The sequence below is a fragment of the Marmota flaviventris genome, chromosome X (assembly GCF_047511675.1).
Source record: "Marmota flaviventris isolate mMarFla1 chromosome X, mMarFla1.hap1, whole genome shotgun sequence".
Classification (NCBI taxonomy): Eukaryota; Metazoa; Chordata; class Mammalia; order Rodentia; family Sciuridae; genus Marmota; species Marmota flaviventris.
This window is the reverse complement of record NC_092518.1, coordinates 62141992-62214080: the sequence shown is the minus strand read 5'-3', so window position 1 is coordinate 62214080 and position 72089 is coordinate 62141992. Positions and strand designations below refer to the sequence as shown.

General features: G+C 37.3%; 1 protein-coding gene across 4 annotated transcripts; it reads right to left on the bottom strand.

Moving 5' to 3' along the window:
- Positions 1 to 39117: 39117 nt before the first annotated feature.
- On the bottom strand, positions 39118 to 66491 carry Zc4h2 (zinc finger C4H2-type containing). 4 transcript variants are annotated; one of them, XM_071606863.1, is made up of 6 exons: positions 66279 to 66491; positions 64326 to 64617; positions 44514 to 44685; positions 42798 to 42970; positions 41665 to 41827; positions 39118 to 40571 (listed from the first exon to the last, which is right to left on the bottom strand). In XM_071606863.1, the coding sequence occupies exons 2-6, from the start codon at positions 64424 to 64426 to the stop codon at positions 40458 to 40460; spliced, it is 723 nt and encodes a 240-aa protein (XP_071462964.1). In that variant the 5' UTR covers positions 64427 to 64617; positions 66279 to 66491; the 3' UTR covers positions 39118 to 40457. The 4 variants fall into 4 exon arrangements, with proteins under 4 accessions (XP_071462964.1, XP_071462965.1, XP_027791669.1 ...); XM_071606864.1 differs by lacking the exon at positions 66279 to 66491 and adding an exon at positions 63219 to 63358 and having other exon boundaries at positions 64326 to 64405; XM_027935868.3 differs by lacking the exon at positions 64326 to 64617.
- Positions 66492 to 72089: the final 5598 nt, after the last annotated feature.

Sequence of the window (72089 nt, the reverse complement as noted above, 5' to 3'; positions counted from 1 at the left end):
TTTTTAATTTTTTAAATACATGACAATAGTGGAATGCATTACACTCATTATTACCCATATATAGCACAATTTTTCCTAACTCTGTATATAAAGTATGTTCACGCCAAATTATGCCATTATACATGTATTTATTTTTGCATTACAATTCCTAATACACATATATACCACAATTTTTCATATCTCTGTTTGTATATAAAGTATGTTGACACCAAATTCAAAGCATACAGTGCTTGAAATATAATAAATGATCAATAAATATTGGCTAGAAAAATATTCTTAAGGGCAGGAAATTGTTGACAATAATGAAGATTACTTGTGCATATACAACCTATTATGTACTGGAAACTCACCTGGCTGTAACCTTTAACCATTGGATAATGTCTTCCTTCATGAGGAGTGATAGGAGCTCTTTCCTACTAAACAGGTCCATGAATTCTGGACTAGAATAGAAAAGCATACTACCAAGCAAACAGTTTTAGGATCAAATTAAAGCTAAAGTTTCTGTTATTGTCTTTTTATGATTAGAACCTCCAGAGTCATAGGATATAAATGACTTTTTTTTAACCTTGAGGGAAAGAGGCCTTCCTGGCTTTATTTAATTCAAACTTTCTCACTCTTGTTTGATTACTGATATATTTTATTATGACACATCTGCTAGTAGTCAAAGGGATCACGGTACTTGGGTTAGTACATTAGACCAGGGCTGCAGCCATCTAAAGTAAAGACAAGGATGGGATTGGGAGCTTCCCTTTCACAGAGTGGTTTGTAGGAGGCCTCACATGTACTCCTCCACAAGATTGCTTGAGTGTTCTCATGACATGGCAGCTCACTTCCTCCTTAACAAGTGATCCGAGAGATACAGGAAGACAAAAACCAAAAGGTTCTTTAATTGAGCTGGAGTTGTGGCTCAGTGGTAGAGCACTTGCCTGGCATGTGTGAGGCCCTGGGTTCAATCCTCAGCACTGCATATTGGGAAAAAAAAAAGATCCATTTACAACTAAAAAATATTTTTTAAAATGTTCTTTAATCACTTAGTTGAAAGTGATCCAGACCCTCAATTCTAGCACACTGGGTATACTCTAAGTGAGTCACTAAATTCAGCTCATCCTCTCTCGGAGAAGCATTGAACTGTATTTCATGAAGGAAGGAGTTTCAGAGAAGTCAGGGACTGATCTTAGAAACACTGAATTGCCCTTTAGAGGATGGTAGGTATGCTCTGTCAGTATCCTGCATGCTCAGTCACCTTCTAGTTGCATCTTTGTAAGATCAAAACAGAAGTTAAAAGTATTTTATTAGCCTAGCCAAGACTTTTTCTTTTTCTCTTTCTTCCTTTTTTATTTTTTTTAAAGAAATGATCTCACTACATGGTCTAGGCTGGTCCCAAACTTTTGAGCTCAAATGAACCTCCTGCCTCAGCCTCCTCAGTAACTGAAACTACAGGTGTGTGCCACTGTACTCACCCAGATAATTCTTAATTTAGAAAACATAAATATCAAAATACATGGGAGAGGTGGGGAGGGGGGAGGGGGGAGGATGGGAAAGGCAGCGGAGCACAACAGACACTAGTATGGCAATATGTAAATCAATGGATGTGTAACTGATGTGATTCTGCAATCTGTGTATGGGGTGAAGGTGGGAGTTCATAACCCACTTGAATCAAAGTGTGGAATATGATATGTCAAGAAATTTGTAATGTTTTGAACAACCCACAATAAAAAATTAAAAATAAAAAAAATACATGTATGAAGATTAGTTTGTCTTTAAAAGTTTGGTAAAATTCAGCAGTGAAGTCAGCCAACCCTGGGCTTTACAGTTTAGGACTGCCTTACTTGTATTTGATCTATTAGTATTTTGATGTCCTCATTGTTCAATTTTGGTAGGTTGTATGTGTTCATCCATTCAAAATTCATCTATTTCTTATGGTTTGCATATAGGTTTTCATAATAATCCCTAATGAACCTATGTATTTCTGTGGTGTTAGTTACAATGTATCCTTTTTCAGTTCTGATTTTATATGATATGGACTTTGTATAATTTGTTTTTGGTTTATTCCAATTAAAGATTTATCAATTTATTCTATATTTTCAAAAAACCAACACTTTATTCCATTGATCCTTTGTATTGTTATTTTTAGTCATTACTTCTTTTTTATAACTTTATTTTATTCATTTATTTTTTTATGTGGTGCTAAGAATTGAACCCAGTGCCTCACACATGCTAGGCAAGTGCTCTACCACTGAGGCCCAACCTCAACCACTAGTCATTATTTATTTTATTTTTTCACTGATCTTTGTTATTTCTTTCCTTGTACTAATTTTGAATTTGGTTTGTTTTTGTTTTCTAAACTTTTGAGAAGCTTTGTATGTTCTTTGTTTGAAATCATTCTTTTTTGTTTATAGGCACTTACTGCTATATGCTTCCTTTTTACAGCTACTTTTCTGTATCCCATAAGTTTTGGTGTGCTGTTTTTCCATTTTCATTTGCTTTCAGAAATAATTTAATTTCCATTTCATTTCTACAATGACTCATTGTTTGTTCCAGAGTGTGTTGTTCAGTCTGCATGTGTTTGTGTAATTTCGAAATTTTCATTTTTTTATTGACTTCTATTTTCATTCTTTTGTAATCAGAAAAGATACAGGATATAATTTCAATTTTAAAAAATGTGTTAAGACTTTTTGAGGTTTAATATATGATTTATTCCAGAAAAAATTCCATGAAGTGATGAAAAAAAGTATATTCTGCAGCTGCTACATGGAATTTTCTGGGTCTATTAATCTATTTAACTTATAGTATAGTTTAACTCTGATATCTCTCTGTTGATGTTTGGTCTGAATTATCTGTCCACTAGTAAAAATGGGGTGATGAGTTGCCACAACTTTTATTTTATTGTAACTTATCTCCATTTGGGTCTACAGTCTTTGTTTTATAAAAGTGAGTTTTCCAACATTAGGTGCATATAGATTTACAATCATATTTTCTGGTTGACTTGATCACTTGATCATTTTATCTTCACTTTCTTAGTTATTTTTTTTCGTAAAGTCTATTTTATCAGATATAAATATAGTTAATCCTGTTCGCTTTAAGTTTACTTTTGCTTAGAATGACATTTTCCAACTGTTTAATTTTAGTCTTTGTGTATTTTTACTGGTGAGGCAAATCTATATATTTTAATCCATTCAGTGGATACATATATTTAATTTGGAGAATATAGTCTATCTAAATTTAAGGTTATTATTTAGATGATAACTAAGGACTTTCTCCTGACATTTTATTGATTTTCTTATAGACAATTTGAATATTTTTTATTCTTTCTTTCTAATTATCTATATGGTTCAATGGTTTACCATATTAATACAATGTGATTTTTTTCTATTTATCTTTTGTGTACCTACTCTCCTAGTGGGATACATATTTACATATGCTTATCTTTAAGTCTGGAAAGTGGGACAGCTTTAGGCATCTTCTGTCAAGATGGTTTGGTGATCATGTATTATCTGTTTTTCTTGTCTTGGAAGGATGTTAAATTCTCCTCTATTTCTATAGTCTTACTGGGCATAATATTATTTTGTTTTTTATGTTTTATTACTATATTATAGTTATACATAATATTGGGATTCTTTCAAATTTTATTTTTTATTCTGAGTTATTATATATGATGGCAGAATGCATAACAATTCATATTACAAATAGAGCACATTTTTTCATATTTTTGGTTGTATACAAAGTATAGTCACACCTAAGTACCTCATACATGTACTTAGGGTAATGATGTCCATCTCATTCCACCATCTTTTCTACCCCCATCCTCCCTATCTTCCCCTTCCTCCCCTTCACCCTATCTATAGTTCATCTAATCCTCCCATGCTACCCCCCCATTATGACTCAGCCTCCTTATATCAGAGACAACATTTGGCATTTGTTTTTTTGGGATTGGCTTACTTCACTTAATGGTATATTCTCCAACTCCATCCATTTACCTGCAAATGCCATGATTTTATTCTCTTTTAATGATGAATAATATTCCATTGTGTATATATACCACATTTTCTTTATCCATTCATCTACTGAAGGACATCTAGCTTAGTTCCACAGTTTAACTATTGTGAATTTTGCTGCTATAAATATTGATATGAAGGGATTCATTTTGACATAATCATAGAAGCAGGGAATATAATTGACTCTACTTTAATTCCCCACATTTTCACCTTTCTCTCCATTTCTCCCGTTTCCCTTCCTCTACTCTTCTGACTTTCTTACTAAGTATTTATAGATTTTAATTATTGCTTAATAGATAAACATAAAGGAAAAAAAATTCTGTGGTATGTTCATACATGTGCATAGTATAATTGCTCAGTTTCATTCCAACATTCCTCTCTTTTCCTATCTCTCTTCTTTACCCATCAATCTCATTATTTTGATCCAGTGATCTCCCTTCTATTTTCATTGTGAATTTCCCCTTATTTTAAAAAATATTTTTAATTGAGATGGACACAATACTTTTATTTTATTTATTTATTTTTATGTGGTGCTGAGGAGCAAACCCAGTGCCTCATATGTGCAAGGCAAGTGCTCTGGCACTGAGCCACAATCCCAACCCTATTCCCTTATTTTGGTCTAACTTCCACATGTGAGAGAAAACAACTGACCCATGGCCTTCTGTGTCTGGTTTGTTTTACATAGCATGCTGTCCTCCAGTTACATCCATTTACTAATAAATGCCATAATTTCATTCTTCTTTATGCCTGAGTAAAACTCCATTGTGTATATACTACATTTTCTTTATCCAATTCATCTTTGGTAGGCACCATGACTGTTTCCATAACTTTGCTATTGTGAATTCTGCTGCTATAAATATTGGTGTGCACATATCACTCTAGTGTGCTGATTTTAATTCTTTTGGATAAGTACTGGAGAGTGGGATAGCTGTATCATACAATTGTTCCATTTCTAGTTTTTGGAGAAATCACCTTATTGCTTTCCAGAGTGATTGTATTAATGTGCAGTCACACCAGCTATCTATAAATATACCTTTTCCCCACATCCTCACCAGCATTTTTATTATTTATATTCATGATGAGTTTTATCATTTATGTTCATAAGAATGTTTGTATCTATGTTCATCAGGGATATTGGTCTGAAATTTTCTTTCCTTGTTCCTTTGTCTGGTTTTGGTATCCAAGTTAAACTGGCTTCATAAAATGAATTGAGCAGAGTTCTGTCTCTTTCTATTAAATGGAATAATTTAAGGAGTATTGGCATAGATTATTTCTATAAAGGTCTACTAGAAATTAGCCGAGAATTCATCAGGTACTGGACTTTATTTTTATGAAAGGCTTGAAATTATTATTTCAATCCCATTTCCTGATATTGGTCTAAGTTTTCTATATCCTCATGGTTCAGTTTGGGTAGGTTACATATCCCTAGGAATTTGTCAATGTATTTAAGATTTTTCAGTGCAAATCCTGTGGATTTCAGAAGTGTCTGTGGTGACCTCCTTTTTCTTCTCATATTTTGTTGATTTCAGTCTTTCTTTTGCTTAGTTTAGCTAAGGGCAATCAATCGTATTTATCTTTTAAAAGAACCAACTCTTTTTTCATTGATCCTTTGTATTATTTGAATTCTCAATTTTATTAATTTTGGCTCCAATCTTAATTATTTTCTGTATTCTATTGGCTTGGGAATTAATTTTTTAATTCTTTCTCTGGGTTTCAGTTGCAAAGTTAGATTATTTATTTGTGATCTTTCTTTTGTTTAATGTGGGCACTCAATGCTATAAACTTTTTTTCTTAGAACTGCCTTCATACTCTCCTGGAGACTTTGACATGTTGTAGCTCCGTTTTCATTTGTTTCTAAGAATTTTTTTATCCCCTGATTTATTCTGTCATCCATTCATCATTCCAAACTGTATTATTTAATTTCCAGGTTTTGGAATGATTTCTGTTTTTTATCTCATCATTGGTTTCTAATTTCATTTCATTTTTTATCTGATAGGATGCAAGGAATTATCTCTATTTTCTCTAATCCTTGTATTTGCTCATATTTTCTTTTGCCCTAAAGTATGATCTACTTTGGTGAATTTTCTTTCTGAAAAGAAAATGAATGCAGTTGTCAATGGATGAAGTATTCTATACATGTAGGACCATTAGATTAAGAGTATTTTTAGTTGTTAATAATCTTTATTTAGTTTACTTATGGATGACCTATCTAATGGCAAGAGAGGAGAATTAAAATCACCTAGTATTGTTGTATTTTGGTCTATTTGATTCTTTGTATAGAGGTTTTGTTTTATGTATGTAGATGCACCAAAATTTGGGGCATTGACATTCACAATCATTATATCTTGTTATTGGATGATTCTCTTAATAGTATTAAGTGATCTTTTTATCTCTTCTGATTTTGGCTTGATGTCTACTTTGTCTGATATAAGAGTAGTAGCCCTTGCTTGCTTTTGGTATCCATTTGCATGGTATATCTTTTTCCATCCTACCACTTCAGCCTGTGGATTTTTGCCTATAAAGTGAGTCTCTTATAAACAACATATGGTAAGGTCTTGTTTTTAAATTCATTCTGCCACTGTATATCTTGATTGGGGAGCTTAAACCATTTGCATTCAGTGTTATTATAGAGAAAAAATTGTTAATTTTCGACATGTTGTTTTGTTTCTGTTGCTTCATTCAGACTTTATTCTTCAATGGCTATTCTTTTAGTGAAATTCATTTCTATACTGGTTCTTAATACTATTTTCATTTTGCCTACATGGAGTATTTCATTGAATATGTTTCTTTGTGGAGAATTAGTGGTTTTGAATTTTTTTAGTTTTTGCTTACCACAAAAGATTTTCTTCAATTCTGAAGCATAGTTTTGTTGAATATCATAATCTTGGTTAGCACCTGTTTTCTTTCATGGTTGATATATAATATTCTAAGCCCTCCTACCTTTTAGGGTCAAATCATTTGAAATATATTTTTTGGTTTTTTTTCTTTTTAGATAATGACAGTAGAGTGTATTTTGACATATTATACATACATGGAGTATAACTTATTCTAATTAGGATCCTATCCTGTGATTATATATGTTGGATTATGTCTACATGTGACCTGCTGTTTTTATCTTGTGGCTTTTAAAATTCCACCCTATATCCTTGGCATTTTAATTATAATGTGTCCTTGAGAGGATTTTTTTTTTTATCTTGCCAATTTGGGATTCTAAACGCCTCTTGAAAGTGGATTACCATCTCTCCTTAGGTTTGGAAATTGTTGTGTTATAATTTCATTGAAAAGGTTGTTAATTACTTTAGTTTGTATTTAGGTGCCTTCATCTATACCAATGTTTTGCCAGATTTCTTGATTATTCTGGTCATGATCTCCTAACATCTTTTATTTATTTTTAAGTTTATTTTCAAGATTATGTACTTTGTCTTCAAGGCCTGTGAGTCTGTCTTCAGAGTGGTCTAATCTATCAGTGATGTTTGTAACTGAATTTTTAATTTGATTTACTGAATCATTTCCAGGATTTCTGTTTGGTTCTTTATCAAAATCTGTCTCTAATGAAATTAACTTTTACTGCCTGTATTTTCTTTCTCAGTTTATTCCTTATATCTTCTTTTAGCTTATTGAACATTTTAACTATGAACTTTGTAAATTTTTTCTCTGACATTTACTCCACTGTGGCATCAATGAGATCAGTGTTTTGAAGTGTTGTGGGATGTTTATGGTGGTGTGTTCCCTTTCTATTTTATATTTTTTGTACATCTACTCATATGCTGGGATTATTATTGCTTCTCTTTTTATCCAAGTTACTATATATTGAGCTTCTTTCTATTAAGTGCATAGGGATAAACAGATATTCAGGTATTAATAATTTGAATCAACATGTGTCCTCTGCTATTCCCAGTATTAGCACTACTAAACCATATTAACTACAATCACTTCAGAGATCAATCTATGTTATTAGTCAACCTTAGGAAAAACAACTTGTTCAAAATGTTCTCCATAATTGCTCTAATCTAGTTATACAGTTATAATAATGTTTTGGAATAAGATGGGAAATTAGTAATGTTAGTAAAATTATGATTATATTATAAAGGGGATGAGGTGGGGAGAAGAGAAAAAATTGGGCACGAAAAGAAAGAGAGGGCTGGGGATGTGGCTCAAGTGGTAGTGTGCTCGCCTAGCATGAGTGAGGCACTGGGTTCGATTCTCAGCACCACATAAAAATGAAATAAAGATATTGTGTCCACCTAAAAGTAAAAAAAAGAATATAAAAAATGAAAGAGAAAAGATAGAAAAGAATACAAAGCAAGGTAAACAGAAAAAAGATAAATGTGGACAATTGAGGCAGTAGCAGGTAATGCAAGAGGGAAAAGAGGGAATAAGTGGAACAAGTATGAACCTTAGATGGGATAATAAAGAGAAAATTATTTCAGTTAATGCTTTAAAACATGAGAAGAAATATAATCAAATCAAACTGGTTGACATTGTAATATCAAATTCTAGGGGGAAAACTAATGATTCAAATTGAAAAGTAGTATATGTAAGATTAAAAGTGATACTGGAGCCATGCCAAGTTGGATAAATTTCTTATTGAATCTTCCTGCTTTGGATTTCATCAAGAATTGGGACCTTAAGCCAGGTGCTCTGGCACATACCTATAATCCCAGCAGCTCAGGAGGCTGAGGCAGGAAGATCATGAGTTCAAAGCCAGCCTCAGCAACTTAGCAAGGCTCTAAGAAACTTGGCAAGATCCTGTCTCTAAGTAAAATATTAAATGGAGCTGGGGATGTGGCTCAGTGTTGAGTGCCCCTGGGTTTAATTCCCAGTACCAAAAAGAAATGGAACCTTTAGAAGACACCCACCATCACTCTTCCCCATGTGTATAAATAGTGATACACCAACTCAACAACTCACCACTAATACAATTTTAGGAGTTCTTCTCTGATCTTTGGTTTGTTTAGGTATCTAATAGCATTCTGTTGGATCAGAGTAAATGATCCAAAATTGTGTATGATTTTATGGCCTAGTTATTCTTTGTTACAGGGTGTAGTTATGTGTGCCCTACTGAAGAAAAGCTCTGTGTATCCAGCACTGTCAAATCAAGTGTGGTCTACTCTGTGTATATTTCAGAGTGTATGGAGGGTATAGCAGTCTAAGGTAGAGTTATTGTAACCTGTTGTCACACTGGGTGGTCTGTGGAAGGGTGAAGGACTGCTTTCCTCTCTGGGGTGCACAAGTTGCAGAACAATGAACTTCAATATAATCACACTGGGAAGTGACTGGTATCTTTGGCATGCTCCTCTGTAAGCTCGTTTTTGAAGTGCAGTGTTATTGAGTATGTGTGAGGTTGTCCACTGGCTGCTTGGGGTTATCCTCAGGAATTGCTTTGTGTTGGTCCATGCATCCAAATGAGCATTGAGTTAATTGGCAACTCTGGATCCTCCTAGACATGCTAGGGCACAGGAGCTACTTCTCTGTTTGCTATGAATTTCTCACCAGCAAGTACTTTTTCATTAGACTAGGGGCCTGAGTCTACATGCTTGAAAGGTATTGTGCTACATGTGCTTATTGTTTTTGGTAGGTGCAGGAGCCCAGGATGCGAGATTCAGGGCTGTCACACTGACTACTGTGGGACTCTGTGGGCCTGCTCCTCTCCACAGGGCCATCTTTAAAATGACATAGAGGAGTAGGGTTGTAGCTCCATGGTAGAGTACTTCTTTGGCATGTGTGTGCGAAGCACTGGGTTTGATTCTCAGCACTTCATATAAATAAATAAAATAAGGTCCACTAACAACTAAAAAAAAGTTTAAAAAAAATGACATAAAGGCTGGAGCTGTAGCTCAGTGGTAGAGCACTTGCCTAGCACATGAGAGGCACTGGGTTCAAGCCTTGGCACCACATAAAAATAAAATAATAAAAAAAGTTGTGTCCATCTGCAACTAAAAATAATAAATGGCATAGATTTGTATTCCTGGTCATTTTGGTTTATTTCTTATTTTTAATTTGACCTAGTTTCTCCTTTAATTGACTTTTCCTTTAATATAGTTCCTCTATTTGCTGGTTTTCACTTTTTATTTTTCCATTTCATCTTCATGGAATATTTTGCTGAGAGTGTTCTCTGGTGCAGGCTTTCTAGTTGTGAATTCTTTAAACTTTTGTTTATCATGGAAGATTTTTATTTTATCTTCAAATTTGAAGCTTAATTTTCCTGAATATAAGATTCTTGGTTGGCATTCATTTTCTATCAATTTGGTGTATGTTTTTCCAGGTCCTCCTAGCTTTGAGGGTGTGGCTTGAGAAATCAGCTGAGATCCAAATTGGTTTCCCTCTAAATATTACCTGACATTTTTCTCTGGCAAACTTTAGAGTTCTATCTTTATTCTGTATGCTAGGCATTTTCATTATAATGTGCCTTGGTATGAGTCTATGTAATTTTATATATTTGTGATCCTATAAGCTTTTTATATTTGATATTCCATTTCATTCAGGTTTGGGAAATTTTCTGATATTATTTCATTGAAAATATAGTGCATTCTACTGTTCACAGTTGTGAATTGCAGGCATCTGCTCTCCTACACTGGGGGTTTATTGAAGCAGTGCTGCCTAAGCACTTGGCAAATGTCTGTAACTGTTTTAGTCAACTTTTTTTTTCTTTTTTTTTTTTTTTTTTTTTTTTATCACTGTGACCAAAAGAACTGACAAGAAAATGTAGAAGAGGAAAAGTTTATTTTGGCTCATAGATTCAGAAGTTTCACTCCATAGATGTCCAACTCTATATAGCTCTGGGCCCAAGGTGAGGCATAACATCATGACAGAAGGGTATGGTGAAGCTCAGAACATGGCAACAAGAAATAAGAGAGTACTGCTCACCCGGGACAAAATATAAAGCCATGTCCCCTGCTGGGAGCCATTAGCCAAGTAGGTATGACAATTTCCTTGCCAGCGTACCCCATGTTGCAGTGACATTGAATGTAGGTGACCTTGCTCAAGGACCAGGGCGGATTAGGGTGTTCCGGGTTTAAGATAATCGTGTTTAGGGCGTTCCCAGTTTAGGTTCCAGGTTTAAGGTTTAAGATTATTCCTCCTGGGAATAGGGCGTATCCTGCTGCCTGAGTTCCCCTTGAGTTCTCACGGGATTCAGACAGTATATTTTGGGAGACAGAAGCCCAGTGGGTGTGGATTTGGGCAGAGAACGTGGATTTCCCCAGAACGTGATTGTAGACGGCTGGTGTGAGTTCGGGAATAAAGAGTTGCTGTTTGAATCTACAAGCTGTGTGGTGGCTCGTGATTGTGTGCCCAGCCAGACTGCGGCATTTGTGCCCAGCCAGACTGTGGCAGTCCCCTGCTGTTTTCCTCTGCCACACACATTGGCCTCAGTGACCTACCTCCTCCAGTCACATCCTACCTAAGTTACTGCCTAGTTAATACATATTAGTGGATCAATCCACTGATTAAGTTAAGGCTCTGAAAACCTAATCATTTCACCTGTGAGCAGATATTAAAGGAATCACCTCATATCTACACCCATAACAACAACTGTGGGGCCTGTGAGTCATTGGTCATTGGTGGCATAGAATCTTCCACCCAGGCTAATGTAGATCACTTGGGTACTATCACTGTATCTGGAATAGAAAATCAGTTGGCCCACTTGAATCTGAGCTCTTATTGCCCACCATAGTGAATTGTGGGCACCCACTTCCTTCTACTGGGACTTCTCCAGGGTGGTGTTGTCTAAGTACCTGATGATTATCTGCAATTTGGGGGCCTGTAGGTACAGGTTCTCTATGGGCCATCTGTGGCACAGCAACATTCATCCTGGTTGGTGCAGCTCACCATGGTTTATCCATCACTGTGATGGGGTTATACAGACTACCACTGAGTTTTCAAAGGAAAGACTGGGAGGCCAGACAGCATATTGCATGGTGAGAGTCCCTACAAGCATACCCAAACAGGAAAATGCACAGAGCTGTGGGAATGAAGCCAAAGCTGAAATGGAAACTTCAGGAAAATATAGAAGCCAGTAATATGCTAATGCTTATCAGGGAAAGCTAAAGCTTGAGCAAAACCTTCCCAAGATAGCAACCATGTGAGCTACAACCAGCAAAGATATGGGGGTGGAACCAACAAGCCTTTGAGACCACACATGCCACTCCAGTGTGCCTCAGATACTGAACATGGATATTTAGTATTTAACATTTGCCCTGCTATGTTTTGGTTGGGCATTGATCCAATCCCAATTATCCAATTATCTTCTGGAATACTAATAAATGCTAGTGCCTGTCCCACCAGTGTATCTTTAAATTGTATAATTTTCTTTTTTAATTTTGTATGAGCTCACACCTCCAGTTGGCTTGAGTCTCAGAGAATAACTTGGAAGAGGTAGGTCATTGGGGTATGTATTTTGTTGAGTGGAGTTCTCTCTCTCTCTCTCTCTCTCTCTCTCTCTCTCTCTCTCTCTCTCTCTCTCTCTCTCTCTTCCTGCTGCCATGTCCCCTGCTGTTTTCCTCTGCCATACACATTGGCCATAATGTTCTGCCTCACCTCAGGCCCTGAGGAATGGAGTCAGCCATCTATGGACCTCTCAAACCATGAGCCCCAAATAAATTTTTCCTCCTCTAAAATTGTTCTTGTCTGCTCTCTTCATCACAGCAGTGAAAAAGCTGACTAAAATACTGGATAATGAACAAGTAGCAGTGCTCTGCACATTCTCCCACCATAATGTACAGCCTCACCATTGATTGGAAAGCAATGAGGCCAAGTGATCATGAACTGAAACCTCCAAAACTGGGAGCTAAAGTACACCTTTTCTCTTTATAAGTTGATTATTTCAGATATTTGCTATAGTAATAGAAAACTGACTAACATATCTCTTCCATACAGATGAGGAAATTGAGGTTTTCTGCATCTCCCTCAAGCTTACACAGCAACCATTGTAATTTCTATGAGCCCTAGTTAATTAGCATTTTTTAAAATAGGAGATTACAGCTATTTAAAGGGTCCTGAATTCATTTTTAATCCTAACTGGATTTTAGAACAGAATAGAAAATATCAGAGTACATCAACATAGAGTACCTTTTTGTGAAAATTTGTTTGTTATAAATATGGGGGTGTGTAAGTGAAATTTTTTACAAAGTAAAATGTTTTATTCTTGGCCATTCATCTTCTGCCTAGGATTCCTTATGCTACATCAGGTACTGGGGCACAAAGTTGGTACATGGAGTGCTAGGACCCAGATGTGGCATTGGCACTGGCAAGGGAAAAACTGAAAGATGATATCCAGCCTGCGTTTCACTTACCAAGTTGTGTGATCTTTTTCTGGGCTGAGTATACCCTAAAGTGCAATTTTCTGATCTTTCAATATTGCTGGTATTCTAAGCTTCATAAAGGTATATGGCTGATGGCATTCCAGCTGACTTAAGAGAGGGAACATGAGTAAATTGAGGAGGTATTAAATACACACTGACCCCATCCCCCAGCCAGCTCCATGTAGTCCACTGGAAGAGGTTAAAACTTGAATTGCAGGTTTGGGAGTCCACAGCCCACGTCAGAAATGTTGCAGGTTGCCATAAAAGAGTATCAGCCACACATAATGTCATTGTCCCATACACTTTGCTTTCTTCCCTCTGTTCTTAGTTCTTTTTTTAACATTTATTATATTTTTAGGTAGAGATGGACACAACACAATGCCTTTATTTTTATGTGGTGCTGAGGATTGAACCTGGGTCCTGCCCATGCTAGGGGAGTGCTCTACCGCTGAGCCACAATCCCAGTCCAATGTTCTTAGTTTTGACAATGAAATTCATTCTTATTTTCAGCCTAGCCCTTCTATTTGATATTTCTTTGCTTGGGTATTGCTATTTATAATGTTAAATATATTTACCAATATTACTTTGGCTTTATAATTGTACATGCAACCTATAAAATTTGCTGTTTAAAAAATATTTTCAGTGTTCAATAAAGCTTTCCAAAAGAAGACAGTTATCTTTTCTTCCTCCTCAAGACTCTTTTTTTTATAAGAAGATATTTTGAAGAAGAGGAGCATTTTTTAAATATTTATTCTTCAGTTTTAGGTGGACACAATATCTTTATTTTTATTTTTATGTGGTGCCGAGAATCAAACCTCACGCACGCTAGATGAGCACACTACACTTGAGCCACATCCCCAGCCCCAAGAAGAGAAGCATTTTTAAAAATATTATTTTAGTTGTTGATAGACCTTTATTTTATTTATTTATATGTGGTGCTGAGAATTGAACCCAGTGCTTCACACATGCTAGGCAAGTGCACTACTGCTGAGCCATAGCCCCATCCCCTCCTCAAGCCTCTTATTTGAGCATGTATGGTGGGTAGGATTGTTCTATGAAGTGTTTCAGAGAGGCAGATAAAGTTTTGTTGTTTGTTTGTTTTTCTGTGCCACCCTATGAATTTAATGCATGTTGTAGTAAAAGAAGGTGCACTGTTATGCAGATGTCTTACAGTTCTTCTATGGACATAGGGTTTTCTTCTGTTTTATTCATTCATGACTTGTACTTGTTTTCATTATAATGTTTTGTAGATTACCATTATAAACATGCTTTGTGGACTCTTAACAAGACTTCTAAACATTTTTTTTATTTTATATTTTTATTTGTTTTTTTTTTAGTTATACATGACAGGAAAATATATTTTGAAATATTATACATACATGGAGTACAACCTCCCATTCTTCTGGTTGTACATGATGTGGAATTACACTGATCATGTATTCTAATATGAACAGAGGAGAGTAATGTCTGATACATTCTACTATATTTCCTATTCCCATTACCCCTCCATTCCCTTCATTCCCTTTTGTCTAATCCAAAGTACATCTATTCTTCCCTACCCTACCTCCCTTATTTTGAGTTAGCATCTGCATTTCAGAGAGAGCATTCAACCTTTACTTTTTGGGGATGGTCTGTTTCACTTATCATGATATTATCCAGTTCCATTCATGTGTGTGTGTGTGTGTGTGTGTGTGTGTGTGTGTGTGTAATGTGAATTTATTTGTGTCTATGAATATTTCTGTGTGTCATTTAGAGTGTGCTTCTATATGCATACATTTGTTTCTGGAATTACAATACTGCCTTGAGTATCTGTGTGCATATATGTTTAGGTCTTGTTGCTTATATTGCTGCATTGTATATCTATGTGTACATATGTTTAATTGAATATGTCTTTGTATTGGGCTTCATGTATTTTTATGTTTGCCTAAAAGCAATTGCATGTGGGATATATCTTTATCTGTGGGTAACCTCACCAATCTCACTAGGAGGGGAACAAGAGGATATCATTCCACTAGATCTAATTCTTCATCTGCAGTAACTTCCCAACTGGCATTCCTGATTTCATCATTGCCCCCTACAGTCTGTTCTGAGAACAGTTTGAGTTATTCTGTTAAAATTTTATGTCCAATCTTGTCCAATCCAACTCCTTTGCTTAAATCCCTCCAGTGATTACCATCTCCTTCAGGATAAATACAAAATAAAAGCATAATTTCTCAATATGTGTTACATATACACACAAGACACATTCCCATCTCTTTTTTAAAATATTTTTTTTAGTTGCAGTTGGGCACAATATCTTTATTTTATTTATTTGTTTATATGTGGTGCTGAAGATCGAACCCAGGGCCTCACACATGCTAGGCAAGTGCTCTACTACTGAGCCACAACCTCAGCCCCCTACATTCCCATCTTGAGGTTTTTGCATTTGCTGTTCTGATAGGAATACTTTTCCACCACCCATCTACATGACTCTCTCCCTCACTTCCTTCAGGTGTCTCTTTACCTTCTTGGAGAACACATTTCTGACTTTCCTGTCTAAAATATCACCTCTCAATCACTCTATTTGTTCATCCAGCTCTACTTTTATTCACAGTGCTATATTACTATGCTGCTAATATATATGAACTTATTTGTCAATTCCCCCATATTGTAGGCACAAAAAGGCAAGAATATTTTCTATTTGTTTTTTTTTTTTTTTTTTTTTTTTTTGCTGCTTTCCTAGCACCTGGAACAGATGTCTGGCATATACACCAAGTGCTCAGTAAATATTTGTTGACTGATTTAAATGGATAAAAGATAAAGTAACAATCAGAATGAAATGCATCTGTAAAACAGGGATAATAACACTTCCCCTACTGGCCTGCATGTATACATGAAATGTAATGCTTTATTCCCACCACAGTCTGTAAACCATTGTAGGAATTTAATAATATTTTAAGGAAAAACTCTAAGAAGCCAAACTTCATTTGCTGTTGGTAGCGTCCTCTGGAGAGCAGGGAGAGCTCCGAGGTGAGTATGTGGTAGGGGAGCTGGAGATGCCCTTAATCCATAAGTGTGAGCAGAGAAGGATGGTCTAGGAACAATTTGGGAATATCTGAGCCTCAGCACCTTAGAATCAATGTGGTAAGGCAGAATCTCTCTGTACCTCTTTTCTCTTCACTACCTTCCAGCAATGTCTCCAGACCTCCAAGAATGAAGCTTGCAGCAACTGCTTCTGATACAACACTTCTCTCTCTCAATCTCCCCTGTTCCCCGCCCCCATCCCCACTTCCATAACTCCACTTGTTTCTGCTTTGGGTGTAGCAGTAAGATTCAACTGGGGTAGCAATCAGAAGCCACATTTAATGAATTTCTGTTCAGCCTCTGCCTGATTTCCCTTGGACCCACAGTCATAATTCCAGAGGACTCTGAGGTAAGATGGAGCTCATCTGTCTTTTCTGATTGATTTAAATAGTGATTACAAGGAAATCTTCAGTTACTGCTGTTCAGACTTCAGACAGGAACAGGGCAGGGATTTTCTCCAGGGCCTGTTACCTTTATTTCCTTGGCTCCTCAGAGCATGTGGCTACTGACCTTCAGTTCTATCATTATTTGCCTCCCCTCTCTTTATGAATTTTTATTTATTGAGATATAATTTGTCTATCATATATTTAACTCTTTAATGCATAAAATTCAATGGCTCTTGGTATATTCATAGTTATGAAACAATAATTGCATATATAATTGTAAAAAGTGTCAGTGCTAAAGAAAAATCAGTACACATTAGTAGTTGCTCCTATTTCTTCAGCCTTACAGCCCCTTTCAACTATTAATCTACTTGCTGCCTTTATGGATTTGTCTATTCTGGAAATGTTATATAAATGGAATATATTAGTTGGCTTCCCATCACTGTAACAAATACCTGAGATAATCAACTTATAAAGAGAAAAGTTTTATTTTGGCTCATTTTGCTAAGGTTTCATATCATGATTGATTGACCTTTAGCTTTGGAGCCTGTGATGAATCAGCGTATCATGGCAGGACAAGCATGGCAGAACCAGATACTCACCCTATGGCCAGGAAGGATAACATAGGAAGAGGAAAGGACTGGGGTGCACCTATCCCCTTTAAAGGAATTCCTCTAATACCCTGAATGTCTATACAACCTCTCAATGCCAACACATGGGCCTTTGGGGAACATTTGGGAACCAAATCATAGCATGAAATCATAAAATACATTGCCTTTTGTGACCTTTTTCAACTTAGCCTAATGTTTTCAAGGTTTGTCTGTTTTACTTCAGTCCTCCTATTGCCAAATAATATTCCATAAAATAACTGTTACATGGAATTATATAGATATGATTATAAGGAATGATATGGGTACTATTCCATTATGTGGAAGGGTATTTTACTTATGTTTTTATCATTTGGTGGATATTTTGGCTTGTTGGTTTTTGTGCACTATTATGAATAGTTTTTGTGTAGACACGTATTTTCATTCCTTTTTGGTATACCTAGGAGTGGAATTTCTGGATCCAATGGATAAACTCTATGCTTAACGGATTATGAAACTGCCAAAACATTTTATAAAATATTTATATTCCTGCATGATATGTATTTCTGTCTTTCTAGAAATTTGTCCATTTCATCTATGTTATCTAATTTTGTAAGGAAGATAGTACTATCTTTCATTCCTGATTTTAGTAATATGGATCTTCTCTATTATCTTCATTACTATAGTTAAGGTTTGCCAGTCTTGCTGATCTTTTTAAAGAGCAAACATTTATTTGGTTTTATTGACTTTATTATTTTTCTATTTCCTATCTCATTGATTTATGCTCAAATCCTTATTTTTCCTTATTTTCCTATTCTGGGTTGATTTCAGGCTTCATTTTCTAGCTTTTATGGTGGAAGATTCAGTTGCTGATCTAAGACCATTCTTTTTAAATATATATTATATACATTTGATATAATATAATATATCAGTATATTTATAGTTATCATTCTAAGAATGGCTTCATTGTATCCCATGTTTTGATGTGTTGTGTTTTTGTTTTCATTCATCTTAAACTATTTTTTCTAACTTCTCTTGTGATTTATAGGCTATTCAGAGGCATATTGTTTAATTTCATCATAATGATGATTTGCAGTGATTTCATGTCTTCTATTTCTTTATTGATCTTCCACCTAGAGGTTCCACTCATTATTATTAAAAGTTGAGTATTGAAATCTCTAGCTATTGAATTGTCTATTTCTCTCTCAATTCTGTTAGATTTTGTCTCATGTATTTTGAGGCTAATTTCATGATGTATACATATTTTATAATGATAACATGTTCTTGATGGATTTACCATTTTATCATTATAAAATATATTTTTATCTCTAATAATACTTTTTGCCACAATGCCTATTTGTTTCACATTATTACAGGCACTTAAGCTCCTTTCTGGTCACTTTTTGCATTGTATATATTTTTCATACTCTTGCTTATACTTTGATTGTGTTTTTGAAATTAAAATGTGTTTCTCAAAGACAGAATATTATTGAATTATGTTTGTATCCATACATTTTGGTTAGAGGTTTTAATATATTTACATTTACTAAAAGTACTCAAGATTTATGTCTGCCATTTTTCTGTTTGGTTTCTTTATGTCTTTTGCCATTTGTTATTACTCTCTGTCTCTTTTCCTGCCTTTTTATGTTAAATAGATATTTTCAAGTGTATTATTTTAATCACTTTTTGTTTCTCTTACTTTATTTAGAGTCATTTATTAGCGTTTCCTGTGAAGACTGAATTAATATTTTAATTTACAACAATCCAAAACAGATTAATGGCAATTCATTTCAATAGTCCACAAATACTTAGCTTCAATATCTCACTATTTTATCACTTGTTTGTGCTGTTATTTTCATATACATCTTATAAATTATATGCCTATCAAAAATTTTGCAATTACTGCTTTATATAGTTGTCTTTTATATTATATTGAAGAAAAATATTACAAAGAAAAAGGCCATTTCAATTGCCTTTATATGTACTTATTTTTGGTACTGGGAATTGAACCTGGGTGTGCTTTACCCAGCTGAGCTACATCCCCAGACTTTTTAAAATTATTATTATTTTTTATTTTGAGGCTAGTTCTCGCTTAGTTGCTGAGGCTGACCTTGAGAGATTACAGATGTGCACCACCATGTCTGGTGCTCTATGTACTCATATAGTTACATTTATTGGAGTTCCTTTTTCCTTCATGTGTATTAGAATTTTCAGTGTCCTTTTATTTCAGCCTAAAGAATTCCATTTACTATTCTTGTATGACAAGTCTGCTTATGGCAAATTGTCTTGGATTTTTTAAAATATGGAAATTTTAGTAATTTCTCTTTTGCTTTAAATAATATTTTTCTGTATATAGAATTCATGGCTGGCATACAGTTTCTTCCAGACTTTTGAATAAGTTATTCCATAGTCTTCTTTTCTCAATGGTTTCCAATGAAAAAAATCAACTTCTAATTTTATTGAGGATCACTTTTATATGATGAACTGTTTCACTCTTGCTTTCAGTATACTTTTTCTGTCTTCATCTTTTGGTAGCTTTAATATGATTTGTCTACCTCTGATTCTTGGTGTTCATTCTTCTTGACCCCTTCTAAGATTTATACATTTTTTTTCATCAAATTTGCAATAAAATACTGAAAAAAGCCATTATTTCTTCACATGTGATTTCTGTACTTTTCTTCTTTCTCTATTTCTGGATCATTTCTTATAAATATATGTGTATGTTTGAGGATGTCCCACAGTTCTATCATGTTTTGTTTATTTTTCTTTTTTAAATTTTTTAGCAGTAGATGGGCTGCATGCCTTTATTTTATTAGTTTATTTTTATGTGGTGCTCAGGAGTGAACCCAGTGTCTAACCCATGCTAGGCAAGCATTTTGCCAGTGATCTAAAACCCCAGCCCCAGCCCCAGCTCCTGTTTATTTTTCTTCATTCATTTTTCTTTCTGTTTCTCAGACTGTGTAACTGTGTGATTTCAGTTGATCTGGAGTAAGGGTTTCCTATGGATGTTGTAAAAATTTACCACAAATTTGATGGCTTAACAACAGAATTTATATTTATATTTCATTTATATTCTCACAGTCTGAAGGCCAGAAGTCTGAAATCATGGTGGTCACAGAGCTGGTCTATGGGAGAATCCATTTCTTGTCTCTGCTAGCATGTAATGGTTGCTGATATTTCTTGGCTTGATGCTGCAGTATTTCCATCTCTGCCTCCATCTTCACATTACCTTCTCTCTCTCTCTCTCTCTCTCACACACACACACACACACACACACACACAGGAGAGAGAGAGAGAGAGAGAGAGAGAGAGAGAGAGAGAGAGAGAGAGATGAATGTGATGAATCTCCTTCTTACAAAGACTATTGTGATGGCATTTAGTGCCCAGCAGGATAATCTCTTTAGATTGAGACTCTTAAATTAATTAAAGACCCATTATCAAAAAATGAAAGGAAAGAAGGAAGGAATGAAGAAAGAGAAAGAAACAGAGATTAGTACATAGACACATATTTGGGAGACATTAACACCCTTATATGCCTATCTTCAAGTTTAGTGATTCTTCTTCTCCCAACTAAAACCTGATATTGAACATCTTTATTGAATTTTTTCAGTTATTATGCTTTTCAATTTCAGAATATCTACTTGATGCTTTTTAATTATTCTTTTTATTGAAATTCGTATTTGTTGAGACACTATTCTCAGAATTTCCTTTAATTCTTTAGATACTATATCCTAAAATACTTCAAACATATTTATAACAGCTGATTTATAGCTTTTATTTTTTGTGTCCAATACCTGGGCTTCCATAGGGTAATTTATATTGATTTTGTTTCCTTGTGCATGGGCTGTACATTTTGTGTTTCTTTGCCTCTCATAATTTTACGTGAAAACAGGATATTTACCAAAATATAATGTGGCAACTATGGAAATTTGACTTCCTATATCCCTCAGCATTTCTTGGTTTTTGCTCTTAATGATGATGATGATGATGATGATGATAAAATTGTTGATATTGTTCTTTGTTTATCAAGTTTCCTTGACTAATTATGTAAAATCTGCATTCAAGTCAAGAGAAGCCAGTGCAGTGTATTCTCAGTTAACTTAATACTCAGCTAATGATAGTATGTAGATTGTCTTTAATTACTTGAACAAATTAACCTGTCAGCTCTTGCTGAATGAATTGAGGGTGGATTTGGGCACACCTTCACCATTCTGGAAGAAAGTTGACGATTCAGTGTTACCTTTCGCTCCCTGCTTATGCAGAGACTCATGATCAGCCATAAGTTTTATATTAGGAGTTTCTTAGTGTTCATTAAGTATACACAAATACCTGAACATATGCATAGTTTTCTATATTCCCAGTAATATGTTGGAGTATTTCAAAACTCACTATGAGTATCTCATTACACATATTTTCTGGAATACTTAGACTAACCTTTTATTTGACCCAGCTAGCCAGGCACAGTGGTCCCTACCTATAATCCTAGTGCTTCAGAAGGTTGAGGCGGAAGAATCAAAAGTTTGAGGCCTGCCTGGAAAATTTAGGTAGACCTTGTCTCTCAATGAAATAAAAATTTCTTGGGATGTGGCTCAGTGATAAACCCTGGTTTTAATCTACAGTACCAAAAAGCAAAAATCCTTTGACCCAACTTGTATCACTGCCTTGGGTAGCTGCAATGTTAAAACAATTGTCACTAAAAGACTTTAATGAATGCTTTGGGGATAATTTTGACTGAGCCAAAACTCTAAATCAGGGCCAATAATCACAAGCCCTATGGATAGAGCTTTTCTTGGAAACTTTCTGACAGATCAATTTTCTAAGACCGGGCACTCCAAACCCAGTCTTTATATTGCTTACTTTCATAGGATCCATGGATGAAAAACTATTTGCTTTCAAGACTGCATGGAGACCATGATGTGACTTACATGCTCTGGCAAATGGAGAGGTCTGATCAAATAAGAATGTTAAAATCCTTTTTGCTTATAGTACCTTAATCCACAGAAGAGTGTGTAGAACATTGCCAAGAACTGATTTTTATTTACTCTAAAATACGATCAACTACCTGGACTATTCAATTAAGACCAACTGCAACAAAGAAAGGGCCAGAGTTACACATGATAATTATATGAACAAGAGCACTCACCCAACAATTCTGATGTGTTCACAGAAATGTAACATCTCATTGAATATGCAAACTAATCCTTCTCTCCTCCACCAAGTCCACTGACCAGTCCATAAGAACTTTGATCTAGGGCTGGGGTTGTGGCTCAGCGGTAGAGCACTCGCTTAGCATGTGCAAGGCTCTGGATTCGGTCCTCAACACCACATAAAAATAAATAAATAAAATATATTAGTAAAAAAAATATAAAAAACCTTTGAACTATATGTGCTATGTGAGTGAAATTGGGGGATGAAATGTTCTTTTGGTAAATGTGAAATATTGTTTCCATGAGAAATTCAACATATACTTTCTTTGTTGCCATTTGGAAAAATGAAATATAAAATTTAATTTTTATTTGGTAAAATGGATGATGAAGGTGGTAGAAGCCAAGGGCAGAAGTATCAGTCTTCAAATATGGAAGACTGCCACATAGAAGAGTGTGTTCATGGTTTATATATAGATTAAGGTGGTAGAATAAAGAGGACTCAGAACAAGATACCAAAAAATTTCACTTTAGATTAAGAATATAGTTTTCTCCCACACTGATGTACCCACATTGCAATGTGGTGTAGCAAGGAATGAGACCTCCTTGGCTGCTGCATAAGGGTTGTGTGTAGGTTTTCAGAGAAAGATAAGACAATTGTTCTGAATTCAAGATTCTGTGCTACTATGTTCATTGAGCACCTAACAACATCTACAGGTATATTTTCCTTTTCCATTAAAGTTTTAAATTTGCTTCCAGGAGATTATTTTGGGATAAATGTGAAATAGAGACATAAATAAACCTTGATCATTGCTCAGAGACCATTTTCTATTTCTAGCATTATTTCATTGAGATTCTTTTGACTTGGGCACCCAGTCTAGTTGAAGCCTCACGTGCCCACCTGCAGGCCCAAGCCCATTCTCAGGTCTGAGCCAGTCTTCACCAGGGTAGTAACTCAATCAAAAGTTTCTACATATTAAGGAATAAAACTTGTAATTAAGATGTATTGCCAAGCAGAGTGCTGCCAAGGGCAGTAGTGAATAATAGCCAACATTAATTAAGCACCTACCTCAGGCCACACATTTTTTCTAAGAATCTTAAATGGATTCCTCAAAACACTATTTTCACATTTTACAAAAGAAGAAAATTATGCTTAAGAGAAATTATTGGCTTACTCAAGGTCACGCAACCAATAAGTAGAAGATCCAAGATTCAAACTCAGATCAACCTAACTACAAATTGCCCTTATCCCCATATTTATGCTACCTTAACACATGCAACTCAAAACACCTACATGGCCTCTAGGTGGCACCACTCCTCTTCACTGAGGTAACAGCAAAGCTTGGTGACTGGTCTCTAGTCTGGGCAATGCTAAAATCTAGATGATGTTGGGGAACTATGTATTTTAAGCTTTTTCAGGCAACACAAAGCTGAGAGATTTTTCAACAACAATTTGCTGCCCAGAAGAGCAACAGCAGTTGTCCTTGATTTGGGTTTCTTTGGGCAGTATTAAGGAAGAGCAAGACACAAGGAAAGCCAATGGTATTGATAATCTAAATGTTGAAACAATAGAATAAGAGGTTCAAGCTTTGGAAAGAAGGCAGGACAAGGTGAATGGACTAGGAGAGTGTCCCAGGCTGAGACTTCTGTGAGATCTAGGGGTAGGTTGGCAGAAGAGACTGAGAAAGAAAAGAGGAAAACTAGGAAACATGGTAGAAGTATTGCAGAAAGACAAAGCTGGAATATGGACTATGACTAAAATTCATAGTCCACCAACATCATCTAGGTTTTTAGCTTTGCCCAGTTAGTCTCTAGTCACCTTACTTTCCTGTTACCTCAGTGAAAAGGAGTGGTGCCACCTAGAGGCCATGTAGGTGCTTTGAGTTGCATGTGTTAAGGTAGCATAAATATGGGGAGAAGAGCAATCTGCAGTTAGATTGATCTGAGTTTGAATAAGATTTCAGAGGTAGAGCCCTTTGGGCTTTGGACAGATACGGGTATTGTGGGCTGAGATGGAGTAGAAATGAAAGTTGAACAGGCTTTGATTTGAAAATGGAGGGAATGATTAGGCCTTAGCAGTGATGACTATCCTATTCCTGGGAGTTGTTAATTCTCGAACTTCCTTGGTTGGGTTGGATATTTCAAAAAAAATAATTGACTGGTGTGTGGATCCCTTACATACCATGGCATATAACAACAATTGCCAGAGGCTTCCATTGCTCATGTTGATATGTTGGGGACAGGGCCACTTGGGGATGCCTCAGAGATGAGGGACTCAATAAGAAAACATCTGGCTGTTTAGAAGAATCAGAAGACATAGGACATTAGGAACCTGATATAAGTTGGAACTCAGGAAGAGACCTTGATTCCACCCCTTCCTCTGTTACCTCATACAAGTCCCTTTTCCTTCGGGGTTCAATATTCCCATTAAAAGAAGGACAAGTACGAGGAAATGCCTCTAAGTATCTTTCTATCTCTAAATTCTTAGGCTCAAATATAACAGAGTCAGTTTTGTAATAAACCTGTTCTAATGTCTGATAAGTTATTAAAGAGACTTGATGAGATCATGCAAGAATTCCTGAATTACTTTTGAAGCTTTAAGCTTACAAAAAAACAGCTGAATTTCTTCATATTAAAGATGGTCAAATTGTTGGCTAACATAATACAGGCTTCCAAGATCCCCATGCTGGTTGAGCATCATAATATTCTGATTCCCAGACAAAACCAAATTTGTTTTTCCTACTTCTCATTCTCCTCCAACCCTGAACTTCAGCAAAAGAATGATGAATGTGTCTAAATTGGCATTTATAAGATGGATTAAATAAATGCATCACGAATCCTCATCAATCTTCAAGTAATTACCCTTCATATGGCATTCTAGCATAGCCTTAGATCCCCAACCCCACTCATCACCTCCCCCATGCTGATGCTGATCATGATTCATCTTCAGAATGCTTTTCAAATAGGAATTTAGATAGTTTCCAGAGCTAAGTGCTGGTGTACATGGGGAGATGTTTTAAGGCATGACTCAGAATTAACCTTGATGTATACCAGCTTCTATACTCCTGCCAATAATTGCCAAAATATAGAGTCAGAGAGGGGAAGGATTGAGAGCCATAGGTCATTTCCATCCAAAGCTGTACCACTGTTTGGCTGTTGCAGTGCTTGGCATGATGTGATTGGGAGGCAGGGCAAGGAAAGGTGAAAGGAACAGGTGTTTGATTGCCCTTCCTCAAAAGGTAGGGTCAAGGCTGGCTCCCCCAGTCTAGAAACCTGGTGACTATGGCCAAAATTGCATTCAAAGATGCTGCAACCTCTAGAACATAGAGAACTGAAGCATCAGATCAGGATGAGAACTGGGTTCCCATCACTGACTCAATTATCCCCAACCCTAAGGCACAGAAAGAATAAGAGGTAGGATCAACCTGGGTGTAGTGGCACATGTAATGGGTGTAGTGGACACAATATCTTTATTTTACATTTATGTGGTTCTGAGGATCGAACCCAGTGCCTCACACATGCCAGGCCAGCACTCCACCACTGAGCCACAACCCCAGCCCTGAAAATGATTTTTTAAAAGAAATAAGTGTTAGGATGGCCTAGGGGCTTGTAATAAATAGCCTTGATGAATGTGTCCACCTTTCAAAATGGAGTACTCCTATCTCCAACCTAAACATGCCCTTCTCTGATAAGGTCTAGCCCATGGCCTTCTTGAATTTGTTGGTGAAGGAATGTAATATATTCTTAAGTGTTGTAGAGATGACAAGTGGCTTTTCACAGGCTTTCATTTGGCTCATAATCCTTTACTGCACCAGACATTGGATCTGTCTGTGGTGCTGGTGAAAGTCCAGACCACTTCCATTCTGCTTTCCAGTTCTCCATTTCTGTTTGATTTGGGTGAACACAGGGCTAAAAGTTGAGGATGGGCTCTAGGCAGGCCAGATAGAGCAGCTAGCTATAAATGGCAGATAAATGAATCTTCCTAGACAGTGGCAGCTGGAAACACTTTGTTTCTTTCGTAATTGTTTTCCAGTATTTTGCAGAGGTATGGCTCATAAAAATGGGCTCTATAGGGAGACTATCTTCCCCAATGCCTGTGTACTGAGTTTTGCACTATTCCTCTGTAAACTCCAATGAGTCTTTAAAAAAAAAACATATTTATTCTTAAGTTTTAGGTGGACACAATATCTTTATTTGACATTTATGTGGTGCTGGGGATCAAAACCAGTGCCTCATGCATGCTAGGGGAGCACTCTACCACTGAGCCACAACCCCACCCCCACTCCAATGAGTTTTATATGAATTTTTAAAGGTTTTCGGCTCAAACAACTTCTATCAGGCTGATAGTAGTATGCTATGGGGTAGGGTAGCAGTAGAGGTAAATGTTATCAGGGTAGAATGAAGAACAGTGGCCAATTATGTGCATGGGTCCAGCATTAGTAAGGTAGATAGACCAAGCTTATTGTCAGTAACACGTTTAGCAGCTGAAGTTCTCTCTTTCTAGGCCCTGACTATTCCTGGGTTGTGGTTGATAGACTAGAAACATATAGAGGCAGAAGGAAATGAGCAGTAATTTGTATTATAACATCATTGCTAAATCCTATTGTGAACTTCAGAAGAACTTAAGCTCTGTTGTGAAGTTTATGATAATTCTGTCCAGAAGCACTTCCACATTGAAAATCAGATGATAGCTTTTTGTGGGAAGCTGGTTTTGCAATCAAGTTTTGCTGTCTGATTTCTTAGATTTGAGTCTCAACTGTGCAACTTACTGCATGACCTTGGACAAGAAACTCAATCACTTGGTGATTCCATTTTCTGTAAAATGGGAATAATAGCACTACATTTTTGGAATGCTATGAGGGTTAAAATGAATATTATGTGAAGCACATAGTTCAGTGCTTTAACTGCTCACTCAATAAGAAAAGCTGTGATATTTTATCTCATGCAGATCTGTGTTTACCCCCAATAGGTGTAACAGAGGGAAACATACTGGAAAGCATCAGACCAAATGCAGGGATATCAAAATTCCTAGCAACTCCTATTTTTAAGTAGATGTAACTTTTTTTAACTAACAAAGTAACATTAGGCAGAAGGAGTGTACCTCTCTGTGCACTTCTCTCTTGGAAATACGTAAGCAGCCATTTGGGGACCCCCTGAGTTTGCTCTTCATTTCGCTTAGGTGTTTCCAACTATGACAATTTATACCTTGTCTTTTTTTTTTTTTAATAAACATAAGTACCTGCCTGCTGTGAAGTTAGTTCTTCTTCTTTCTGAATGGAACCTAGACGCCTCCTGGTGGGCAGTGTGGTTAAGTGATCAATGTCTTGAGTCAGAGTTACCAATGGGACCTGGAGACCAGAAGCAATGTTTCAGTGCCTTTGGTGATGGTGGAGCTATTTAGGATTTCAGGCATAAAGAGCCAGGACTGTAGTGAAGTGTGGAAGAAAAAGGAGAAGTTATAACTGCCACTGCACTGGATGTGGAGAGTTCTGTGGGAAGAGGTCTGCAACAAGTGCTCTTCTTCATCAACGGGGGAAGCATCCGCCCAGATGGCAGAATGAGTGAGTCAGGGCCAGACCTCAAACTGCCTGTCTGGAGCCCCCAGCATGCTATGACATGAGTTAGAAACAATAGGTGGCAGCTACTCTTAACACTACCAGAAAAAATAAGAAAGTTCACAGCACAGCTGGGTCCGAAAGTATAGTAAGATTATCCACCATTCCAGTTTGCCTAAAATTAAAGTGTTTCCCAATATGGAGGAATTTCCACTTTAAAACCAGGGCAGTCCTAGGAAAACTGGGGCAAGTTGGTCACCCTAAGTGGGAGTGCAGATTTATCACCCTCTCTTCATTATTTACTACCTGGTGCTCTGTCAATTCCACTGGGGTCAGTGAAAATTATGCTGATTATTTAAGAAGTCAGATTATAAAGTGTCTTACATGCTACAGAGCAAACCAATGATGTTAGGCAGCAGAACAATATTACCATACATATATTTCATTCCCCAATATTTTGTTATGAACTATTATGAAATTACAATAAAATATAGCAAATTATATAGGTAACACCCATATGTCCCCACCTAGATGCTGCAATTAGCATTTTGCAGGATTGTTTTTTTATCACATATCTGTCCTGTTACAGGGCATCAGTCTGCTGCAAAACTGAGGCTGCCACAGAGGCCTACCTCTTCACACTGATTCTTGTGATCATTCCAGAAAGTTTTCACACATCACACACTGTTTAGCAGTCAAGAAAGACATCAGACTTTCAAGTCCCCACTGAGCATGACAACTCTAGGTCACTTTGGCCCATGTGTCCAGTTCTAATTGGAACATGTTATTACATATTTTATGGTTAGGGGAAGCTATCCTTATATTCCTGAGTTCTGGGCTTTGGTCTGTGAAAGGGTCACAAAAGTCCTCCACCACCCCATCCTTGCTTTCAAGATAACTTGTGTACTTTTTATTAATATTTCAGGCTTGTGTTTCTTCTCCAGATAAGTTAGTTTGCTGAGGATTGTAATATATCCTATTGATTTAAGTCAGGTAGGACTGCAGGTAAATTGCTTTTTTGTATGTGAATTTTTTGGGGGGGATACTGGGGATTTAACCTAAGGGTGCTTTACCAGAGTCACATCCACACCCCTTTTTAAACTTTTATTTTGAGACAGGGTCTCACTTAATTTGCTTAGGACTTTGATAAGTTGCTGATACTGGCTTTGAATTTTGATCCTCTGCCTAAGTCTTCTGAGGCCCAGCTTAAAGAATTATTCATTTAAACTCATGTTCTCACTGCTTGTGTTTGTCTGTTCACTATTACTTCTATCCATCCATAAATCCACCTAAGAATTGATGCATTTCAAAATAAGTTGCACACAACCATACATTCCATCCCTAAATACAGATATCATTAATATCAATATGTATATTAACATAAGCATTAATATTGTTTATAGGTTTTTCTTTTGAAAAAATTTACATACAATTCAATTTATAAATCTTAAGGGTATTAACCTCTAAATTTTGGCATTGGAATACACTCATTTAACCCAAATCCTATCAAGATATAGAACAGGGCTAGGGTTGTAACTCAGTGGGAGAGTGCTTGCCTAGCACATGTAAAGCACTGGGTTTGATCCTCAGCACCACATAAAAATAAATAAATAAATAAATAAAGGTATATTTAAAAGAGAATTTTAAGAAAGGTATAGAGCACCAGCACTGTACAGAAAAGAGTTAACATGGTCAGTCTGACTTCATTCCTTTGATAGGACTGCTTAAAAATTGAGCCTTGGATGGCATCTAGGAATTTGAATTTTTGGAGGGTTCCCATCATTCTGTGGTGAGAATGGATCACTCTGCCTACATTGTTTGTGCAAATAATATGGTTTATGCTCATACTTACTTTTGTCTGAGGAGTATGACATTTAGGTACATGCTAGGCAAAGGGTGGCTACATGACAAGTTCCCAATTAAAAAAAAAAAATCCTCATACTGAGTCTCTAATAAGCTTCTGGTCAACAAGATTTTTACAGTGTTGTCATAGATCATTGCTGGGGAATTAATTGTGTCCCAATTGTGATTCTACTGAGAGAGAATTCTTGGGAGCTTACTCCTGGTTTCCTCTAGACTTCACCTTATTTACTTTCTATTTGCTGATTTTATCCTTTTCCTTTAACTGTAACAAATCATAATCACAATTATGACTGTATTCCTAGTTTTGTGAGCCTTTCTACAAATCACCTAATGTAGGGTGAATTCCCATGTTAACAGATTAGAATTCCCAACACAAACACCTTGCCAAATTTTTTCCCATTGCCCTTGCCTTTTAATCCTCATTTCTCATCCTCCAGAAACAAATATTGTGCTAATTCATTCACCATATATTACTTTTGCCTCTTTCTATAATGTCATATAAATAGAATCATACAGTATGTACTCTTGTGTCTTGACTTCTTTCAGTCAGCATGTTTTCTGAGATTCATCCATGTTCTCTCAAGCATCAATAGTTTGTTCCTCTTTACTGATGAATAGTGTTCTAGGATACAAATAAGCCATATTTTCTTTATCCATTCTTCTATTGATGAGCACCTGAGCGGTTTCCAGATTGAGAATTTTATGAATAAAACTGCTATGAACATATAAATATTTTAATGGAAATGTGTAAAAACATATTTCTTTACTTAAATATATATATATATATATATATATATATATATATATATATATATCTAGCAGGGGGTCATACTACTGGGCTGTAGTGCTGGATCAAAGTGTAGATGACTATTTTATTTTAAAGGAAACTATTATATCTTTTTACAAAGATTTAAAGATTTTACAGTGTATATTTGTTGCTCCACATTTCCACCAATATTTGGCATCATAATTCATTTTATTTATTCTGATTAGTTATACATGACAGCAAAATGCACTTCAATTCATAGAACACAAATGGAGCACAATTTCTCACTTCTCTGGTTGTACACAAAGTAGAGTCACACCATTTGTGCAATCATACGTGTACCTAGGGTAATGATGACATCTCAAGCCACCACCTTTTTATAATTTATGTTAATATTATTCATTCTAGTGGGTGTGTATTGGCTTGCATAATCTAGTTTTATTTACAAAAGTCAAATGTACTTATTAAAAATAAAAACAATTCAGGGATGGGGGTGTTAGCTTATTGGTAGAGCACTTGCCTCGAATGTACAAGGCCCTCATTTCCATTCCCCATACCACAAAAATTAATCAAATTAATAAAACCTAAACAATTTATAAGTTTAAAGTATAGTAAACATTTTTTCAGCTCCAATTTCTCCCACATACCACTAACCCCAATCCCACTGCCCACAGGGGGCCTCTGGGAGTAGTTGGCCATTCATTCCTCCAGGCCTTTCTTTGAAGGGAAGTTCCTGCCCCAGCATCAAGGGGCTCCCAGAGTTCTGTGGGGAATAACTGTCTCTCTCCATGCCTCAGCTAGGCCTCAGCTTCCCTACCTACAATAGCTAATCCAGAAAACTTCTTTATGGGGAGACTCCTTGGGAGAAGTACTTTGGCTCCTAGCAATTGATTATATTGTAGAAGTCACAGTTCCCAATTAGCAAAAGTACTTCTGCCATAACTATCTCATTTAAACCTCAGAGAAAACAATAACATCACTAAGGAACTAGGAATGAATTCTAGAATTGGCAAGCCTGCATTCCTCCTCCTTAATGCTACAGGCCAGAAATGCTCTAATCCATGACTGTAACTCTGTCCCTTGTTGAACTTAAAGAGGAAGACTTTAGGTCTCAGTCTGGAATAAGCCTTCTCAGTCATCCTAGGCATAGTATTTCTTCTTTCCTTTTCCCCAGGAGCCTTTTTTCTCCCTCCTGAATTTTAACTGAATCTGTCCCTCTCACACCATCCCTAATGCAATGCCTTAGTTCAAGACACTTTTGCCTTTTGCCTTGTCTATTACAGTAGGCACTCAGAGGATCAATCTTCCTCAGGCTCTCCCTCATGTCAATTATCCACATTGTTATGAGAAAATCTTCTGAAATAAACCAAACTCTTTTATTTTACATGAGTACTATGTGTTTTGTCTGATCCTTGACCTTTGATATTCACTGTTCCTTTAGCCTGGAAAGTCATTTATTCTCTAGTAAGACATGTCCAATTTTCCCCCCAGTATTCAAGCTGTTACCTCCTTGAATTTATCTCTAATTTCCCAGTCTTTCTGCCCACATTGGGAAAAAACCCTTCATTTGAAGAATTTTGTATCATTCTCTGAAAACATCATTCTCTACCTGATAGAACAAAATGGTTCAGAAAAAAGATTCTGAAGTTTGGCAGACCTGAATTCAAATCCTAATCCCAACATTCATAAGGTGCAGGGTCAAAGAAACTACTTAAGCTATTTGAGCTTTAATTTCCTAAATAATTAAGATGGGAGATAATAAGAGTAATCCCTGTTCCCATAAATCTCTTGTGAAGATTCTATGAGGAAATTTATGTAAAGTACTAGGCACATTGCAAGTGCTCAATAAATTCCAGCTGTTGTTATTCTCCAATTTGTTTATAGCCCAAGGAGGAGACAGATCAGACATGGCAGTGATTATTGTCAAGAAGCTGTTGAAACCAGAGGATGGGGTGGTAGATAATATCTCTTAGAGACTTTATTGTAAAATTCAAAGAGAGAAGAGCTGAGGAACCACATGGAACTTCAGGTAGCAAGCAAAAACACAATAATTCACAAAAGAGAATACAAAAGATGGCTATAGCCAGAAATGGTGGCATATACCTGTAATTCTAGTGACTTGGGAGGCTAAGGCAGAAGGATCACAAGTTCAAGTCCAGCTGCAGCAACTTAAAGAAACCTTCAGCAATTTAGTGAAACCCTGTCTTGAAATAAAACATAAAAAGGGATGGGAGTGTTAGTCAGTGGTAAAACATCCCTGGGTTCAATCTCCAGTAACAAAAAAGAGAGTGGGGGGTGTATTCCAGAAGGTACATCAGGATGTGGAATCAATATGAAGCATTGTGAGAAGCCAGGGAAATGCAACAATACAGAGTGTTAATGATACAAGAGGCAAAGAAAGATCAATTAGGGTCAACTCAGGTCCACTAATTTTAACAGGGTGAAAATTAGTTGAGGTCTCTCAGAGAGTCCCCATGGATCAGGAAGCAGAGTAAACTAAAGTGGTAAGAAAAGAAATGAGGAAGACAGAGGGCTCAGACTATCCAGATGTCTATGTGTAAGTTTGGCTGAAAGAGGAGAAGGGTAGAACATGAGAGAAAGTATTAAGAGGGATTTTTTTATTATTATTCCTCCATTCTCTTTCCCTTTCTCCTTCTTTTTAGTTGTATTTTTTTCCAAAAGATAAGAACTAATGGAGCTTGTTAATAAGAAGAGAAGCAGCCAAGGCACAGGTTTGTGTTGGGGAAGAGAAGGATAGATGATGGAATGAATAGGGCCTGAGGAGGAGAAAGTTGATCCAGAACAAGGTAGAGGGATTGGCCTTGTCTGGTCGAGATACCAGAGAGAAGAGTATGTGTGGATATAGGGAAGTTTGTCCCATATTTTTACCCTCCAGAGCTCAGCAGGGCAGGAGGTGGATTGCACATGACATTTGGCAGGTCTCCAGGAAGTGACAAAGTAAAGAAGACAGAAAAATTGTGGAGAAACAAGCTGCAGGAATAGGGATATTTTATGTATCATATGAATTTCTTGATGTAAAAATGATAAAGCCTGGGCTGGGGATGTGGCTCACGTGGTAACGTGCTCGTCTGGCATGCGCGGGGCACTGGGTTCGATCCTCAGCACCACATAAAAATAAAATAAAGATGTTGTGTTCCACCGAAAACTAAAAAATAAATATTAAAAAATCTCAATCTCTCTCTCTCTCTCTCTCTCTCTCTCAAATAAAAAAAAAGATAAAGCGTGATATTGGAACTGGGGAATGAGGGATGTGAGGATATAAAAAGCCAATTCTGTGTGAAGACAGATGTGTGTGTTGGTGTGTGTGTGTGTGTGTGTGTGTGTGTGCGCGCGCGCGCACGCACACACCTGTGTGTCTGTGCATGAGCATGTGCACAAGTGTGCACATATGGCTGGATTGGTAAGGCATGCACTACAAACTGGCAACCGTTAATTAAGTTGAATTAGTTCTAGTTGTTCCCTTTCTGAAATGGTGTCGCTTCCTTTTAATTGGTTAGTACCAGGACAGCTGGAAAGAAGCAAGCCTGAGATTGAATGATTGATGGTGCCCCCTCCTACCTCCTCCTGTCTATCCTCCTCCCCACTTTCAGCCTAATTTAGGTGAAATCTCCCTAGTAAATGATCTTTGCCAGTTCTCACATTCCTATCTCCAGCTTCAATTAGAGACCCCAGCTGCAAGCCAGATGAAAAACTATTTATTAGGAGGGAGGGAGCCTGTCTGGGGTGTTCTGGAAAGCTGTGTTTTCAGTTTCAACAACTCAGTAACTCCCAATGGAGACTGCCTAAGCAATTGGAGATATAAGCTGGGTTCTCAGGGAACTCAGCTCTTAGTACAGAATAAAGGCAGACAAGCAGAGAAATTGCCAAAATTGTGCCTGCCAAGACGGCAAAGGCTAGCCTGAACTTTATGTAGAAAGGAATCGCTTCCAGAGGCTTTTTATTGAAATGTAACTTTGCTTCTGTCTCAATTTTCCTCCTCTCTTCATTGACTCGGAGCAAAACAAAATTCACACTCATGCCTTCACAAGAAAGGAATGGGATGTTACCAAGGATCTACTTGTTACCAGGTTCTGTTTTAGGTACTTTTGGAGCATATTAATCACACAGAACCAAGACATTTGACTTCTCCCAACCTCAATTTTCTTGTCTCTAAGTTGATAACACATAATTTTGCTCAGAAGATTTTACTCATTTAGTTTTTTAATCAAACACTCAATAATGCTTTCTATGTTCACTTTACAAGTGGCAATTCATTTAATCCCCATAACAATCCAGCCAAATAAATTCTGTTATCTCCATTTTATAGATAGTAACACTGAGGTTTCAGGAAGTCAAGTGAGTTCACTAAAGGTTATGTTAGCAAATCACATTGCTAAGATTTGAATTCAGACCACCTTGCTTTAGTATCCATGTTCTTAGCAACTAAGCTGTGAAGTATAATTAAACACCTAGTGCAGTATTGCTACATTATGAGCACCTAATGAATGGTGACTCTCCTTCATTTTTTAAAATTTCACTGAAATTCCTACTGCAGTCTCCATTTTTATAATTAAGAAAACTGGAGCTCAAAGAAGTTTAATAACCTGCTCAAGAATGCATTGTTAGTAAATAAGGGATCTACAATTTGAACCGAGGAATAATTGGCTTCTGTGTGTATCATTTCCCTCCACTAGGCAGTATAGGGACCACTGAAGTGCACATGGGTGTAAACCACTGATAGGAGATACTTGATTAAGAATGATCTTCCCTCATGTGTAACTAAAAAGAACAAATAAAAAAATTGTTAAAAAAGAATTATTTCCCTTCCCAGCCGCTTAAGGGACAGAGGGGCTTCCACTTAGTTACCAAGAAGGCCGTGAACCTTTTAACAGATTTGGTGGCTAGAAGAAGCAGTCTCAAAATTTCCACAATCTTCAGGAATCCCAGCTATCAACTTTCCCTCTATGGGAGGCCCTACACAGGAACAGCCTAGTACCTATTGTATCTTCTAACTTTTTTGAACATTTGGAGTTCTAAATAAACCTTTACCACCACCTCCATCATCATTATCATCATCTTTGGATTCTCAGAAAGCCAATCATCTTCTTCATAGCTACCATTTATTCAATTCTTTTCAGGTGCTATTCTAGGAACTTCCCATGTATTAGCTCATTTCATCCTCAAAACAATGTTATCAAGAAAGGACTTACTATTCCTGCTTCATGTGTTAAGAAATGGAGGCCCACAAGGATAAGTAACCAAAGGCATGTGGCCCTGAACTAATAGCCTTACTGGAGTTCACCCTGGGATATGCTGATCATTATAAAATATTATTAATTATTATGGGAAAGCTAAAGGCACAACAGAACAGGAAACTGGACTTTAAGAGCCAAACTGCTAAAATTACATAACTTTCCCTGTGGAGTGAGCTCTTACATTCAACATAATAGTAAGAACTCTCTGGCACCACAAAGCATTCTTACAATTCATTGCTCCTGGGTCAAGCTTCTGAAAAGAAGTTTCCAGACTAGATTATGATTCCCAGATTGGAAGGCAAAAATGGTAGTTGTGGATTTACTCTGAACTTACTATATGAACTTATGCAAGTAATTTCCCTTCTATGGGCCTCATCTTTAAAAGGTAGATAATAATAAATATTCTACTAACAGTACAGTGTTGTTGATGTGAGTAAATGGGAATGTTGAAGAAGGTGTTTTAAGTGTCAAGTATATTACCAATATAAATGATGACTTTTCTTAGTCCTGCTCCCCTCCTATTCCTTTTATTTGCCCCCATCCCCTTTATCTCATTTCACTCTATTTTGTTCCTTTAACTCCCTTCTTTACTTTCCTATAATCAGGTTTTGGGCTTACCTGCAGTATTGCACCTAGGTAGGCAAAAAGGTACCCAGTTTAGGGGCAAAGAGACTTGAATCTGAACTGGCTTTCCCCTTCCAAGTATTTTGCTGGGCAATTATTTGACCCTTTTTGAATCTGTTTTATCATCTGTAAAAAAATGAAGATTGTGATGATTAATATAGATTGTTTATTGATTGGATTAAGGAGACTTTGGGGTGAGCTGATAGGATGTTTTCAGATATTATTGACATGTGGAACAGTAAACTGAGAGGGGTAGCCCCACCCTAAGTGTGGGGCAGTGCAGCTCAATGAACTGGGAGCATGGTAATAAGGAGGGCAGAGGAAGGAGAAGCAAGAGCACATGCAAATGCTGTTTTTGCTCTCAGATGGGTGCTTGGCTTGCTGCTTCAAACACCTGAGGACATCACACACCAGCTCCTTCATTCTTCCAAAATGGACTCTCACTGAAAGACTCTCCAGGGAGTTTCCCAGGCATCCTCCAGTCCTAGAATTGGGCTGCATCATTGATCCCTTTTCTTCTGAGGCTCCAGCTTTTTGAACTGAACAGCTACTTTTTCCTCCAGCTCTCCAGTCTGCAGAAGGCCATTGTGGGACAATCCAGCTGCTGATACTTTAAGTCAATCTAGTAAATCACCTTTTATAATCATATATAAACAGAACCTTTTGGTTCTTTTCCTCTAGAGAACCCTGAATAATATGGACACTGCATTACCATCCTTGCAAAGTTGTAGGCAGAAAATGTGGTAGATTGCCTTCAAATGTAAAACTAATTCTTCCCATCTTTAACATGCATGCAGCTCCTTCCATTAAAAGGAGAAGTCTTTTTTCCCCCCACTTTTCCTACCTCTTAAATCTGAGCTGGCCCTGTGACAGTTTGTTCAATATGGTACTATTGCAGTACTGTTGCTATATGACTTCTGGTTTTATGCCAAAAGAATTGCCTTGCAGCTTTGGGTTTCACCTTCTTAGAAGCCAGCTGCCTGGTGAAATGTGTCATTACTCTACTGGATAGAGAAGCCATATGGAGAAAGAAAGACCCTGAAGGATAAAAAAACAAGAAAAAGAGGATAGGCTTCCAGCCTACAGCTATTCCAGCTGAGGGGCCAGATGACAGTATAGTCATCTAGGATCCTCTGGCCCCAGCCAAGCTGTCTGAAGAGTGCATGGAATAGAAGTTCATCACTCTCAGCCAATCCTGCTCAAAACATAGAGCCATAAGCAAATAAATGTTGGTTGTTTTAAGCCAGTACATTTTGGGGTACTTTGTTTCACAAAATATAAAATAAATGAGAGAGTAGTGCCCGTCCAAGTGGTACTCACCAAGGCCTATACTGGGTAAGATGTATCCTCATTTACACAGATGAGTACCCTCCCTTTGCCCAGTGAGCCTGGGCTGTCTAGAAAACAGGGATATGGCTGAACAAACCCTGAGGTGATGGAGTAATGTCAAGAAAGATGAATAATATTTATTTTGACTGCTCATCTGATCTACTTGATCTCAGAAGCACAGGGAATAAAAGGAAATTAACATTTATTGAGTACTTATTATATACCTGACATAGCTCATAACAGCCCTCTAAAGTAGGTGCTATCATTTTCCCTATTTCCAAATGAGGGCAATGAGGTACAGAGTGGTTTTTGTCAGTATTTAGGCTGTCTGGGAAGCACTGAGACAGTGTAATAATAGGGTAGTAAAGGAAACCCTTGGGAGCAATATTCACATAAGAGAAAAGACATGGGGATGAAATTGGAGATGCTAAACTGTGATGCAGTCATAATGGACCCCTCAGCAACCCCTTTGAGGATCTCTAAAGCTTGGATGCCCCTTAATTCTTTATTGTGTCCCTATAGGGGATCCGGACTTTACACCCCTGCATCAGACACTAGATAGTTAATCCCTGATTTCAGGTTGAGAGTTGTTCCAATCATTTTCATCATCAAGCCATTCCCAAAAGGAGAAACGTTTAAAGAGAAAAAAAAATGATCATAGAGAAGTAGAAAAAATAAGCACTGGAATCAGACAAATCTGGTTTCAAATCTTGAAATGTCCTCTTAATAGCTAAAGTTATTTAACATTTCTGGGGTTCAGTTTACTTTTTTGGAAAATTACAATAAGAATACTTAGCTTAGGGGTGGGGCTGGGGCTCAGTGGTAGAGCGTTCACCTGGCACATGTGAGGCTTTGGGTTCAATCTTCAGCACCACAGAAAAATAAAATAAAAATGTATATGTCCATCTATAACTAATATATATATATATATATATACATACATATATATATGTATGTATGTATATACATATATATATGTGTGTGTGTGTGTGTGTATACACATACACCTAAAGAATACTTAGCTTATAAAGTTGTTTTGAAAATTAAATACAACAGTTTGTATAAAATACTTGGCATAGAATAGGTGCTAAATACATGGAAGTTGTTATAATAATTGGATAAATTATTGTGCCGTGATGTCTGGTTTTCTCATTTGTAAGCTGGAGTGAATAAAAGCACAGAGCTACCTAGAAGTATAAATGGTATTACATCTTCTGTATTATCCAGCACACAATAGGCACTCAGTCAACCTTTACTCCAATGAACGAATGTTTATTTAAAAGAATTTGTACGACAACACTCTTACTTTCAAAGAGTAGAGGAAAGTTTTATATTATTAACACATACACTGTGGCAAGAAAACTACAGTTAAGGAAAGAAGGAAAAATATTCCCCCTCCATAGCCAGGGACTGAGACCGGAGGCTAAAACTTTTTTCAGTTAGCCAGCCCCCAGCTGCCTTCATTAAATCCAAGAGTGACTTAACAAGGAGACATAGCTTTTGTGGAGAGAAGAGATGTGGGGCTTGGGAGCTCAATGCCATTTCTTTTAGGAAGAAAGGCCACCCATACAGTCCACAGGAAAAGGGTGGCTAGAAGCTGTCCTGAGCTGAGGCTGCTTTATGGAAGTAGACAGATCCAGGAGAGGAAGAGATGAATGGAAGGGAAGCCCTACCAATGTGCATGTGTAAAGTGATTGACACTCAACTGAATCTAAATCCACTCCTCTCCTCTCAATGAAACACCATCAAACTGGTGCCAGAGTAATAGTTTTGAACAGAAGCCAATCTAAATGTCAACCTGGGGTTCCTCAGCCTAAGGCAGCATCTATAGCAGAGGCCTCGGCCCCAGTGTTTTAAGCAGTGAGTTAAGTAAGACTTATAGAGTAGGTATGGCTCCCTAAATTCACTGTGGCAAATGTCTACTGATTTTCAAAGACTGGAGGTATGGAGGAAAGACCCATAGATCTCAGGATACCCAGACATGGCCTGGTACCTGAGATATTTAGTATATATAAGTGAGTGGGACGAGCTATAGAATAACAGCTAGGCCTCACAAATGAATATATAAAGGAAGGCTTGTCCAATCTACCTCTAGGCCTTAAAGATGAGGGTAGGATATATGCATATAGCCTGTTAGGAAGCCCAGCAAGAAGACTATTGTCCCTTCAAAACCTAAGGTAAAAAAGTACAGGGAAGAGAAAGACTGGTGCATTTTCCTGAAACAAAATACAGGCCTACCCCAGCCCGCAGAACCTACATCTCCTCAGATTCCAGGCCTCAGGCACATGAGACAGAGAATTACATCTGGGCTCCTTGCCCTCCCCTTAGCTCCAAATAAGGGCAGCAGTGTAAATGTGGGTGGGAGAGAAGGGATCATGAGACACATTCATTAGCACCTGAACCACATCTCTTCCTAAACCAGAAATGCCAAGAGCAAAAAGAAATAAGTAAAGTGAGAGAGGGGTTGTGCTTCTGTCACATTAAATAGGAGACAGTGGGGGTGGGGAAAGGTGTTTTCACATCAGGACATCTATCACTCTGGCCAAAGGGAGGGGTTATGATCAGCACAGCTTCACATGTTTTCCCTCTCTTCATTCATCCTGTTTTCGCTTAGGCTTTTTAGGGTTTCGGGACCGACTCTTGGCTTTGCACAGAGGGCATATAGGTGCATTCCGGTGAATTTGCTGATGACATGACAAGCAGGCCTGGTGAGGGAGCACAGGACAAAGAAAAATTAGTGGTCAGATTTTTCTAGGCTATGGCTCAGACTTCTAATACCCAGAGGCCCAGAAAGCAATCATGATTTCCCATCAGAAGATAATAGTAATCATTAAGATCCAAGTAGAGATCAGTGTTCTTAGAGACAATAGAAGATGAGAGTGAAGGATTAGAGTGATCAGATTAAAAGGGATGCTGAAAAAATGTCTGCAAAATGTGGAAATGAGGCAAAATGAGGACTACATGTTCATTCAGCATTATACTAGAACACTGTTAACAGGTCCGTTCAAGGATTATTTAATTTCCTAGATTAGGATTTAGCAAAAATTTTCAGTAAAGGCCAGATCATTAAATATTTTAGACTTTTTCATTATATGGTCTCAGTTAAAACGAAAACTCAACTGTTTTACATTAAAGAAACTATAGACAATACATAAAAAATGTGTGCCCATAATTCATTTTAAAAAGCAGGTAGCAGTTCAGATTTGGACCATAGGCTATAGTTCGCTGGCCTCTACTCTAGGAAAATGTTTCTTTGGTTGACTGTTTACTGTTGATCAGATTCTGAGATGTTACCCTGATAAACTGCAAATGGATTTTCCCAATAGAGATGCAAATTAGTCTTTTCAAAAGAAAAGGTAACCATAAAGATCATAGATTTATTTCCCTGTAGAATATGAACCAGTTCTGTATCTAACTTGGCAAATTTATGTCAGCATCCCTTTCTTTTGTTGATTATATAAATATATGTTTCTCAAATGCTCTTGGAAGCTGTTTTGTAATTCTGTTGGCTCCCACATTTAATAACACATGCTCACTATATATTTGTGTAAAAGTTATACTTCTAAATTTAGAAAGTTGTACTTCAGCAAAAGCCTGAAAACCTCCCTGCATTCTGTTCCCTCTGAGATGAGGAACAAACCAGTGGGGCCAACAGAACAACTCTTTGTGTGTGTGCCAAGCAAAGGCTGCTTAAGAAAGACCCAAAATAAATTAGACCAAAGTTCCAGACTCAGCATTCCACATCCTTCCATAGGAAGATATTTTGCATCCTCCAAAGCCCCTCTCTAGCTCACTCACCTTCATAGGTGGAGGCTGTTGCCTGAAGGTAGCCGTCTGCCGAGTGTCCTGCTTCCTAGCCACTTGAAGTTGTTGGGCAGCAGCAGCTGCAGCGGCTAGGGACTCAGGGATGGGGGGCTCCTGAGGCTCTGTCTGCCATTCTGCTTTCTGCTTCTCAAAGTAACTTTGGAGATGAGAAACATTGGCTGGATTATTCTGAACGCAAAGGAGAACCTTGCCCCTCCTAAATACTCCATGGCACAGAACCAAGAGTTGGACTGTGGCTTACTCTAGAAAGTTCCTGTACCTTCCTTTGCACAAAGGTATTTTCCCTGGGTACCAGGCTTATTGTCTGTTAGGAATGGTAACCCTTCTGCTGCTTGGCTCTGACAGACTCAGATGATCAAGAAATCTCAGGGATAGCAAGGTTATTAAAGAATATTTACTTCTATTCTCCATCCCATGATCATTTTAAGAATTCTTATTAAGTGTCCCCAGGTCTATGTTTATGGACTTGTAAGAATAGGAAGCTCACAACTTCCACAGACAATCTGCTCTATGTTTATGCTTCCTTTGACTGGGCTGAACTCTGTCTCCCTTTAAGGCAAGCCTATTTCTCCAACTCTTAGATTTTGAGATGAAGTCCCCAAGCTAGTCCCTGGACCAGGAAAATTAAGCCTTTTGTGTTTTCAAAGATTTATGAACACCCCTTCTAGACCCTGACTTAGAAAGTAACCCCTTAAGAGTCACAGAAAAGTCCTGTATTGTCGGGCTGGGGTTGTGGCTCAGTGGTAGAGCTGCTTGCCTAGCACGTGTGAGGCCCTAGGTTCGATCCTCAGCACCACATAAAAATAAATAAATAAAATAAAGGTATTTGTGTACACCTACAACTAAAAAAATAAAATATTAAAAAAAGAAAAGTCCTGTATTGTCAAAATCACACAAACAATTTTAAAAGTCATCTAGTAATTCTAGTCTAATCATCCTTCTTCAGGTATAAGAGCCCACCACAGAGACTTGTTCAAAATCATAAAATGAATCGGCCACTGACAAACCCAGGCTCAGTATCCTGACTTTCAGGCCAGATTTTTGTGCCTATGTGAGTGTGTATGTTCTTATGTGCTATGTTGTAGGGACAAGGGCAGGCAGCTTACTCCAAGGAGAGCTTCTCCTCCTCTTCACACAAGTCAGGGAGTCTCTGCAGGCCCAGAGTCATGCGTAGGGCATCCACATGCTCCTTCAGTGGCTTATATTCATCATGCAGGCGCCGGGTAGACTCTAGCAGCTTGTTTAGGTCATTCTCAGATTGTTTGATAGTGTTTTCCATCTGCAAAGCAGAACAGTATAGGCACAGAGAAAAAAAAATACCAAATTCTCACAGACACTTTAAAACTGAGTGGATAGTAGCACAGACTCTAGAGCCAGTCACATACTTTTTACAATGAATGGTCAAGCCTCAGTTTCTTCATCTCTATGATGGTGATAGTTTAATAGTGAACATGTCATGTAATCTTGGTGAAGATTCAATGATCAAATTCATACAAAGCACTCAACACAGGGGCTAGAAGAACAAAGGCTCAATAAATGATAGTTATTGCTCAAACATATCATTTCAGAGCTAGATGGCTTTAGAGTCTATTTTAGTTCACCCTACCACCATTTTGCAGGTCAGAGAACTGAGCCTTAGAGAGAAGAATGGACTTCTCTTAGGGAAATACTTCTTAAGACAAAGTCTACATAAAATTTCGGGGCTTCTGTCTCCAAGACCAATGATCTTTTTCTAGAAAAGTCTCTAGATCAATGGTTCTCATTTACTGATCTCTCTAGATCAATTATACTAATGGTTAGCATTAGTATAATTCAGAAACTCATGAATGCAAATTCTCAGGCTGCAACATAAATATATGGAACTAGAAACTACGGGGTGGAGTTCAACAATATGTGTTTTAACAGGCCCTCCAGGTGACTCTGATGCTCAAGACTGAGATCCACTGTTCTAGATTTGCAGACCCTCTCAGGAAAATATCTTATTCATTTCACTGGCTCTGTATCCTTGATTAGCTGGCAGAAAAACTGTCAATTCCTCATGAGATCCAGAATCCTGTGATCTTTGACACAGAAAATTCCAAGTGCCTACCTCATTTATATTTCTTTTAAGATCCAAGGCCTGACAGCAGGAGGAAATAAGTATTGCTACATAAATGTGTTTCCCAAAAGCAGAAATTTAGCTCCTTCAAATGTCAATTTTTAAAAAGTAATTATTGTCATAGGCTCTAAGAATTGCAAAGGACCTTATAGATCAGTACCTCCAACTTTCTTCCTAGTGAAGGAATCAGCAGTACACCATCCCTAATTCTGCATGAATAATTTCAAAAGAGAGAGAAGCTTATCACTTTAGTAGTTAACTTTCCAATTTCCAAAGAGTCTCCAGGGAAGACACTCTAATGAGGGAGCCCCACCTTAGTAGGCAGGCAAACTTTATTTATTTGGTCTGGTTGGAAGCTTTGGAGCACCTTGAGCTGTACTCCAGAGGCAGGTGACTACTGTACTTTTTAAAAAGGATAGGTATTAACTCTTAAGACTCCCAAAACAAGAGCACATCAGAGCTGAAAGAGCCTTTGGAGATTATGGAGTTCTTCCCATAGTGCAGAGAAAAATTGAGACAGAGAGATGAGACTTGTCCAGTAACAGAGTCAGTCAATAACAAACCCTGTACTCATCTCAAAAATCATGGATTCTTCCACCTCATCATAGCCTGATGATTGTTCCCCCAGAGTGGCCACAGCCATATCTAAAAAGAGGCCACAATAATCACTAATGCCTCTTCCTTAATGGGCCCAGAGGTAGGCTCCAGGCAGCCAACCACATACCACATTGATGTCAGCATGGATCAGTCTGAGTTCCTCCACATGAGCCATCTTCTCCTGTAACAGGAGGTCCATCTCCTGCTTGTATTCTTTCAGGTGCCTCTCCTCTGATTCAAGTGCCTCAAACTCAGCCTTCAAACGGGCCTTGATCTTTTCCATCTGCAGGGTCTTGTTTCTGAAATCCCCCCAAAGCATTAAATAGGCCATCAAAAGAAGGAAGGAAAATGGAGATGGAGGACAGAGTTAGGTCCTGAGGCAGGGCTTTCTGTAAGTCATCTTTCCAAATGTCCCTCTCTCCATGAGGAACCAACTGCAAGCCACCCTACCCCTACCCCCAATGCAGGATATGCTTTCTTTCAAAATAAAAGCTCAGTGGGTTTCAAACATGAAAGAAAAGAAAAGGAAAGAAAAACCCAAAATCTGGTTATGGTTGCTAAATCTCAATTGTATACCCTCTGGCTCAATCCCATACCTGGAAATTTATCCTAAGGAAGTAATTCAAACAAGCAAAAAGTTAATACATTGAGATGTATTTTCTGGCCTATCAGCAAAATTAGAATATGGTAGTCATTACACTACCCTAAGGTTACAATTTCAAAATAAATTTTCATGTGATTAAACAAGAAAAGAAACTGGAAGGATGTAGTTTCAAGGGCCTTTCAAATCATTCAAAGCCTGCTTACATGAGAGGGCTACACATTTTGAAAGGAGGACCAACTAAGCCATGTTGTTATCCTCCCACTGGCCTCCTATTCCCTGGTTCTCAGGACCTGCCTAGCCATTAGCCATTTCACATATTTGGCATCTCTTCTGCCTCAATAGCTGGCTTTCACCTCTGTTCCAGAGTATCTCATGGATACTCCAGCACCATGCCCTGGCCTCAGGTCTCTGATGTCAGCCAGCTTCTGTCTGCAGTCCCTTTCTCCTTTTTCAGCACTGCCTGAGTCTCTTGTCTCCTTCAACAAGTGCCCCTCAAGTACACAGAACCACACAAAGAACAGTGTTAGGTACATAGAATAATGGGAGTTTTTCTTTCTATGCTCCATTTTTTTCTTTTTGTGTTATTATTTTGTTTTTACTTTAGAAAGGAATATTATCCCATTTGTAGAGAAGAAAATTGAGGTTCAGAATAGTAACTTGTCTAGGACCACACAGTTACTAAATTGTGTGTTGGAATTTGAATGTAGGGCTCTCTGACATCAAAATCTACATACAACTCACTTCTACACACTGACTTTGACTGAGGGTACCAGGCTGAAGTGCATAAACATACCAAGGGTTTTTGGTATAACTGCTCAACTGTCTTGCAGAAGATTGTTACTGATTTGTATTGGTTAATTATTTATTTATTTAGATCCTCTCCTATCTAATTTTGCTTACTCCTACCACATCTTTACAGATGGAAAACTGATATTCAGACTTGTATCATTTCTTACCCGAATTCATATAGCCAATAAAGACAGTGTTGGGCCAATAACCTATTTCTGCAGACAGAGTCATATTGTGAAAGGAGACTTAAACCTGGGTATAAATACCTGTTCTGCCTTTGACAAGCTATTTGCTATTGGATATTAACAACAACTATGATTAAAGCTTAACTATCTAGCATACTTACTATGTACCAACACTAGAAAGTTTATGTGTATATTCATTAACCAAATATTTATTGAACGCCTATCATATGACAGGCACTGTACTAGTTGCTAGGAATTGAGCACAGAACAGAACAATATATGAACCAGGAGCTTCATCTAATGAGGAAAATCAACCGTGAACATATGGTTATATGTAAAACCATATGAAGAATAACAGGGAAGAGATGAACAATATAATAGAAGAACACAACAAAGAGGACTAACGCAGTCTGAGGGATACTGTAGAGTCAAGGGTGCAGTCAGGAAAAGGTTCCCTGAGAACCCAAGGATGTGATATCTAAACTAAGTCCTGAAGAATGGAGTACAGGCTGACACAGTGGAGAGTAATCCAGACAGAGAGAATGGCATGAACAGTAGTAGCCCTAGAGCAGAAAAATATGACATATTAAAAAAAAACTAAACAAAGACCATTATGGCTCGATTATGTACTACAAAAAGAAGAGGGACCTAGATGAAACTGTGGAGAATGGCACAGGTCAAAACACAGCTTAGAAACTGGCATGAATTAGGCCTTTGTTCCTCAGAGGTAGAGAAATCTTAGAATTTTAAACAGCAGCAAAGTGACATTATCTAATCATCATACCTTGCTTCTCTCAGCCTTGACTTCCTCACTAATAACACCCACATTACAGATTATGTGGAGAGGATTACATGAGCTAACACATGTAAATTTCCCAAATATATTATGTAGCATACAGTACGCAGGCAATAAATGCTAATACTCTTCTCTCCCCATTCTGCCCAACTCTTCTGCCATGGTTATCTTCTTCACCACAGTGATTTGGACTTTGTTATAAAGACCTTACAGCGCATAGAGTGTGTTTGTGTGTATGTGTGTGTACACACATGCACATGAATGTAGGTACATGTACCAGTATGATTATTTAGCTATATTACTAATTACTAAGATCAAAATAGCAATCATTAGCATAAGCAACCTTACAATGTCAATACAAAGATATTTTATGGAGCCAAGCCAAGCCTTCCTAATTTATAATTAATTCAATTAAGATGGCAACAAATGTGGGTAGATGTTTGTTGAAGTCAATAATGTCAAATTGTAAAAGTCATTAATTTGAAGAAGTTCCCCTCCATTCCTAGTTCTCCAAAATATTTTATCATAAATATGTGCAGAATTCTCTTGTGTTTTTTTTTTTTTTAATTTTCCTTGATTTAATGTTGAAAGTCCTATCAAATTACTTTTTCTGGTTGTATACAAAATATATTCACACCAATTCTTGTCTTCATACATGTACTTTGGATAATAATCATCATCACGTTCCACCATCATTTCTAATCCCCTGCCCCCTTCCTTTCCCTCTAACCCCTCTGCCCTATCTAGCGTTCATCTATTCCTCCTACACTCCCTCTCCCTACCCCACTATGAATCAGACTCCTTACATCAAAGAAAACATTCAGCATTTGGTTTTTGGGGATTGGCTCACTTCACTTAGCATTATCTTCTCTAACTCCATCCATTTACATGCAAATGCCATGATTTTATTCTCTTTTATTGCTGAGTAATATTCCATTGTGTATATATACCACTTTTTTTTTAAATCCATGCAACTATTGAAGGGCATCTAGGTTGGTGTCACAGTTTAGCTATTGTGAATTGTGCTGGTCTTGAGTGTTTTAATTTTATCAATTGACATGATAATGCAAATTTCCTTCTTTAACCCTGGTACCATAAGTGACACTGATTTTTGAATAAATAACTGGTTTTGCATCTCTAGAATAAACCCAAGTTTTTAACAATGTAAAATTCTTTCTATACATTGTTAATTATATTTACTAATATTTTGATAAATATATTTGCATCTATATTCATTATGGATATGAAACTGTAACTTTCTTTTCTTAGACTGTTTTTGCCTGGAGTTGATATCAGGGTAATAAGAACTTTAGAAGATAAAATGGAAAGTTTTCTTTACACTGCTAATTTCTGGAAGAGACTGTGAAACATTGGTGTTAATTCTTTTTAAAATGTTTGGAAGGATTCTCCAGTGAAACCATCTGGACCCAGAGATTCCATTTTTGAGAGTTGTTAAATTACATATTGAATTTCCTAAATAGTTACATAGGGTTATTCAAATTATTATTTAATTTTATTGTGCTTCACAGAAATTACATTTTTTAAAACAAATTGAAGGTTTTTGGGAACCCTGCATCAAGCAAGCTTATTGGCATAAGTTTTTAAAATAGCATATGCTCACTTCTGAATGTCTCTGTGTCACATTTTCATATTTTTTGCAGCATTTCAAAGGTTTTTATTATTATTATATGTTTTATGGTGAATTGTGACCAGTAATCATTGTAATTGTTTTGGGGTACCACAAAGTACAGAAATAAAAGATGGCAAACTTAATCAATAAATGTTGAATATTTCTGATTGCTCCACCAACCAGTTATTTTCCCATCTCTCTCTTCCTATTCCTTGAGCTATAACAATACTGAAATTTGGCCAATTAATATATCTATGATCCTACAAGGCCTTCTAAGTGATCAAGTGAAAGGAAGTGTCAAATATCTCTAATTTTTAAATACAAAGCTAGAAATGATTAAACCAAGATAGGACAATGTTAGGCCTCTGTGACAAATGGTTAGCCAAGTTGAAAATACAAAGGAAGTTTTTGAAGGATATTTCAACTGCTACTCCAGTGGACCACATAACTGATAAACAAAAATGGTGAAACTGCCTTCCTGATGATATGGAGAAAATTTTAGTGGTAGGGTTAGACAATTGAACCAATCACGACATTTCCTTAAGTCAAAGCCTAATTCAAAGCAAATTCCTAACTCTTTTCCATTCTCTGAAGTCTGAGAAAGGTAAGAAGTTGCAGAAGAAAAATATGAATCTAGCAGAAGTGGGTTCATGGTTTAAAGAAAGAAGTCATTTCCATAACAACAGTGTGAGACAAATAATCAAGTGTCAATGTAGAAGCTGCACAAGTAATTCAGGAGATTAAAGAAAACCGATGAAAGGGGCCATATTTCCGTGTAAATGAAATAGACTTTACTTGAAAGAAAACACCTTTTAAAACTTGATAGCTAGAGGGAAGTCAATGTCCATTTCAAAGAACAGTTTAACTCTTGCTATGGACTAATGCAGCTAGTGACTCTAAGTGAAAATCAATACTTGTTTAATATTACACATATCCTAGGTCTCTTAAGAATTATATTACATTTTTTTCTTCCTGTGCTCTATAAATGAATAGCAAAGACTGGATTACAGTATGTCTGTTTACAACAATATTACTATTGTAAGCTTATTATTGAGAACTATTGTTCAGAAAAAATATTTCAAAATGTTATTGCTTATTGACAAGGCATCCTTTTACCCAAGAGCCTGACAGAGATGTACAAGGAAATTAATGTTGTTTTCATGCCTGATAATGCAGCATCTATTGTGCATTCTATAAATCAAGGAGTAATTTCAACATTTATGTCTCACTATATAAGAAATACATTTCAAGGGCCAGGGCTGTGGCTTGGTGGCAGAGCACTTGCCTAGCATGTGTGAGGCACTGGGTTCGATCCAAAGCACTACATAAAAAAAATAAAGTTATTTAAAAAATACATTTCAAAAGGCCATAGCTGCCATTGATAGCAATTCCTCTGATAGATATTAGCTATGTAAATTAAAAATCTGCTGGGAAAGATTCACCATTTTAGATGTCATTAAGAACATTTAGGATTCATGGAAGGAGGGCAAAGTATTAACATTAACAGGAGTTTGGAAAAAATTAATACCAACCCTCATAGATGATTTTGAGGAGTTCAAGGCTTCAATGAACGAAGTAAGTGCAGATGTAGTTAAATAGCAAGATAATTACAATTAGAAATGGAACCTGAAGATATGGCTAAAATTGCTACAATCCCATGATAAAAATTAACTAGATAAGGAATTGCTTTTTATGAATGAGCAAAAAAAAGTAATTTCTTGTGATAGAATTTATGCCTGGTGAAGATACCCTGAACCTTACTAAAATGGCAAGAAAAGATTTAGAATATTACATAAACTTTTTGATAAAGCAGCAACATGGCAACATGGGTTGAAAGGATAGACTCCAATTTTGAAAGAAGTTCTAGTGTTGGCAAAATGCTATGAAAGAGCATCACATACTACACAGAAGTGTTTCATGAGTATAAGAATCAAACAGTTTGGCAAACTTCATTGCTGTCTTATTTTAAGAAATTACCTTCGCCATCCCAACCTTCAGCAACCACCATCCTGAAAAGTTAGCAACCATTAGCATTGAGGTAACCAGCAGAGATTACTATTCAATGAAGGCTTGGATTATAATTAGTATTTTTACTAATAAAGTAATTTTAACTAAGTCACATACATTGTTTCTGTAGGAACAGTATTATTGTATACTTGATAGATTACATTATAGAGTAAATGTCATTTTTATATTCACTCAGAAACCAAAATATGTGTGACTCTATCTTGAGATTTGTTTTATTATAATGGTCTGGAACTGAAACCACAATATCACTAAGGTATGCCTGTATTTCATGGGAGGTTAATAGTGATAGTTTGTGTTTTTAAGAATTGGTTCAAATTATATATGTTATGCAATTTACATATACACAGCTGTTCATAGTTGTTATCATTTGTTGTCTGTGGGATCTGTACGGATAACCCTCTGCTTCATTCTTGATATCAAAATTTATATCTTCTTTTTTCTTTGTTAGTGTTGCAACAGGTTTTTGGATTTCTAAGATTTTGTTTCATTGATTTCTTTTATTTTTATGTTTTCAATTTCATTGATTTTGATTCTTTATGTACTTTTTTCTGCTTGCCTTGGTCTTATTTTTCTCTTCTTTTTCAGTCTGTAGAGGTGGGAGCTTAGATTATCAATTTAAGGAATTTCCTCTGTTCTAACGTAAGCATTTAGTATTACAAACTTCCCTTTCCCTAATGTTTTTTCTGTATCCCACAAATTTTGATGTATTTTCAGTTTCACTCAGTTCAAAGTGTTTTTATTTTTTCCTGAGTCTTTGTCTTTGTAATGTATATTATTTCGATGTATGTGGCTTAGAATCCAAATGCATGTCAACTTTCCTGGTATTTTTCTATGATTTATTGGATTCTAGTTTGATTTCATTAATGTCAGAGAACATCCTATATTTCAATTCTATTAAGTTTGTTGGGTTTTATATCCCAAGCTATGATCTATTTTGGTGTATTGTATATGGGCATTTTAAAAGAATGTGCATTCTATTGTGGTTAAGTGAAGTGTTCTACAAATGTCAATTAGATCCTGTTGGTTGATGGTGATTTGGAGTTCCATATTATGGCTGGTTTCTGGCAGTTCTATCAAATGTTGATAGAGGTGTGTAGAAGACTCCAAGTATAATTATATATCTAATTCTTCTTTTAGTTCTTTGATGGTTTGGATATGAGGTGCCCCCCCCCCCCAAAGATCCTATGGTAGTGCAGAAATATTCAGAAATAAAATGATTGGATTATGAGAGCTGTGACCTAATTAGGCTATCCTAGTTTGACAAGACTTACTGAATGGTAAAGTTAGGCTGTTAGGCCAGTAGGGTGTGGCTGGAATAAGTGGCAGTGTGCCCAGGAGGGGTCCATCTTCCCTGAGGCCATTTCCTCCTTCTCTCTCTCCTTACTCACTGCCATTAAAGGAGAAGTCCTCCACCAAGCCCTTCTGCCAAGATGTGCTGCCCCACTTTAGGCCCAGAGCAATGGAATTGGCCCACCATGGATTGGAACTCTGGAACTACCAAAATAAACATTTGCCCCCACTAAGTTTTTCTTATTGGGTATTTTGATCACATTGATGCAAAGCTGACTAAAATAAGTTCTATCAACCTTTAATTCACATAGTTTACAGACCTGTTGTTTGATATATGCATATTTAGGATTGATGTGTCTTCTTGGAGGATTGCCACTTTTGTTATTATGTAATGTCCCTCTCTCTACCTAGTAATTTTCTTTTATATGAAGGTTACTTTACCTTGTATCAGTACATATTCCCACTTTTTTCTTTGAATAATGTGTCTATAGTATATATTAATCTATTCCTTAATTCACCAAATATAAATATTAGTTAAGAGGTAGATCTCATATTCAGTGCTTTTACCAAAATAAAATAAAATAAAGATAAAATAAAATGTATATAGGAAAATGCAGATCAAGAAGGAGGGCTCTATATATATGAAAAATTAATTGCAAAAATGTTCAGAATTTGATAAAATAAGTTCAATAAGTGGCAAGCATGGGAAACATTTAAAAAAACTACACAAACTTATATAACAATCAAGTCACTTAAACCAGTGACAAAGAATAAGACTTAAAATAAGCCAGAAGAAGAAAAAAAAGCATATCACATACAGAGGAAAAAAGAATGATTGAAGCAACATGACAATGGTATATTATAGTTATACATAATAGTGTATTATGTATATTAGCATATTATAGTTATACATAATAATGGGGTTCATTCTGACATATCATACATGCTTAGAATATAATCTGCTCCACTTCAGTCCCTACGACTTCCTACTTCCCTCCCCTCTCCCCCTTCTACTATACTGGACTTTCTTCTACTCATTTATACTTTTTAAAAATTAGTTCTTTATAGATATACATAAATGTGAAATTCACTGTGATATATTCATATATGTATATAACATAGTTTGCTCAAATTCATTCCAAAGATCCTCTCTTTCCATCCCCTCTGCTTCCCCTTCAATCCCTTTCCTCTGCTATACTCATTTCCCTTCTATTTTCATAGATTCCCACACCCTCTTTTTCTCCCTTATTTTGGTCTAGCTTCTACATGAGAATAAACATTCAACCCTTGACTGAGTCTGGCTTATTTCACTTAGCATGATATTCTCCAGTTCCATCCATTTACCTGCAAATGCCATAATTCATTTTTTCTTTATGGCTGAGTATATCTCCATTGTGTATAAAATCACATTTTCTTTATCCATTCATCTTTTGAATGGCACCTAGTTTGTTCCCATAACTTGGCTATTATGAGTTACACTGCTATAAATACCAATGTGAGTGTATCACAGGCTGATTTTACTTCTTTTGGATAAATAGGAGTTGGAGAGCTAGCTCACATGGTGGTTTCATTCCTAGTCTTTTGAGGAATCTCCATACTGCTTTCCAAAGTGGTTGTACTAATTTGCAGTCCTACCAGCAATGTACAAGTGTACCTTTTCTCTGCATCCTTGACAGCATCTATTATTATTTGTATTATTGATAAGTATCATTCTTACTGGAAAAATCTCAGTGTAGTTTTGATTTACATTTCCCTGATTGCTAGGGATGTTGAACACTTTTTTATATATGTGTTGCCTATTTGTGTTTCTTCTTTTGAGAAGTGTTTTTTCAGTTTCTTGCTCATTTATTAATTAGGTTATTTTTTTCTTTTGGTGTTAAGTTTGTAAGTTCTTTATATATTCTGGATATTAACCCCCTATTGAAGAGCAGCTGGAAAAGATTTTCTCCCATTCTGCAGGCTCTCTTTTTATGTGCTTAATTGATTACTTTTATGTGCAGAAACTTTTTAATTTGATGCAGTCCACTTGTTGATACTAGGTTTTATTTCTTGTGCTTTAGGAGTCTTGTTAAGGAAGTTTGTGCCTGCACCAATATGTTGGTGTGTTGAACCTCCTTTCTTCTAGCAGTGCAAAGTTTCTGGTCTACTTCTTAAGTTTTCTGATCCTCTGAGTTGGCTTTTGTGCAGGGTGAGAGATAGGGATCTAGTTTCATTCATCTACATATGGATACCAATTTTCCCAGCATCATTTCTATTTACACAGTCCCTGACAATATAAAATTATTTTTTCCAGTGAAAATAAATTTGAAAAGCAATGGTAAAATGAGAAACTTTCAGATGCAGAAAGGCTAAAATGCTACATCATCAGCAAATCTGGACTTGAAGAAATGTTAAAGGAAGTCCTTCAAGCAGAAGCAAACTTATAGCAGAGGGGAAAATGTTATCTATTCAAAAGAACAAAGAACAATGAAAATGGTTACTTCAGAGAAAATATGATAAAACTGCAAAAAATGACAATTAAGTGTTTAAACAAGAAAGTGTAACAATCTGCATGATTGCAGAATGGGAAAAATATGTTTCAATGTTGTTGAGTTTCTTTTCAAAAAAAATGTTTATTTTTAGGTGTAGATGGACACAACACAATGCCTTTATCTTTATGTGGTGCTGAGGATTGAACCCGGGTCCCGCCCCTGCGAGGGAAGTGCTCTACCGCTAAGCCACAATCCCAGCCCTGTTGCTGAGTTTCTTACACTGAATTTACAGTAAAATAAGCTCAGTTGCAGGTAAACTAGGATAAGTACACATACTATAAAATATAAAGCAACCACTAAAATACAATAAGCCAAAAAAGATATAAAAATGGATTCACAAAAATGTAATGTGGTAACTTGGATTAGATGCTGGAATAGAAATGGGACCCTATTTGGTTTCACACTGACAAAATTCAACATATTATTATATAGATACAATGAAATCCTATTAAAATCACAGTATATTTTCTACAGAATTTGATAAGTAGATTCTAAAATTCATACAGTAATACAAAGGGCCTAAAATAACCAAAATTAACACTTAAAAATTATAACAAAGTTGGAAAATATTTACTATCTGAATTCAGGAATCATTATTAAGGAACAGTAATCAAAACAGCTAAGTATTGGCAAGAAAGACTGACAAGTAGATCAATGGAGAATACAAATAATTCAGAAATAACCCCACATATATGTAGATGACTGATTTTTGACAACAGTACAAAGGCAATCCTGTAGAGAAAGGGATAGTCTTTTGAACAAATGGTCCTGAAACAACTGAACATGTTTATGAAAAAAAAAATACTTCAAAGCACTTCAAAGTGTGTGTGCATGCACACACACACATACAGAGAGAGAGAGAGAGAGACAGACCGACCGACCAATCTTAGTGTGGAATTTTCAAGAAGAAAACATAGGAGAAAATGTGACTAAGGGTTAGGCAAAGAACCATTTTATACGGCACATAACAATTCAAAGGTAAAATATTAATGAATTAGATTTATTTTCTAACATTAAAACCTTCAACAATTCAAAAGACACTGTTAAGCAAATGAAAAGTCAAGTCAACGTTTGGGAGAATATCTTTCCAAAGCAAATGACTGATGAGGGACCTGTATCCATATAATATAAAAAATACTCAAAACTCACAATCAGTAAACAAATAATTCTACTGAAAAATGGGCAAAAGTTTTTAATATACACAATTCTCCTGAGAAGTGGCAAATAAACCCATAAAGAGAAACTAAAAAAAAAAAATGAGTCATTAGAAAAAGGCAAGTTAAAACTACAATGAGGCTGGGGTTGTGGCCCAGTGGTAGAGTGCTTGCCTGACACGTATGAGGCACTGGGTTCAATTCTCAGCACCACATATAAACAAATGAAATAAATGTCCATTGACAAAAAAATAAAAACAAAACAAAAAAACTACAATGAGATACTACTTCACATCATTAGAAATTTAGAATGGCTATAATGCCGCCTCCTCCTCCTTCTTCCTCCTCCTCCTCCTCTTCCTCCTTCTCCTCCCCCTTCTCCTTCTCCCCCTCCCCCTCCCCCTCCTCCTTCTTCCCTCCCTCTTCCTCTCCCTCCCCAACCCCTCCTCCTTCTTCTTCTTCTTAATTTTTTCTTGTACTAGGGATTGCTCTCAGGGACCTGAACTGCTGAGAAACAACCCTAGCCATTTAATTTTTTTTTTTTAATTCTGAGAGAGGTTCTTACTCACTTGCTTAGGAAACTACTGAGTTGGTGAGGCCAGCCTCAAACTTGAAATGCTCCTGCCTCAGCCTTCCAGGTAGCTAGGATTACAGGTGGGCAGCACCAAGCCCTGCTATAATGTCTTTATTAGACATAATAAAACATATTGTTGAGAATACAGAGTAACTAGAAACCTTATATACTGCTTTTGGAGATGAAAGTTGGGACAATCAAGTTTGGAAAAGACCTTTTTAGGAATCTTAAAAAGGAGAATGAAAGAAAGGAGAAAGGAGGGAGGATAAGAAAAGGAAAGACAATGGAATGAATCTGACATTCATATATGTACATATATGAATACACCACAGTGAATATCACTATCATGTATATCCACAGGAAATCATTTTAAAAAATAAATAAAAATAACTATGAGTAAATGGCAGAAAGACAGATAGAAAGAAGGGAATAGGGGGTAAGTAAAGAGAAGGGGAAGGAGAAGTACTAGGGGTACAAATTAGAATAAGAAAGATATATTCCATGATTATATAATTATATCAAAATGGACTCAACTGTCATGTATAATTAAAAAGAACCAATAAAAATGAAAATGAATATTAAGAAGTTATAGATGCAATTGTCATATGAAACAGAAATTTTACTCATGGAAATATAAATAGGAGAAATGAAAACATGTTTTCACAAGAGGTTTGTATACATATGTTCACAGTAACATTATTCACAAAGGCCAAAAAAGGTGGAAATAAATGTTCATCAACTGGCAAGTAAACAACCAGAATATAGTATATTCGTGCATAGAGATTATAGTCACTAAATAAAAAGGAAAAGTTTACTGATATGTGCTGTAATGTGGATAAATCTCAAAAACTATATATTTTAAGTGATTGAAGGGAGGAGCAAATGATCACATTTGTAAAACTTAGCTCAGATGCAATGTTCACAAAAGAAAAACCCATATATACATGAATACATTACTTGTTTCCTGGGGCTCAGAAGCTAGACAAAAGAGGTCTCTTTCCTTGCTACCTTGTTTGTAGTACTGGGGATAGAACTCAGAGTCTCAGACATGCTAGGCCAGTGCTCTAACACTGAACCATAACCACAGGCAAAAAGAGCTCAGTTAGCACTGATAGAAATGTTCTAAAACTGTATTTTAGGAATGATTTCTCAGTTCTTTACATTTACTAAAAAATCATTAAATTGGATATTTAAAATAGATAGTTTCTGTGGTTTGTAAATTATGACTCAATAAATACCCACAGTGGCTTTGTCCTGCATGCAGAATTAAACCCACAACTCCTTATGAACACAAAATCTAATCTCTTTCTGTTCTGTTCATGTTTTTCAGGAAAATAAGTGATTTGTTCAAAAGGCATGTTCAGAACAAACAAACAAATTCTAAAATCTGCTGAAGGAGATACACACAAGGAACAGAAAGAAGAAAAAGGAAAAAGAGAGAAAGAAAAAGAAACACAGAGAGAATGTAAAGAAAAAAAGAAACAAAGAGAGAATTTTTCCCTTGAGGTTCTTTGCATTTCCTATGCTCTTTCAACATAGTATTTTATGCTCAAACTTCCCTACTCCGACAAGCAACTGGGCAGTTTGAGCAATGATTAAATCTGAATCAAAGTGTTGTGATTCTCAGATTTACAGAGAGAGCTTCATGCCATCTTCTCCTTAGATACACAAAAATACTAGTTTCAATTCCTTTACAACTTTCATCAGTCAAGCAGACAAACACTGTATAAAGCAAGCACTGTTCTGGATCCTGTGCGTTCATGATGAGAAGACCCCTTACTTCAAATAAATAATTGAGGACAAATATATAAATAGTACATACAAATCAAAACTATTATGGATGAAGTAGAAATGGGACCCCCAGAGTCATTATACTCACTTTAAGTTCACCCCACCTGATTCTACCAGAGTGGTCTAAGATGAATCTCCCTGGAACCCACGGGGCTCCTCACAACATTATTTCAAAGAAACAAATTAAATAAATCCTCTTCATACTAGAGAAAATGAACAAAGTCCACAAATGGGAAAGGAACTATCAAAAGCTACACAGCCACCATCCTCGGGTCCTCTGCAATTTGAAATGAAGATAATTATATACACAAGAAACTTCTAAAGACTGGCAGCATGCCATCTTTCTCTTTTGAACATCCATATCACTTATCACATTGTTTTGGCCATAAGTGGACAGGAACAATTAATTACATTTGGAATGATAATAAGTGAGAACAAATAGATGGTAAAACTAGAGAACTGATTACAACATCAATAGCTGCAGAGAAGGAAGACAAGTAGGTCTGAAAGGGAGAAGTAAACTTTAGGGAAGATTTCATTTATTTTGTTAGAATTTATTAAGAAGCCATTAGTGCTAGGAACTGGAAAGGAATCTAGTCTTCAGAAAGGCTAGATAATTTAATAAAAACACTTAATAATAATGCCTATTATATTTGTGGAGCATAATATGTTCTAGCAACTGTGCTGGCACTTTATAGGCTAAGAAATTTAATTCTCATCATACCAATACAAGCAGTATGGTCAACTTCATTTGTACAGATTAAGAATTTGAGATTGAAAGGAATAAAGTGACTTACCTAAGACTAAAAATTTAAGAAGTAAAAGACACAGTGCTGTAAGCCTGATCACCTTCCATCACACCTAGGATTTTCATCATATGATGGATTTAAAGTTAATGAAAACAAGCCAACAGGGTGAATTCTTATCCTAGTTCAGCCACACATTTTAGGGTGAAATAGGACACATCATGGAACTGTGTTGAACACTGAAATGGGATTCCTGAGCTTCTCCTGAGCCACTGCCTCTCCAAGCACTAGCCAAGACAAAAACATTCACCTGGTTACTTTCTTCCCAATGACTCCTTGCTGGCTATCATAGAGGAGGAAAGAAGAGGGGCTAGGGATATGGATCATCATTCCTGGGACAAACTTGGCAGGTTCACCTGTGACCCAGCTTCATAGGTGACTCAGCACCAATGCTCACTCAAAAAGCAGGGCAGCAGAGCTGGGACTTACTGCATTTGACAAAGGAATGATCAGTGAATAGACACTGGCTAGTGGAAGGGGATGGAGAGTTTCCTGTGTATACTGATGAGTAAAGGACATGGTGAGAAGTGGACAGATCCAGATTATATTGTGGAGGTGCAACTCACCAGGCCTTATGAATGCAGTGGTTTTCCAAGGATGGTTGCTCCAGCAGCACCAGTAGCATTGCCTAGGATCTTGTTAGAAATGTGAATTCTCAGGCCCCACCCCAGAGTTGCTGAACCAGAGATCCTGGATTGGGGCCCAGCAATCTATAATTTAAAGGCCCTCCAGGTGTAACCCGAATCATGATCAAGTTTGATCCTACTGTGCTAATGATTTGTCTGGAGTTGAGAATTCTCTTGGGCCTGTTGGAGATACCAGTGTCACATGCAGTGTGCTAGGTTAACTGGGCAGTGGAATATGTGAGTCTGGAACTAGGGATAGATCAGATCTGTTGACTTTCTTTGGAGGATCATTCAGATCAGGTGCTATTCATCCAAAGTGGCAAAACTCCACAGACTAGCATAGTCCTGTGTTGGCCCAGGATAAGTGCTCTGTAAATGCCACTGAGTCAGCCTATCCTGCTGCCTCCAGGAATGTGAGATCATTGCTTAAGGAACAAGTGTTCTTTCGGTTAATATTTATTTGCTCATCTGAGAAAACCGCTGCTGTGGGAAAACAGGTTTCATAATGTAGTCCACTTGAAGATTTTATACAGCTCAATACCAATGCTAACTCCTTTCCATGCTTTCTGCTGAGGTCAGCATTGTTTGGCTTAACTTACCCATCCCCAAGTCCCAGAGCTCCCAGCTGTCCTGTGCCTTGCTCCTGACTAGGCACAGCCCCAGTGTCACTTCTGAAGCCCACTCTCAGAGGAGCCTGCTGAGCCTGCCAGAGTACTGGCTGAGGAGGAAAAAGGAGGACAGAAGGGAGGAAAGGACTGAGACACATGACAAAACTGTAAAGTAAGACGGGTTAATGTGAATGCTAGAACAAATATTCCCATAGAGCATGCAGGGCTGGGGGAGCCTGATTCATTTGCTCTGGGGACTTTGAGAAAGTTTGAGAGAAGTGGCATTTCTCTGGGAATTTCTTGAAATGTGAGTAGGATTTACAGAAATATGAGTAGGATTTACAGATTCAGAATGTGGAATGAGGCATCTACACAGGAAGAACCCTAGAGGAATGGAAGTTCATGAATTAGGAACTTCTCCATGGTTAAAGGACAGAGTGAAGGAAAGGATTAGTATCAGGTAAGTGGAAATGAAGAATCTAGATGTGATTTGTGGGGCAGAGTCTTGAGTGCCATGGTAAAGCTGATGGACAAATGTTTGTCCAAAAGATAAAGACTAAGAAATGACCTAAGTGAGAAATGAAGTTCACATCATTACCTCACACACAAACACACACACACAAAACTATAACAAAATCTTTCCCATTATATGCCCACCAACTCTTATGTTGATAATCTCCATCTTATTTTTAAAAATAAAGTTTAATAGTACTATAAGCAACTGACTTACTTTGACTTAAAGCTAACCATGTGCAATGGCCTGTATTTTCAAAAAGACCACTATGAACAATGGGAAGACAGTAGGGTATTTGAGGAACAAATGACCTGCATGCTTTAGCAAGGGAGTCCTCACAGCAATGTGGATAGCATTAAATATAGGGGATAGACTGGGGATATGGAAATAATTTTATAGGTCCAAATGTATACAACATTACAAATTTCCATCTGATTAAGGCCTGAAATAGGACAGTAAGTGTGGAGTTGGAAAGTAGGGCTTGAATTTGAGTAAGATGTTGAAGGTAGAAACAGTAGGACTTGCTAAATGATTGGAGGCCAGTCAGAAAACAGGCAGAGGAGTCAATGTTGACTTTCAAATATCAATCTAAGGTTATTGTGCAGAGAATGGTGGCATTAATTTACAATTTTAGGGGCAGGAGCTGGATTGCACTGGGGCAGCATAAAGAAATAAGAGTTGGCCATACTGAGCTAAATCCAGGTAGTCAAGCCAAGTGGGATGTGGGATGTATAGGGCTGAAGCTTAGAAAATGGTGGTATATAAAGACTGGAGATTTAAGAAACAATATTTAAAATCATGGGAATATAAAAGTTTTCCCCAGGAGAATGTCTAGAGTGAGATAAGAGATGGACATCCCAGGGCAGAAACACACATCCAGGAGCATATTTTAAACAGATCAACATGTACTTCCAAAATGAGATTTTTCTTTTCAAATGAGGAATTCTTGCAGCATATGAATACGTATGTATCTGTACATGGATTTGTGCAACATGCACTATATATGGCATGAACATGTTGATGCAATGTTGGTTTGTGCATGGGAAGCTGGTCTAGGCTCTCGTTTAAGTTATGGTGGCTACACTCAGTTTCTCAGGCTCATTACTGATCTCCTTTTCCCTCTTTTTAATCCACCTTCTGTTTCTTCAAATCTTTTTTTTTTCCTTCTCCACAAATCCACATGCTCCTGCCTTACAACTTAAAAGCCCAAGGAATAGATGGAGAAGGCCTGAGGTCTGAAGCATAGTGTTGGAGTAGGATTGTGCTAGGCTTGGCACATGGTCAGAGCAGGAGCAGGGAATGGGCTTAGATGAAAGAATCCATTCCTGAGGCTGTTCCCAATGCAAATTCTGCCATTGGTGTGTGTGAGTTCTGGGTATGTTTCTGGGTCTCTGTGTGTGGAAAGGCTCTGAGTTTGAATTCCTTAGGTGGTGATGCCATCATTATCACTGCTTCAGCCCCAAGAATATTCCATTTTTAACAGAAACAGGCTGCTTTGCTTATAAATTAAGAAATTTGGGATAATGGTAATTATAATTTAGAGTAGTTGAAGAACCATGAGCCATGAGTAATCAGATTATCAGCATTTGTAAGAGTATTAAATGTCATTAAAATGTGTGCCATGTGAGTAGGATACACTTTTTTCCATAGCTGTGTCACCATAGATTGGTTGCCTAATTTCTTGTAAATCTCAGTTCCTTGTGAATAAAATTGGAATAATAATTCTCAGCACAGATTTCCATTGGGAAGGTTGAAGATTAAATGAGCTTTTAAAAGAGCTTTTAAAATATTATGTTCTCAGCAAATATTTGTTCCTTTTCCTAGTTCTTTCTGGCTGTTTCCTTTGCTGTTTCCTTCTGCCTCTCATATGTGTTTGTCTATGGACATCAAGTGTATATTTGTAATACTTTCTGCATTCTAAATTCATAAACCAGATTTAAATGCTGTATGTTAATGTAAAATTGCCAAAACAATTTATTTTAAGTCACTTTTGAAACATATAATTTTGGATTCATATCTCCTTGGTTGATTAACCCTTTTTCATTATGCAGTGTCCCTACCTCTCTCTGGGATTTTTTTTTTTTTACCTCTGGTATCTGTTTGCTTTGATAATAAGTAAAACACTTTTGCTTTCTTTTGATTAATTCTTTCATGGTATCTTTTCCCATACTTTTAATCTCAGCTACTTATATCTTTATTTTTTAAGTGAGTTGGTTAAATGACATCATAAAATTAATTATGTTTTTCTTAAATCCTCTCTGCCAATCTCTACTTTAATTGGTCTATTTACATTATTTTTATTTACCATAATTATTGAGATGTTAAACTAAATCCGCCTTTTTATTTTTGTATTGTTTGTTTTCTCTTCTTTGTTTCTCAGTTTCCTTTCTTCTGCCTTCCTTCAGTAAATTACACTTTTTTCAGAATCCCATTAAGATTTATTTTTTTTAAAAGAGAGAGAGAGAGAATTTTTTAATATTTATTTTTCAGTTTTTGGTGGACACAATATCTTTTTTTATTTTATTTTTATGTGGTGCTGAGGATCGAGCCCAGTGCCCCACACATGCCAGGCGAGGGCTCTACCGCTTGAGCCACATCCCCAGCCCCAAAGATTTATTTTTAATGTTTTTATTTTCATCTTTTTATATAGGTTTTTAGTGTTATGATCTCAGTACTACATTACATATACAAAATTTATCACCATCTTCTGACATCATCATTTTATCAGCCTTAGTGAAGTACAGAAAGCTTTTCTCCTTTTTCTTTCTTTTCATGCACCCATTTATAAATGTCATACATATTTCATCTACATACATGAAATCCCATTAGATAATTTTGAAATTACCTTTCAATCATAAAAATTATTAAGAAATTTGAAAAGAAAAAGGGAATTATGCCATATTTACCTATGTTTTTGCTTACAGCATTTGTTCTTCCTTCCTTGGCTCCTTCTTTTTTCTGTTTTGCAAACTTTTGTCCATTTTCAGGATAGATCTGCTGATAAATTCCCCCAATTGTCCTTCATCTGAGAATGTCTTGATTATGCCTTCATTCAAAAAATATTATCACTAGTCATAAAGTTCTGGGTTAACATTTCTTTTTCTTTTACACTTGAAAAATATGCCACTTGCTGCTAGGATCTTATCAGTTTCTGATCAGAAATCTGTCATTCTATTTTTTTTTTCTTGTAGGTATAGGTAAGGTATTGGTTCTCTTAAGACTGTCTTCCCTTCAAGAGTTTTTCCTTTTTCTTTTTTTTCAGAAGGTTGGTTACAGCACATCTTAGAATGGATTTCTTTTTGTTGATTCTATTTGTGTTTAATCCCCTTTGTGAATTTGTAAGTCATTTCACACAATTTTGGAAATTTTAGCCATTTTTCTTCAAGTTCTTTACCAATCCTTTTCTCCTTTCCTACTGGGAATCTGTCGGTATCAATGTTAAAGTTTCTGTGATAGTCTTGCAGACACTTCTATTGTTTCATGTTTAAGCTAATATTTTTCCTCTCTTCTCCAAAACCTTGCTATGGAGACCACCCATTGAGTTTTTAGAGCCTTGTTATATTTTTCAATTCTAATATTTTTTGCTGCTTCTTTATTTTATTTTCTTGTTGTTGAGACTTTCTACATATTTGTTGTAATTTTCTTTTTTATCATTTATTTCAAGTATGTTGTAGTTGCATATTGCAACATTTTTATGATCTATATTTTAAAACCCTTTTCAACAAGGAGCAGTGGTGCACACCTGTAATCTCAGTGGCTCAGGAGGCTGAGGCAGGAGGATCATGAGTTCAAAGCCAGCCTCAGCAAAAGTGAGGCACTAGCAACTCAGTGAAACCCTGTCTGTAAATAAAATACAAAATAGGACTGGGGATGTGGCTCAGTGGTCAGGTGCCCCTGAGTTCCATCCCTGGCACCCCTCCCAAAATAAATACATAAATATTCTCATTCAAGTTGCTATGTTGGTATGGTAAGTGGTTTTTCATTAAAAGTTGGACAATATGGGTCTTACTTACATCTTTTGTCTCAGCAGGCTTCCTCTGATATCCCCTTCATGGAAGTTCAACAGAAGTCCAGTTTCTCCATTAGGTCTCTTTTGACTTCCAGGGTGAATCATCTTTGTTAATGCTGGTTAGTGGCAGGAGTTCAGCCTTCTCTCTAAATCTCTGTTGATCCCATCCCAACTGGTTAGAGGAAAACCTCCTAGATAGCACTTGAGGGTAGAAATCATGGCTCCCCAGGTGTTCTCCCTTGGGTGTGGTCTGTTTTCATTGGGGATGAAAGTCCTTGTTGTGGTATGGTCCTTCTCTGGGGATGAGATAGTCTTCTTTTAAAGCCCAGTGAGAGTAGACAACCTGGTTTTCCATTTGCAAGCCCAGACATCTTATTAGCTGCATTGTTATGACAGTTAGCATTCTCCTGCAACAATGACTCTCCCTCCCTACCAACTGATGCTTTTGTAGAAAAATAAATTCCCTCCACCTTCCCAGTCCTTCTGTGGGAGATAGTGGACAAAACAGGGCCTCTCTGTAGGCAGACTTTAGTTCCTGTCAAAATATGGCATTTTCAAGGAGCATGGTGCGGAAGGATCCCAAGTTTGAGGCCAGCCTGGGCAACTAAGCAATACCCTGTCTCAAAGTATAAAAAGACCTGGGGATATAGTTCTGTAGTAGAGTGCTTGCCTTAGGATATGTGAAGATCTGGGTTCAATTCCCAATATCACAAACCAAAATGTGGCATTTTCAAGCTGTGTGGCTCTGGGATATTCAAATTTTCTGAGCCTCCATTTTCCAGCTCTAAAGGAGGAGTACAAAGATCAGAGGATTTGCAGAAATGAATGAAAGTAGGTCAGAGTGTATGGCACATCAGGATCTCAATAAATAATAATTTTCTTCCTTCCCCTCCCCTGCAGAAGGAGAGATGCAACTTCTTCAGAGGAAGAAGGATGTACAGATCTCACTAGGCATTCCCAGGGTTAAATCTCATGGTCGTATTTCTTAAAGAGACTCACTTAACATCCTCCACCCATTTTCACTGAAAACCACGCCACAGAAACACGGAGACAACCCAACCTAAGTCACCCTCAGAGAGTGGAAGTCAAAGTAGGGGCTAAGGCAGTGCAGGGAAGACAAAAGAAAGCATAATGCTGGCCCACACAGTCAGCCCACCAGGCACAGTTATGTTCCCAGCAAGGACAACATCATCGCCTTGACAAAGCTGCTCCAGGAGTAACTGGGATGGTGGACTTTCGCAACTCCCACTTTGCCACCCACCCTTCTCCTCTAGCTTCTCAGAGCGGCTGTCGTCATCTCAGTGTGGTGACTCCATCCTCAATCCCATAGCTCCCATCCCCCAACTGAGGCGGGATAGAAAGAAAGTGGCAACTAAGTAAAATGAAAACCAGTGCGCGCCATCCTCCCAGTCCCCACCCGCTAGGATTCCTCTGCACCCTCAGTCCTCTGGCCACCAGCAGCCGCCACTAGCTTTGACGCGGTAGACTCAGCTATCAAAGGCTTTCCTGAGCTCCAGGTCCTGAAGTTAAACCGGAGACCGGGGAAAGAAAATCTCAACAAAGCAGCAAGACGCCAAAGACACCTTAAAGTCAACAAGTACTTTTAAATAATGCGTCTGTAAATGCCAACCCTGACCCCCAGCCCAGGAAAAATAAAGCTCTCTTGGGACCAGCCTCTAATGTCTCCATCTGTGCTTTCTCAGTCACAACTGGCAAGGGCGCTCCCTTCCATTCTCTCCCTCGGTTTCTACTACTCTTGGTTCCAAATATCCCCAGACCCCGCTCTCTGAACCTCACCTTACCTGTGGCGAATGCGCCCCTTTCCAGATCCCCTCTGCAAGTAGTCCAACAATAGATACTTTCCATAGGTAAAGCCCTCTCCTTTAGCGAGGGATTGGGGCGGGGAGAGGGGGATCTCAAGGAGGGTGGAGCAGGGAATGCTGTTCGTGCTACTTACCTAATCTCTTTAATGCTTTCCAATTTGCACATGATTTCTTGTTCATCTGCCATGCTTTTCACTCTCAATTTCACGTCCCGAGAAACCTACAAATACACCAGCCAAGGGATACAATGGATACAATGTAGCCACCTCCTCGGGGCTTGGGGCTCTGAGTCTGTGCGGTAGGGGCTTGGAGAAGGGCTGGGAGCTGTAGTCCGCAGCTCCAGGGCCAGCCAGGCATCCCAGGGGCTTGCAGAACTACAACTCCCAGAAGGCCAAGCGACTAATGCCTGTTTCTCTTCCTGCAGCCGCACTTTAAATCAGTTTGTCACCGATAATTATGTCAAAGGTTGTGAGAAGTGCAAGAGTATGGGGTTACCCTGTGCGGAAGAATGGGGTTAAAATTACCAAAAGCAACTAGAAAGATGAGAAATACACCCATTCACACCCCCTCGAGGGACCCTCTTGCTTTAGCTATTGGCAAAAGGTTACCAGGACTCGCTAATTACTCAAGCCTTGGTCTAGGAGAGAAATCCTGCAGGGGAATTAGAGGTCAAGTGCTTTAGTTGCTGCCAGGAGACTAGTGGCTTTGGTATTCAAACGGAAGTGGATCAGAGGTGGGAAAAGGAGGAACTGAGGAGGGGTTGATACAAAAACTGGGATATATTGGGGTTGGGGAGGGACGTTTTTCCTTCCAGCTGCCAGTTCATTCAATGATTACTGAGCTCAGACTGTCAATTGTAAGTCAATGAAGAATGTACTGAAGGGAGGCACTGGGATAGGCAAAGATAAAAGCAGGTCCTTGCCTTTGAGAATCAGGAGAGACTGAAAAGTAACCCATTAATTGCAGTACAGTAAGGTATCCTAATATATGGATAGATAGGTGTAAACTGTGAAGAGAAAATGTAAATAAGTCTCAAATGGTAACTAAGAATTTGCCAGACCCTAGAAAGGAATGGGCTTTCCAGGACAAGATACAACACATAAAGAAAGGACAAGTGGTTCAGGATGTCTGAAGCATAAGGTTCTTACATGGGGTGTGAAGGTGAGAAAGAGAAGTGGGAGACTAGAAGAGAGAGACTGGAGACAGTTTGTGAAATACTTTAAATATCAAACTAAAGAATTCTGACTTAATCCTGTAGGCACACATTCATCCAGTACACATTTATTAAGTGCTTATTGTGTGCCAAACAATGCAGAATTATATTGAAATATTTTTTTGTTGTTGTTCTGGGGATTGAACTCAGGGCCTCGTGCATGCTTAGCATTCACTCTAGAATTGAGATACACTACCAGATTATTCTAAATTAAAATAATTTTAAAAGTACAGCAGTGATAAGGTTGGAGGGTTATATAGTGAGTTGACAGTGGAAGCAATTTGGACAATGATTAGAAGAGTTGAGATCAGGCAAGAGGGAGTTAGTTACTGAAAGAACACAGCCCCAGAGAGCTGAGCTGTGCACAAAAGGTGGACTTTAATTCACAATTCCAACTAAAGAAACTAGTTGGAACTAAAGGAATTCCAACTCAATCTCTCTGATTGAGCCTCACCTTTTCTGAGTGCTGTGAGCAAGCTGTCATTAAGAGAGACCAAACACATTTGTATTTTTCCATAGTGTCAGAATTTATTGAATAACAATTCACAGGCCACACCACTTTCATGGGGTGGCAGTTCATTAAATATTTGTGAGTAATCTGGTAGTCAAAAGCTGGGCAGATGCAATGTTCTTTTATTCCACTCAAGTCACAAATCACACTTGTTCAGGGTGTAGAGCTGTCAAAGTGCAGGAACTCACTCTAGGTTTGTCATGGAAGACAGTTGCAGAGTGTAAGCTTGGTGAGTCAGCTTGAGATGTCAAATTGGAATGGGCTGTGTGTGGTCATCACAAGCAGAAGAAACCACAATCAGCTGAATCCTGAGCATGGATTCAGAAGTTTTTCACTGTGACAATTTCCTTGGGCAAGGCTCACCTTGAGGAGTGACCAGGTGATGGAATCAGGGTGCTGCCCAGTGTCTAGTCTCAAGGTGCTCCTCCTTATATGGGCCTTGAGTAAGAGTATTGTTTCATGCAGTAGCCTGGTATGTTCAAAGAGCTAATGGCTCTGGTTTTTCTGATATGAATTTGATATGCCCACCATACACATGCTTCTGATTAATTCAGTAAGTTCACAGGTAGACTTTTTTAAAATATTTTTTTTTACTTGTAGGTGGACATTGTAATGCCAGATTCATGGGACTCCAATAGACCTCCAGGAGCCGAATCCGATGCAATCACACAAGAGTCTTTATTGCAAGCTCGAGCCTGGACTCACAACCGTTTCCAATGCAGGGTCCCAGGGACTGAGTCCCGGCCCTTTGTCCAGTGAGATTTTATAGGTTTCTGGGGATACTCTATGCATCACAACATTACACAGCAAATCATTCCATACCATGGTAAAATCAAACAACAACTCTTAACATTGATTAGCACATTCACTGGCGGGAACAAGTTGGGTAGGGGTGATTGGTTAGTACAAGAGGGGGATTCCTTTGAAACATGGTTTAAGCCATGAGGGGTGTACATGCTAAACTTCGTGGTTTCCCAACATGTTATCAACCACCATAAACTACTTGGGGGTCATCTGGCATCCCAGGTATTTTCCCTGTCTCATGCTGATTGGTGGCTGCTAGGGGGCTGCTATGTGTCCTCACCTAGCCTAACTAAGTCAGAAACACCTGGCGCCACAGATCTCTCCTGTTACTTACTTACAAACAACTCAGCAGGGTGGCTATCTGCCTAGAAAGGCTCTGTGGGTTTTTTCCAAGGATAAGGGTCACGCCCCCTTCCTTAGGACAGGCCTTGAGGTAGAAGCTGCTGTTATTTATTTATTTTCAAAAATGGGGTCACATCAGTTTCTCAGACGCAATACCTTTATTTTATTTTATTTATTTTTATATGGTGCTGAGGATCAAACCCAGTGCCTCATACATGCAAGGCAAGCACTCTGCCATTGAACCACAATCCCAACCCCTCACAGGTAGACATTTTTATTACCACAGTTATCAATTTGTGACTTATGGTTGTACTAGGCAGATATTGGTTGTTTACTTGTATGAAAAAAGATGGAGGGTCATTCTACTTTGGCACTTAAATTCAAAATGAAGTTGCTTATGGCAAATTAGTGCTTTATAAAATGAACTAACATGGGTTTAGTAACACAGGAGAACAGCTGTTCTATACATCATGGAGTAATGAATCTCAAGCCATTCTAGATGTCCACATGATTTAAATCTTCTCCAGAGAAGGAACTGAAGAATTTCTCTTCTCTCTACTCCAGACTTCATAAGTTTCATAACAGGAAATTCTTCCTGGTATGGAGCCTAACATTTTTCTGAGAGTCTTGAAGGTCCTTATCCAGATGGCACTTAAGGATCATTGAACTGGTTGCTCACAATACCTGTGGGCCTGGATCCATAAATTGGCCCCACAATGTCCTATAATAGAAAAGAAAGAGGAAGAAGTCCATATAAGTCCATATAAGAGCCTGGCCCATACTGGCTGCTATGCTGAGAGCTATATGCTATATGTATAGTTTATCATTTCATCTTCACTGTCACCATGAAGGGGATAAGCAGATGCTTTTTTTTTTTTTTGGTCCTGGGGATTGAAACGAGGCACTTGACCACTGAGCCACATCCCCAGCCCTTTTTGCTTTTAATTTTGAGACAGAATCTTGCTAAATTGCTCAAAATGACTTTGAACTTGTCATCCTCCTGAGTGCTGGGATTCTAGGCATGCTCTACCAACCTTGGCTGATGCATCCTTTTTAACAAGGTAGAAAATTGACTCTGATAGGAAAAGAAAATGTGTCAGGGCCACACACTAAGTTACAAAGCAAAGACCTGAGGTCAACTTGGACCAATTACCTGCAGATTGATGAAGGAAATGCATATGAAAAAATACAGAGATCAAAAGTAAAATGAGGTGCTGGATGAACATAAAGTGCTTGAAAAGTGAGTAAACTATTTTGGGGAAAAGTGGACAGTATGTATGGATATGTGTGGGAAGCAGTTTGGGAATGGTCTTTTTCCCACCCTCCACTTGCTTTATCAATCTTTACCTTTTGCCATGTCTATGGCTCTGGTAAGGGTCTAGATGTGGTAATATATCTGTTTAAATTAAATATATTATGGGATAACAGTCTGATTTTTCACAGTAATGTGTCAAATATATTTTAAGCCTCACTAAATTCCTATTTCTCACATGAAGAAATTGAGGACAAGAGATGCAAAAGATTTATTCAATGTCACCCACCTTGGCTGACAGAAACAGAACACCTGATTCATGCAATCTTCCTATGGCTCCACACAGCCTATATTAAACTGCTACAGCTCCCATGGATTCTGAATGCCTCTATTATTTCAGCTGGTTGATGTACTCCAATACAGGATGCTTTCAGAGGGCAAATCATACTCTGTGCTTCCAATACAAGGACATTGAAGGGAGATGGCAGTTAGTCTGGGAGAAGAGGCCTGGAACTTGGATGAAGGTCCATGCCATTTGTAACAATTAATATGTCCAATTAAAGAAAAATGATAAGCCATTTAATTTCTATGGGTTTTCCTTAGCTCTTTGATCTCTTTAGGAAAAGTTGTCTCACCCATTCCTTGCTATGTTTGTAAGAAACCAGGCTAGCAATGAGAGGGAGAAAAATGTCATAGGGCATGAGGGGGGAAGTAAGAAACCATAGCCTTCTGCCCCTTCTGAAGCAACATTTGAAACAGTATATCAATGTCAAGCTTGTGGCTTTCCCATACTAAGTGTTCAGTTCTCTATTGATCAGAAAGTTGTAATGGATGAAACAATATTTAGGAACTGTGCCAGCCATTGAGTTCTAATATATGATTTAATTAGAAAAACTGATTTGAGGTAGCAGGAATAAAAAAAAAAACTTAGTTCTTTCAGGGTCAACATCATTGTTACTGCTAAGAAATGAGTAAGGAAGGCAGGTATATTGGCCGTAAAATACAAGAAATTAGAAAAAATATAAGCCAAACTATTTTTGACATGTTTTTACTTTCAGGAAATAGATCAAGATTTAAAAGGGGACACCAGAATGTTTGAATGCACTGTCTGTCTCTATGCTTCAATAGTGAACTCAACTATGAGAGGAGGCAGAGATACAACAGCCTTTGTTCTGAATTGCCTTTCAAAAAGTAGTGCTACAAAACTCAACTCAAAGTGGATCAAGGACCTAGGCATTAGACCAGAGACCCTGCACTTACTAGAAGAAAAAATAGGTCCAACACTCTATCATGTCAGCTTAAGAACCAACTTCCTCAACAAGACTCCTAAAGCACAGGAAGTATAATCAAGAATCAGTAAATGGGATGGTATCAAACTAAAAACTTCTTCACTGCAAAGAAAACAATCAAGAATGTGAACAGAGAGCCTATAGAATGGGAGAAAATGTTTACCCCTGTACTTCAGATAGAATATTAATCTCCAGGTCATACAAAGGACTCAAAAGAACTTAACACCAAAAAAACCCAAATAACCCAATCAATAAATATGCAGAGGAACTGAATAGGCACTTCATAGAAGAAGAAATATGAATGGTCAAAAATATATGAAAAAATGTTCAACATCTCTAGCAGTTAGAGAAATACAAGTTAAAACTACACTGAGGTTTCATCTCACTCCAGTCAAAAATGGCAATTATAAAGAATACAAGTAATAATAAATGTTGGCAAGGATGTAGGGAAAAAGGTATTCTCATACATTGCCGGTGGGACTGCAAATTGGTGCAATTACTATGAAAAGCAGTATGGAGATTCCTTAGAAAACT

Excerpts from the sequence above, each read along its gene's own strand:
- Zc4h2 (XM_071606863.1), bottom strand. The coding sequence starts at position 64,426 with ATGATTCACCCTGGAAGTCAAAAGAGACCTAATGGAGAAACTGGACTT. Across the intron at positions 42,971-44,513 it reads TCCATGCTGACATCAATGTG|ATGGAAAACACTATCAAACA; the intron begins GTATGTGGTTGG and ends TCTGCTTTGCAG. Across the intron at positions 41,828-42,797 it reads GAGGAGAAGCTCTCCTTGGA|TTACTTTGAGAAGCAGAAAG; the intron begins GTAAGCTGCCTG and ends TCATCTCCAAAG.